This window comes from Macaca mulatta, chromosome 7, assembly GCF_049350105.2.
Source record: "Macaca mulatta isolate MMU2019108-1 chromosome 7, T2T-MMU8v2.0, whole genome shotgun sequence".
Classification (NCBI taxonomy): Eukaryota; Metazoa; Chordata; class Mammalia; order Primates; family Cercopithecidae; genus Macaca; species Macaca mulatta.
The window spans coordinates 101,867,794-101,939,882 of record NC_133412.1 but is presented as its reverse complement, the minus strand read 5'-3'; the positions used below and the strand labels follow the sequence as shown (position 1 = coordinate 101,939,882).

Sequence of the window (72,089 nt, the reverse complement as noted above, 5' to 3'; positions counted from 1 at the left end):
TGACTATGCCAATATATGTTTTCATCAAAGTGTACAAGGGAAACATACCATCTCTACACCATCACCAACACTTTTGATCTCTTGTCTTGTTTATAATAGCCATCCTAACAAGTGTGAGGTGATATGCATTTCCCTAATGCTCATTGATGTTGAGAACCTTTTCATATACCTGTTTGTCACTTGTATTTTTTCTTTGAGAAGATGTATATTCATGCTCTTCACTCATTTTCTAAATGAGTTGTTTTTGTGCTATTGAATTGTATAAGCTCCTTGTATTTTTTAATATTAACTCTTTGTTATATACATGGTTTGCAAATATTATTTTCCATTCTGTAGGTGTCCTTTTCATCCCATTGTTTGTTTCACTTGCTGTGCAAAAGCTTTTTAATTTGATGTAATCTCACCTATTTTTACCTTTCTTGCATGTGCTTTTGTTGTCCTGTCCAAAAAAAATTATTACCAAGACCAATGTCAAGAAACTTTGTCCTTATGTTTTCTTCTAGAAGTTTGTAGTTTCAGGTCTTATATGCAAATCTGTAATCCATTTTGAGCTCCTTTTTGTGGATAGTGTAAGATGAGAGAGTCCAGTTTCACTCTTGTGGATATCCAGTTTTCCCAACACTATTACTTGAAGAGACTATTCTTTCTCCATTGTGTATTCTTTGAACTGTGGCAAGAATTAGTTGGTCATATACGTGTCAGTTTATTTCTGAGCTGTCAATTCAATTTCATTGGTCTGTGTATCTGTTTGAGGGAAGTACCATACTGTTTTGATTAGTATAGTTTTGTAATGTAGTTTGAATTCAGGAAGTATAATGTCTCCAGCTTTTTTATTCTTTCTCAAGATTGCTTTGGCTATTTGGGGCCTTTTGTGGTTTCATTAGAATTTTAGAATTGTTTTCTTTATATCTATGAAAAGTGGCATTGAAATTTTGATAAGGATTACATTGAATCTGTAGATCACTTTGGGTAGTAAGGACATTTAACAATAGTAGTTCTTCCACGCCATTAACATAGGATAGCTTTCCATTTTATTTATGTCTTCTTCAATATCTTATAGTTTTCAGTGTTCAGATCTTTCACCTCCTTGATTAAATTAATTCCTAACCAATGTATTCTTTTTGATGCAATTATTAAAATTTCTTAAATCAGTAAGGCTTGGTAAAGAATATCTAGGAATTTTCTGTAATATTCTTGCAACACTGCTGTAAATTTGAAGTTATTTCCAAATGAAAAAATTAAAAATATATTGGTATCAAGTCATTTACAAATATGTGACAAATAGCAACAGTCAATGTAGTAAATAATACTGTGATAATAATAATAACATAATAAAACTAAAAAATATAATGTGAAGTGAAACAATATTTGGGGCAGACAGTACTTGCATTAAATTTCTTCTCTTTCATATCAAAAATTTAATAAACTATAGCATAAAGTTTTATATGAAAACATAGAGTGATACAAATCTATTTGGCAAAGTTGAGATGATAAAAAATAGAACAAAATATTTCAAATTGTTGGTGGGGGTTTGTCATGGAGCGAGGTTGGAGAGAGACCTACTTTAAATAAATAAAGCACTGGAAATATCTTGGAACCAGATAATCAAATACCTCACGTTCTTACTTATAAGTGGAAACTAAACAAAGGGTACACATGGACATACAGAGGAAAATAATAGACACTGGTGACTCCAAAAGGAGGAAGGGCGGAAAGAAGGTGAGGGTTGAAAAATTACTGTTGGATACAATATTCACTATTTGGGTGATGAGTATACCAGAAACCCAAACCTCACCGTTCTATAATATATCCTTATAAAAAATCTGCATAACCACTTCCTGAATCTATAAAAACAAAAATTAAAATAAAGTATTGGCAAAATGCTCATGTGTGTGCATCTGTGCATACACACACAAACACACACACATACACTCCTACTTAAATAAAACTTATGATGCATTTGAAGTCTGCAAATAGTCACTATTTGAGCTGTAGATGTAGATCTTGGCAAATATTCTATGACAAGTAAATAAGCAATAAGAAGTTATATAGCAGCTGAGGTAGACAAATAGGACAGACAGGGCAGATACATAACACCAGGGATTTTTGCAAAGACAACCTGAAGCAATTGCTTCTGTCAGCTTAAGTTGCTCTCACATTATTCTTAAGCCAGTGAGAGTTGATTCTGACTGAGCCAGACCTGTAGTAATAGAGGTTTGCTGAAAATAAAAATTAGAAAACTCAGTCTGGCATTGTAGAATGCAGGAATTGTAGCAAGTAGAGTGCTTAATAAGGAATTGTTTAAATAAACTATTTATTTTAGAATAGTTTAAAAATTTACTAAAGAGTTGTAATACAGAGACTCCCCATATACTTCATACTGTTTCTCCTACTATAAGCATCTTATTAGTAGGATACATTTATCACAATTAATAAATAAATGGTGATATATTATTATTAACTAAAATCCATATTTTATTCACGTTTCCTTAGTTTTCATCAAATGATCTTTTTGGGACTGAGAGTCCATCGAAGAAATTTGTCACATGTTCTCAGGCGCCTCTTGGCTGCGGCAATTACTCAGACTCCTTGTTTTCAATGACCCTGACAGTTTGGAGCAGTACTGGTTAGGTATTTTTTCAATGTCTGCCTTTGGGGATTTGCTTTATATTTTTCTTTCAGTTGTACTGGAGTTATGTGTTTTGGAGAGGAAGAGCATAGAACTGCCTTTTTCATTACATCATATCAAGAGTAGGTATTATCAACATGAGTTGTCCCTGTTAATGTTAATCTTGATCACGTGGCTGTTAATCTTGATCACTTGGCTGTTTGTCAGGTTTCTTGGCTATAAAGTTACTCTTTTGCTCCCGTTTACATACTGTACCCCTTGGAAGGAAGTCGCTATGCACAGTTCACACTTAAGGACTGAGAAAGGGTTGTGTTCCATCTCCTTGAAGGTAGAGTATCTGCATAAATTATTAGCACAGGAGATTTGTTTATTCTTCATTTGTTTGTTTACTCATTTATTTATATCAATATGGACTCCTGGATATTTATCTTATACTTTTGGCTATAATCCAGTGCTATTTTATTTGTTTTTGTCGCTGAAATCATTCCAGCTTTGGCCATGGGGAACTCTTATGTTTCCTTTTAACTTACCCCCATCATTGACTGACTGACTCTGTGAGTGTGTGTGTGTGTGTGTGTGTCTGTGTGTCTGTGTGTGTGTGTCTTGAGCACTTTCTTAGTTTCTGATACTACAAGGTTCTCTAGGTTCATCTTGTATGTTTTCTGCTTCAGTCCTAGAATCAGGCCTTTCTTTAAGAAGCCCTGTATCCTCTAATTGGATAATTCTAGAAACCAGTATTTGAATATGAGGTATGTTTGTTGCTATTGAGTATCCTTGTTTCTAGATCCTCCCAGCTAACAGAATAAGGAAATATATGTGAGTATATTGACATTTGTATACATATATATCTGTAAATATTTATATGTGTATCCATATGAATCTATATTAAGCTAAAAATGAGTTTATGCTGATGTTTATATCACCCAATGGATCATTTTAGCCTTCTCTCATTTGTCTGTATCCTCTAGCTTCAACAACAAGAAAATGACTTCCATCATTCAAACGTCCATTGACTTGAATGTTCAATTCTAATATACACATGTAGTGGTTTTAGAATTGTTAACCCATTCTACCACGGAAAACAAATACCAACTAAAGTTCAATACTTATGTGAAGATTCTTTGCTGTTAGTCTTACAGACTCCACTCATTTTCAAACTTTCTTAAGCGAGAACTTTTCTCCTTATTTTTTCAGTGAGATTGTTTTGTACATGTTATGCAGTTAGATTCTTTTGTCACAGTATGCATTTCATTCTGAGAACTCCCAACCTTTCAAATAATTTTTTTAATTTGCATATATTAAATTCAGTCTTTGTGCTATGAAGTTGTATGGGTCTTGACAAATGCATGCTGTTGTGTATCCATCACTTGAGTATCATACAAATAGCTTCATCATCCTTTAGAAAAAAATTCCTAAAATTGATAGTATAATGCATTCACTAACTAACTGGCTCTGTAGAGTCCTACTAACTCAGGGAATTCTGTACACATATAACAAATATTTCAACATGTCTTTGCCTATACATTGAAAATATGAACAATTTTTCTCTTAATAGTTTTGTTTTCCTTATTTAAAATGCTGTAGGAGATTTTGAATAAGAAAATTATACATTTTTTGCCAGGCTCAGTGGCTTACACCTGTAATCCTATCACCTTGGGAGGCCAAGGTGGGTGGATCACCTGAGCTTGGGAGTTCGAGACCAGTCTGACCAACATGGAGAAACCCTGTCTCTACTAAAAATACAAAATTAGCTGGACATGGTGGCGCATGCCTGTAATCCCAGTTACTTGGGAGGTAAAGGCAAGAGAATCACTTGAACCTGGGAGGTGGAGGTTGCAGTGAGCCGAGATCGCGCCATAGCACTCCAGCCTGGGCAACAAGAGTGAAACTTCATCTCAAAAAAAAAAAGGAAAAAAAAAAAAAAAGGAAAAGAAAATTATACATTTTTTGCCCAAAACAAATATACGTTCACAAATTTCATTTTCCACAATTTGGAAATGCGTCTATAGGCAAACGAGGTCAAGCTTATAATTTTCATAAGTGTAATTTTGCAAATCTCATAAAAACTAAAACTCCTTTTACATAATGTAATGAATAGGTGATGGTGGCATGCATAATGCAATTTTCACAAATGAAGTTAAATGTGAGTTCATATTTCTGTATTCAAGAAAAATATGAACTAACTCAATAAAGATGAGCAATATTAACCTTAAGGAGTTAATCATCAGAGTGAATGAGGGAAAATAGTATAATTAGCAATATATGAAGGTAGTCATTAAGGTGAACCAAGGCACATAATATAGCTTCCCATATAATATAAACAAAAACCAAAGTTCCCATAGCAACACAAACTTTTCTCCAACGTACACATACTGTACATTGGATTACTGGTTAGAGCTTTAATTTACTGTTTCTTGTTCATTTGTGTAATAAGGGCATATTAACATGTTTCTGAGAACAATAAGATTTATATAGTCACATGCAGCTGTGTTTAGATTTGCTACCTTCAAACTTAATTTTCTAGTTAGTTGACATTCCCTAAAAAAAAGCTGGCATTTTAGATCAATTTCATTAAAAGTCACACTGATCTTATTTGTGGCAATGTTTGTAAGCATTTTTATTCTTTAGCTTGCATGTTTTAGGATACGCATGTCATGTGGATGTGAAATTTAATTTTTAAAACTTTGATGACTAAATATGGTGATGTTAAAATATAAACTTATTTGAAAATTAGGAAATTTAGTAGCCAGTCCCAAATTTTTTCACATAAACAGTAAAATAATAGATGCCACACAATCATATTCTCTGTTCAAGATGGACAATTATTTTTTGCAAGGAAAATTTTTCTCTCCTCTAATTCTAGCTCAAATAATCAATCCCATTATATCTATATTTTTATTTTAAATCTCTTCTCTATAAGCAAAAGAGGGCTTCTTAAACATTTAAATTTGCAAAGAATTTTACAATCATTTGTATACTAATATTCATAAGATTTTTGTGAATGTGCTAGATGGGTGATAACTACAATTGTATTTTACATATGGAAAAGGATGCAAACACATAAGGTCACACAACAATGATAAACTGGCAATATAGTAGTCACCCAGGATATTAACATTAAAGTCCTACATTATTTGCAGTAGATGAAGACGACAAGGGGAGAAATCTTATGTTTTATTTCATATTCACACATTTTATTCATCTAGATGTAAACACCTATGCATTTTTATTGAGAACTGACAACTGAATGCTTAGGATATGCTGAAGAATTTTATTGGTTATTTCAAAGAGAAATGGAACTTTTTGAGATTTAAATTATTGATATATTTTGCTCATCGTAAAATGGAAAGAGTTTAAAAGAGGCTTTTTTTTTTTTTTTTTTACTAACCTGTCTGTCCTCAAATGCAATGCTGTCTAAGATTTGTCTCTTTTGGAATTATATTATGACAGGGACAGAAGAATCAATCTTTAAGTGAAATTCAGTGTGAAGTCTCCAAAGTAAACTATTTTGGAATTTAAATTCTCAATGGCATATAATTGAGCATCTGATATGGGTTATAATTTAAATAGGCAGAATAAAAATACAAAATTCATAGCAAACTTTCCAGAAAACATAGATTTACATTCTTCTATTAGTTAAAATATCTTACTTAATAAGTGTGTGTGTGTGTATATATATATGTATATATATATATATATATGTATATGAGAAACTGAAAATAAACTTCAGAAGCTGAAGTTTAGGGTAAAGTCTCAAAACTAAATTATTTTGGAATTCAAATTCTCAGTGGCATATAGTTGAGCATCTGATATGGCTTATAATTTAAATAGGCAGAATAAAAATATAAAATCCTTAGCAAACTTTCCAGAAAACATAGATTTACATTATTCCATTAGTTAACATATCTTAATAAGTATTAATATATACATGTGAAATAAGAGAAGCTGAAAATAAGCGTATGCCATCTATATTTGTTTTTACCAATATTTATTTTGTTTTATTTTATAGATGGCATTAATATTTTAATATTTTTTAGCACTTAAAGATGTTCTCATTTGGTACCAATATAAATGGTTTCATTCATGTTCCTGTGAAAATGAAAACACAGTGTCAGAATGTAATTTTTTGTTTTTTGTTTTTTGTTTTTTTGAGACAGAGTCTTTCTCTGTTGCCCAGGAGGAAGTGCAATGGTGTGATCTTGGCTCACTGCACCCTCTGTCTCCTGGGTTCCAGGAGTTCTCCTGCCTCAGCTTCCCAGGTAACTGGGGTTACAGGCATGCACCAGGACACCCGCCTAATTTGGTTTCACCATTTTGGCCAGGCTGGTCTCAAACTCCTGACCTCAGGTGATCTGCCTGCCTCGGCCTCCCAAAGTGCTGGGATTACAGGCATAAGCCACTGTGCCCAGCCCCAAAATGTAAATTTTTAAACCAAGATGTCCAATTTCAGGAAGATAAATCATCCCTTTTGAAGACAATTATAAATATTCAAGTTTTCCTTCATGAAGGTAATGTTTTTTGTCTAAGTCAACATACTTTACCATTTTTAAACTTTTCTCATCATATTTTTGACAGCAGGTTTTCCAATTTTGACAGCTCTTTAAAAGTAATTTTAACAGCCGAGTGATTTCTCTTCTAAGCAAAGTCAGATTATGTGAAATGTCAATGTAAAAACTATACACTTTGACACATAATCATTTTTAGTTGAATTTACTTATTAATTTTGCTTGCTATTACTAATAAAACATAAGTGCTTAGCTAATTGTATTGCTTTTTGAAATGTTTTAAAGGTATTTAAAACTGTATCCTTTTTACTACAAAATGTCTCATTTCATTACAATCACTTGCCCTTCCAAAAATGAAGAAGTGGGGGGAGTAGCAGTGCTAGGTTGATATAAGGCAATTGAAAAACTGAGAAAAACGGCTACTGTAAAAGTAAAAGTGAAGCTGGCATTGGCTGTAACCAGGATTATGATAAGGACAGAAGAATCTGAATCCCCTGGGGACCTTTTACAAAATATATGCATGCCCCATCTCCCCATACCCACACAAAGCTATGGTCTCAACATTATAGCTGAGGTGCTCATATACTCCCAGGGCTGGAGGACAAATAATGTCTTTTCACCCACCCCCCCTTTCACCCGGTAGAAAACCTTTGGAAACAATTTAAATAAAAATTGGCAACTACCTTGACCGAATTAATCCAATTAATTTCTTCAATCCTTTATTTCACAACGTGTTGCAGGAGGTGAGGTAATTACATGATAAATATAAACAAATGGATTGTCAGTTAAAAAATCATCTTCTCTTTATCATATTTGCTCTACTTGGCCTGGCGCGTGGCTCATGCCTGTAATCCCAGCACTTTGGGAGGCTGAGGCGGGCAGATCACCTGAGGTCAGGAGTTTGAGACCAGCCTGGCCAACATGGTGAAACCCTGTCTCTACTAAAAACACAAAAACTAGCCAGGTGTCCTTGTGCATGCCTGTAATCCCAGCTACCCGGGAGGCTGAGGTAGGAGAATCGCTTGAACCCAAGAGCCTGAGGTTGAAGTTAGCTGAGATCTACTCTTCTGTTTCATGATCATTTTACTTTGGTGATTGAAAGCTTGTTTTTTCACAGAATGACACTGTCGTAATTGCAAAGAAAATAGTTTTACAGAAGAGGACTTCATTTTAGTTGATGATCCACCACTATGTGTTAAATATCATCTGACTATTCTTTCCCCCACTCTTTTTAACCTTTATTTTAGATTCTGGGGGTACATACGCAGGTTTATTCCAAAGGTATATTGCATGAGATAATGGTTTGGAGTACAATTGAACCTGTCACCCAGGAAGTGCGTATAGTACCCAATAGGCAGTTTTGCAACCCTTGCCCCCCTCCTTCCATCTCCCTTCTAGTATTCCCCAGTGTTTGTTGTTTCCATTTCTATGTCCACATGTACTCAACATTTAGCTCCTACTTATAAGTGAGAACATGTGGTATTTGGTTTTCTGTTTCTATGTTAGTTTGTTTAGGGTAATGGTCTCAAGCTGCATCACGTTTTTAAAGGACATGATTTTCTTCTTTTCATGACTGTGTAGTATTCCATGGTGTATGTATATCTGCTTTTCTCTATCCAATCTACCATTGACAGGCACTTGAATTGATTTTATGTCTTTGCTATTGTGAGTAGAGCTGCAATAAACATATAGGTGCAGGTGTCTTTTTAGTAGAATAATTTATTTTCCTTTGGGTACAAACCTAGTAATAGGATTGCTGGGTTGAATGGTAGTTCAACTATTAGTTCTTTGAAAAAACTCCATACTGCTCTCCACAATGGCTGAACTAATTTACATTCCCACCAACAGTGTATAAGCGCCCTCTGCAGCTCTGCCAATACTTATTACTTTTTTAACTTTTTAACAGCATCCGTTATGACTAGTGTGAGATGGTATCTTATTGTGGTTTTGATTTACATTTCTCTGAGGATTAGTAATGTTGAGCATTTTTTTCATATGTTTGTTGGCCATTTGTGTGTCTTCTTGTGAAAAGTGCCTGTTCATGTCTTTTGTCCACTTTTTAATGAGATTATTTGGTTTTGACTTGTTGATTTAAGTTCTTTATGGATTCTGGATAGTAGGCCTTTGTCAGATGGATAGTTTGTGAATATTTTTTCTCATTCTGTAGGTTGTCTGTTTACTGCTCTGAAAGTATCTCTGGCTGTGCAGAAGTTATTTAGTTTAATTAGGCCCCACTTGTCAATTTTTGTTTTCATTGCTTTTGAGGATTTAGCGATAAATCCTTTGCCAAGGCTGATGTCAAAAAGACTATTTCCTAGGTTTTCTTCTAAGATTTTTGTAGTTTGAGGATAAGACCACAATTCTAAGAATAAGAATTGTATCTAATGTATAGCATAAGAAATTATATTAGTAATGAACTAAGCAAAATTTAGTAAAGTCAGATTATTTTTATTGGATAAATTTATTCAGAAATGTACACTGTCTCAAGTATTAAACTGGATTCTAAATCATCCTATGTCCCCAATTATTTCAGAAATACTCCATCTCACTTTAAATGAGTAGACTTGCCCTAGAAGAATTAGGAACATTAATTACATTTGCAATATTAACAAGTAAACAAACAAACAAAAAAATGGGCATGGTGCGGTGGTTCACACCTGTAATCCCAGCACTTTGGGAGGCTGATGCGGGCAGATCACAAGGTCAAGAGATCCAGACCATCCTGGCTAACACAGTGAAACCCTGTCTCTACTAAAAATACAAAAAAATTAGCCACGCATGGTGGCACACACCTGTAGTCTCAGCTACTCAGGAGGCTGAGGCAGGAGAATGATGTGAACCAGGGAGGCGGAGCTTGCAGTGAGCCGAGATGGCACCACTGCACTCCAGCCTGGTGACAGAACAAGACTCCATCTCAAAAAAAAAGAAAGAAAGAAAATAAGAAAATCTGGGAATTGTAAGTTCGTTTAAGCTATTTAGTCCCACTTCCTAGTACCTAACATCACTGAGAAGTTGTACCCCATTGTCTGTCTGATTCCTTCTAATCATGGGGAAGATATTACCACCATGTAAATTTTCCATTTTTCTCTGCATCTCTTGGTTTTAGAAAATTCGTCCTTATAGTACAGAATGACAATTTACCACCAACCAGTTTTAATTTTTTGGCCTTAGTGGTTCTAGCCAATTAAGCTATTTACTTTTCATGTTGCTTTGTTCAAGTCTCTATGCTTCTCTGGGTTCATGCTTCATCCTTCATGTAGTCAACTAGCATTCTTCATCCTTAAAGCCAATATCTCTGACTCCAGTTCTTTTATCACTCTAATTTATCCTGAAGCCTGTGTCATCTTGCCTCCCTTCTCAGAAACCTTCAATGGCTCCCAATTTTCCAAATGAATTAGGTACAAATTCCTTAATTTGAGTGAAAATTCACAGATGAAGCTGGAGACTTGTATTGCCTCTGGAGGAGAACAGGTCACTTGGTGGGGAGTATGGGTAGACATTTTTACTAGATTCTCTGTTTCAAACATTTTGGAAGGTTTCTAAAAAGCTTATAGGACCTACGACCTGTGCCTTATAGGGCTAATATAGTCAAAAATACTTTGCTCAACTCAATTTATTTTCAACAACCAGACGTGTCCCTCGCTTCTCACTACCACTCCAATGAAATTTCTCTCATTTTGGTCAGCTAAATCATTCTAGACCTCACTTTTCTTGATCTCATCATGGTTAGGCTAACTAAGCTCTTATTTTTGAAATTCTCCATTGGCCTTGGATTGCATGTTTCTCCTGCCTTTCCTCCTACTACTCTAACTGCTTTTTCCTAGCCTTCTTCATAGTCCCTTCTTTCTTTGCTCATCCTGCAATTGGTACTTGCTATAGTTCCATCTTAGGTTTTCTTGCTTATTACTTCATTCATTCTTCTTTTATGTCTTAATTTTCACCATTGCAGACTCTAAGTCAGCTACTTAAAGGCAAACAAATTGTTTGGTTAGTAATGCCAGAAAGCACAAATTTAAAAAAATGGATAAAGCAAAACATAAAAGAATATGTTCATGAATGGGTTCCCACTGTGGGAAACTGAAGTTGAATCCATTAAAAACTCTTTAATGTATCATGTACAGTATATCTCAGAATTGTTCAACTGAGAGAGAACCTGAGCGTTTATCCCCTGCCTCACATCCTTCTTGCCTAAGGTTTCCCCTAAGGACATTAAATTCCGGCTACCCTGTATGATATCGGAGCAAGCTCTTATGGCATTGGAAAAAGCTCTTGGTCAGAGAAGCAGAGATTACGGAGTTTGAAGTAGAAACCTGCCAGTGATAATAAAAACTATCCATTGAGACTACAAATGAATTCAGAGAATATGAAGTTGAGTGTTACAAAGCTATATTGAATCATCTTATCTGTACTCATAGCTTCATATACTACCTATTTACTAATCGCTACCAAACAATTTATCTTCAGTCTAGATCTCTCTTTTGAGTTCAAAGGCTTATTGGGCTTTGACACCTGAATATCATAAGAGCATCTCAAAATCATCTTCACAAAACTAAGTTCATCATCTTTTATTTAGTTTTTTTCTTATCTCTAGAAGTCATCCTACACCTCTTCCTTTCTCTACCCACAACGCAAAAAGTCAAAAATGTTATCAAATCAACCTCTAAATTTATTTTAAAGTGACTTTAAATACCCCCATTGCCAGCACCATACTTTAGGCCCTCGTCAAAAATGTTTAGCCTGGCCTACTACAAAAGCTATCTAGATGTTTTTCTGCTTTGAATCACCTCCTAGAAAACATTCTCACAGTTGCCAGAATTATTTCTATCAAGCATGTAAATTTGATCTTCTGACTTTGGCTGAAAATACTTCAATGGCTCATCATCCCATCCAAGAAAAGTCCAAACCTTTTAAAATGGCCTCTGAGGGTTTTCATGATACTGCATTTGGCTACTTCTCCAGCTTCATCTTCTGCCAAACACTCTTACACTTCTGCCACTTCTGCCACTTTGCATGTTCAGTCCCTACATCTGGAGCTTTCTTACTCCTCTTGTCTATCTCACTAACGTCTCCTCAGACATTAAGACCTAGTTCACTTCATCCTCTTTGGGAAGCACTCTCTGGTTCTACCAAGTAGAATTCAGTTTGACAAACACAAGAACAAAAATGGCATGTTAAGAAAGGCTGAATAGAAAAATTTCAAATCCAAAGGAGCCTGGATACAAAATCCAACATTTCAGTCAAGCAGAAGGGAAGAGAAACAGAAGAAAGCACTTGCCAGCAGAACCCTCCTGCTTTGATAAACTTTACTAGAAGCCTTGCCTAGTGACTTTTACTGAAATTTATTTGGCCACAACTGTGTCATAAGGTCGTAGCTAGCTGTAAGGGACAAAGAGGTTATACAGATTTTTTTTTAGCTGTGTACCTATCCATAACAAAATTAGGACTCTGTTAACAAGGAATATGAGAATAATGGATTTTTTTATTGTTAACTATTGGTGTCCTTAGCAATAGATGGCATTAATACATTCTCATTATGAATGAGGAAATTAAGATGTAAAGAGCTTATGTAATCTGTCCAAGATCACAATTAATAATTAAAGATTAAACCTAAACAGTCTAACTCTAGTATCATTGCTCTTAACACTCATACATTTACTTATTGTAAGTATTTAGGTTCTAATACTTTGGGCATCCTAACTCTTAAAATAGGGATATGTTTGTTCCTTAGCATGACTACATTGCCCAGAATAGGATTTTACACACAGAAAATTTTCAATATATATTTCTGGATGATGATGATGCTTAAAAATGGTTTCATTTCTTAAAATAACTGTCAGCTTTCATGTTAACACATGCACGTTTCTTTGATTGAATTCATGTGTGTATTTCTGCTCCCTTCCAAAACCTTATTAATGACAAGAAAAATGGGATGGGAGAAGAAATAAGATAAAACATAACAATGAAATTCAGAAACTGCAGATAGAATAGGATGGTTGAAACTGGCTTAGTAGACTACATGCAAGGACATCCAACAGAGCCAAAGGCAAAATGTGTTGCTGAACTAAAAAGAGAGTGGTTAATTAAAACTTTGCATACCTGCTTCCTCTTCCTTGCTGACAACCCAGGTTGGCCCCCTCTTGTAGGAGACTGCAAGCTTCCTCCATAAAGAATACTAAAATTTGGGACCTCCCACAGAAGTGCCCAATCTCTACATTATCAACTGATGTGAAACTCACTACACAGTACTCCCCAAGCATACAGTTTGCAAACAGCATTTCGATGCTCTTTAGTTCTCAAATATTAATGAAAAGCCTCTGATATTAAATATAACAATTGCAACAAAAAGAAAAAAGTTTTACTGAGAGGAAACAAAATCAAGGAGAAAAATTTTTTACTATAATTAATATCCTGAGAAAGATGAGGGAGTATTTGCACCAATGAACCAAAAATGAAACATTCAGAGACCAAGAAAGAGTTCTTTGAAATATTAAGTAAGAGAGTCAAAATAGACTATCATAAATTAAAGTTGGGCTGTATGTGAAAGAAGAAAAAGTCTTTCAGAAAGCATAACAAAAAGGCAAAGAGATAGAAAATTGTTTTTAAAAAATCGTAAAATCAAAGAGTCAGCTCAGGAAAGTAAAGAAACAAATAAACAAGATTTCCAAAACAGGAAAAAAAGACATGAGAGAGGGAACTATCAGGGCAATAATACAAAAATATTTCCCAGACCCAAAACACATGAGGTTCCAGAATGAAAGCCACAACAAAGAATTCAGCAAAATTAATGAAAAAGTCCCACACCAAAGACGCATAGCATTATAGAATTTTAAAATGGGAACAATAGACGCTATGGACTACTAGAAGGTGGGTGGGGGAGCTGTGTTAAAAACTCCCTATAGGGTACTATGCTGATTCTCTGGGTGACGGGATCGGTACTCCAGACCTCAATATCATGCAATATTCCCATGTAACAAATGTGCACGTGTACCCCCTGTGTCCAAAATAAAAGTTAAAAAGAAAAAAAAGGCTGAATAGAAAAATTTCAAATCCAAAGGAGCCTGGATACAAAATCTAACATTTCAGTCAAGCAGAAGGGAAGGGAAACAGAAGAAAGCACTTGCCAGCAGAACCCTCCTGCTTTAATAAACTTTACTAGAAGCCTCGCCTAGTGAATTTTGCTGTAATTTATTTGGCCACAACTGTGTCACAAGGTCGTAGCTAAAATTTTTTTTAAATAAAAAATTTTTGGAATAAAAAATATTCTTAAAAAAAAAAAAAGCAAGGAATCAACCCTGAGAAAGAAAAAGAGAGAAAATAGACCATATACAAAGAATCAAGAAAGATAATAGTATGTAACATCTCAGTAGCATCATTCTTAACAGAAGGTGGAAAACAATGGAACAATAATTTTCAAATTCTGTGAGAAAATTATTTCCAACTAGACTATCAATCAAGGGTAAGAGTAGAATACAATCATTTTTAAGTAATTCCTAAAATAGTTTTTCTTCTAGGTAGCCATTCATTCTCAGGAAGGTATTAAAGGATATACTCCACCAAATCAAAGAAATAAGTCAACGAATATCAAATCCGGGAAAAAGGGAATCACACGTAGGAAAGTGAAAAAAGTAATTTCCAGGATGATGAAAAAATGTTTGAGCAAAACAGCTACACAGTAGGTCTTGACTAAACTAAACAAAACTGCCTTAGAGCAGTCTGGGCCAGAAGAATAGATATATTCAGACAACAATAATAATAAAAGGAAATACATATATTATATATGTATTTGGTATAAAAAGATTTACAATTTTGGTAGAAAGTTGGCTCTGAAATAACAATGGTCACATAAAAAAAAAAACCTAAACAAATGTAAAGTAATCTAATTATGAACCAAGCTCTAGGAAAAACAAACAGTTGTATTAGAAAGTAAATGCAATTAAGGGGGCATACACTTCAAAGCTATACACAGTATTTCTAGTCAAAAATATATAACCACATAATGTTGTTTTTTAATAGCTTTATTGAGATATAATTCATGTATCATAAAATTCATCCTTTTGAACTGTACAGTTTTGTGTTTCTAGCATACAAATAAAGATGTGTGCAACCATCATCACTATCTAAATTTAGAATATTTTCATCACTCCACAAAGAAACCCACACCCACTAGCAGTCAATCCTTATTCCCTCCTCTTCCAACTCCTAGTAGCCAATAATATATTCAGTATCTCTACAGATTTACCTATTCTTGACATTTCTCATGAATGGAATTTTATAGTATGTGGTCATTTGTGGCTGGCTTGTTTAAGCACAATGCCTTCATGTTAATACATGTTGAACATTGAGACACTGGTACATAGCATATATCAGTATTTCATTTATTTTCATTGCCAAATGTTGTTTCTTTGTGTGGCTATACCATGTTTTGTTTATCCGTTCATCTGTTAATTAACATTTGTGCTGTTTCCACCTTTTGGCTATTACAAATAATGTTTTTGCATGAGCATATATTTTTATTTCTTTTGGGTAAAATCTGTGAGTGGAAATGCTGAGTCACATGATAATTCTATTTTTAGTATTTTGAGACATTATCAAGCTGTTCTACAAAGTAGTTGTATGAATTTACAATCTCACCATTGATGTGTGAGTTTCAGTTTCTCTACATCCTTCTCAATATTGTTATTGTTTGTTGTTATTGTTGTGTTATTTTAGCCATCCTTGTATGTGTGAGGTGATAATTCATTATGGTTTGATTTGCATTTCCCTAATGACTATTGATGTTGAAGATTGAGTATTTTTTCATATGCTTATTGGCCATTTGAATATCTTCTTTGGAAAGAGGTCTGTTCAAATCTTTTGCCCATTTTAAACTTGACTTACTTGTTATTGTTGAGTTGTAAAAATTTTTTACATGTTATGGATGCATATTCCTTAACATATATGTAATTGATAAATATTTTCTCCTAACCTATGAGTCAGAATATATTTTTAACCTAAAAATACAATTATATTAAATTTTTAATTTATATTTAAATTTTTAAATTATATTTAATTTTATTTATATTTTTAGGTTAGAGTTGTAGGAAGTGATTGTTGTATGTTTGTGTGTGTGTAATGTTTGTATGAATTTAGGGAGGATGTTTGTTCATCCAGCAACTACTTGCACTTGAGAACAGAACAACAGCAAATCCAGTTCCTGCAATTGAGTGCTATGATGGTTTTCATATTATAGCACAAATAATAGGAAGTTGGTGAAAAGAAATTTTCAATGCCCCTTAGTGTCTCCACATTCTCTACTCCATCTCCTCTACTCCTTACCCCTTACTCTACAGATGTATAGAAGGGAGCTGAGAGAGATAAAAAGTTGGATATTTCTTAAAATGCTACAGTAATGACAAAGTAAAAAATTGTCTACTAAAACTGAAGAATTAAACAAGTAATTTTGACAAATCAGGCTTTTTCAGATTAGCTTTTGGAAAAAGGATTTTCCTCAAAATGTCCTAGAGGAATACAACTTTTTCATGAAAAACATTCTCAGGCTCTTAGGAGGAAACAAGAATCCAAAAAAATAAATAAATAAAGATTTTTATGATGGAAACTACCAAAAATCTAGGACAATGTCCATAGTCTAATATCAGTAATCTAGGACAGTATCCATAATCTAGGATATTCTTATTTTATGTTAACAGAATATGTTCATCAGATGATGGTTATTGAAATCCTCTTGAATCTTACCATTAAAGATCATAGGAAGAAATGTTATGTTTTTATGTGCCTATATTCGTTTTTAATTTTACAATGTAAAATTGCATTTGTTAAACATCCATGTATAAAGTATTTATTATGCACAAGCACAAAATGTAAGTATGAACAAAGTAGATACAGTCCTTGTTCAAGTCCCATCCCTGGGGTCATGCCTAGTAGAGTAGACCCTTGTTAATGTTCATACCTTGGGGACTAAATTATATGATGTGTATGCAAAACAGAATAGGACAAACGCCCTGTCTGCAATAAGTTTAAAGTGTGTTTGTAATAAGAGGCTGAAAAACAAAAAGATACTTTTACAAAGCCTGGTAAGTGTCAGAGTACGGGTAAGTGTATCACTTAACAAAGCCCACAGCTGACAGAAGTGGTCAGAAAACTATTAAGAAAGTATCTGTGCTGAGACTTCAAGAACAGGTTGAAAAGTTGAAAAAGGAGTAAAAGTACACAGCACCAGTGGAAAAGTAGGTGCAAAGGTTAGAGGGGAAAGAATATTCACACATTCCTTCCAACTATATATATATATATATATATATATATATATATATATATATATATGGTTTTTTCTTTTCTTTTTTCTGAGATGGAGTCTCGCTCTGTCACCAGGCTGGAGTACCTTGGTGCGATCTCGGCTCACTGCAACCTCCACCTCCTGGATTCAAGCAATTCTCCTGCCTCAGCCTCCTGAGTAGCTGGGAATACAGGCGAGCACCACCATGTCTGGCTAATTTTTGTACTTTTAGTAGAGACAGGGTTTCACCATGTTGGCCAGGATGGTATAGATCTCTTGGCCTCGTGATCTGTCCACCTCAGCCTCCCAAAGTGCTGGGATTACAGGCGTGAGCCACCGTGCCTGGCCCCAATTATAATTTTAACTATTTCAAACAAGGAAGTTTATCACTGACAAAATAAGATTAAAAAAACAAAATTATTGACATCATGGAGCATGCATTCTAGTGAGAGAGACAAAAATAAACAAGATAAATAAATAAAATATATGTTAGTTAAATGGTAAGAAGAAAAATGAAACAGGAAAGGTCATAAGAAGTATGAAGGAGTGGTTGAATATTTGATAGTGGTTAGGAAAGATGCATTTCTGCATAAAGGAAAGGAGGAGTGTGTGTATTGTTAGTATGTCTGCAGAAGGGGAAGTGTTCCCAGCAGAGAGAAAAGGAAATGCAAATTTCCTGATGCGTGAACAGTTTGGGTACACTTGAGAAAAGGAGGCAAAAGTGGCCAGACAGAGTAGTGAAGAAAGAGACCCAGCCCTTGTTCAAGTCCCATCCCTGGGGCCATGCCTAGTAGAGTAGACCCTTGTTAATGTATATGTCTAAACAAACTTAAATTCAGACAGCCAATAATATTAAATTATCTCTGAGTGCACATTATTTAGTTCCTCGTCAGCTTAATTGTTTTCCAGTAAAAGTGAAATGCACAATATGAAAATTAAATAATATTACATGTCAGAGTTTAAAAGAAATATTCATTTTACATTGGAATCGTTTTTTTCCCCCAGGAAATCTTGTTCATTTTTATTGTGAGAATTTTTGTTTGTCGCTATTTGTTCAAAACATAATACAATTGTGAGACCCATACCATCGCGACATTGTATGGTTTTATAAAGGGGAGTTCCCCTCCACAAGCTTTCTTGCCTGCCACCATGTAACATGTGACTTTGCTCCTCATTCACCTTCTACCATGATTGTGAGGCCACCCCAGCTGTGTGGAACTGAGTCAATTAAACCTCTTTCCTTTCTAAATTACCCAGTCTCTGATATGTCTTTATTAGCAATGTGAGAACAGACTAATACACATCTTTTTTCAATAACTTTTGTTGTAAAAGAAGTTAGTGAATAGGAAAGATTGTAAAGGGAATAAGCTAGAAAGGGAAGTGGAATCAAAAGGGAGGCCTTTGGAAAAGGGAGTGACAGCAACATGTTTATGTGCTATGTGAATCATCCAGTAGTAAGGGCACTACATGTAGTGCGAGAAAGAAAAATATGTGTGGTGCAAGAAAGAGAGGTGCTGGATTTACATCTTAAAGTAGGTGGGAAGGGAACTGAATCTAGCACAAAAATTGAGGGCTATGCTTTGTTAGGAGTATGGAAATAAAAGTTCAAGTAAATTAACACAAATACACTTAGGTCAATAGATGTCGATATAGAAGCTTATGTGAAGTCTCTTTTGTTTACTTCAAATTTCTTAGTAAAGTGGAAATCATGGTGAACCCACTTAGGATAAGGATGGGGAAAGACATGTGGGATATTTGATGACAGAAGGTATAAAATAATCATCTAAGTTTTAGGAAGGAGCTAGAAAAATATAGTGTGATTGCTAGACAGCATAAAGGAGCCACTTGAGATGAGTGATTCTAAATTTAAGGTGAGGTCAGCATTGTTTTGTACTTTTTCTCCAACTGCATTCAGTTGCAAGTAGGCAAATGCAGAGTAGGTTGAGGGTTTTATTTAACAAAAGTTGTATTTTATCCAATTAATTATAATGAAGCAAGAGTAGAGCAAAGAGGTAGGTGGTGTTTTCAGGGAAGTGATTATCATTGACAGAAGGTCTTTAGAAGGTCACACCAGTTTAAAACCAAGACACATTTTAAGCATCTTTGGATTTCATCAGTTGCTATATTTTATGGTATTCCTTGACAGCACAGGGGAAACAGCATAGGGAAAAAAACACAGTTTTCTGTGAACCTTTTCATTTTGTGGTTCTAAAATAGTTGCTTTTATTCTCTGCAGGTCTTTAAATTGATTCATTTGAAAATCAGAGTCCTCCATTATCAATAAAAGTATTACGATGTGGGCTGCTGTAGAATAGCAGAAAGTTAAAAAACCAACTTAAAATCAGACAACCAGTAATATTAAATTATCTCTGAGTGCCCATTATTTAGTTCCTCATTAGCTTAATTGTTTTCCAGTAAAAGTGAAATGCACAATATGAAAATTAAATAATATTACATGTCAGAGTTTAAAAGAAATATTCATTTAACATTGGAATAGTTTTTTTCCCCAGGAAATCTTGTTCATTTATTTTGTGAGAATTTTTGTTTGTCGCTATTTGTTCAAAACATAATACAATTGTGAGACCCAGTGCCTGCTGGCAAAGTTGGAATAGCTGTCAGCAGGAAATGGCAAACTAATAATAAGTGCTGGTAAAATATTTATATTATAGTTTACTGGGAAGCTGAGTGTAGTTTTGTATTTCATTAGTGCTTGAGGCAGTACATAGTAACATTTTTTTTGCTCCAAAATAAGTGGATAGAATTCTAAATGCTGTAGTAACTTATCTTTCAACTATCAGCGGGGGAAAGAAAGAACTAATAATAATAAGTCCTTTACTAGTTGAAATTTAAGAAATTTTAAACGAGGTCTATAGGGCAGTAATTAGCAGCATCTCACATTTAGTGTTATAGGACACTAGACTGCTGGATCAGCCACTTCTGTATGCGGACTAGTAATTTAGCTCTGGTTCATAATTTTCAATAACAGAGCTATTCCAGAGGGAGGGGTGGTCTTAAACTACCAGAGAACTCAGAAGTATGGTGACGTTCAAGTACAACACTGTTTATGTACTCCCCAAAGTGTATCAAAGCTCAGATCCAGAGAAATAAAAGAAAAGTCAAACAAAACAAGCATTAGACTGCGTAAAATAAGGTATGGACAAGGCAAACAGGTGAGGCATTGTTTAGGTGGCTAAGGTAGATCAATATCTATTCTTACAAGCCAGGAATCCTGCCTGCTTTCCTCTGGCGCTCTGCAGATCATCTTACGGCTTGCAGACAGACTGTCGCCTAACCCCAACTGACAGACAACCTATTTCACCCCTGTACAAATCATACCCATCTTCTTTCTTTGTGGTTCACTGAGGAGAGAAAAAATATAACTGCCAACATAAAATAATACCAGATTGGTTTTACTACACTTGAACATCCCTGTTTATTAACTTAATTTCAAAAGGATTAGTCCCCAATTTCTCTTTTATATATAATTTTAACCTACTTAATGAAATGCAAGTATATTGCGAATATAACTCTGTGTGTGTGTGTGTGTGTGTGTGTGTGTGTGTGTTTGGGTAAAGGGAAAAGTGACCAAATTTATCCAAATAGTAAACATATGTAAGTGTCTGGCACACAATAATTGCTAAATAAATAATAGTTTAAAAATAAATAAACACTAGTTATATCAATATTTCTATCATAATAATTTTGAAAACCTAACAGAGGAATGCACAGACAATCAATTAGAAACTGAGGGAATAAGTGTTTATACACACCTTGTATTTCATAGAACAGGGAGGCAATATTTCAGCAATTTTGAACACATGTTTAACAAGCTCATGATAGCCAAAAAACATGAGAAAGTCAGATTGTTGGCCGGGTGCAGTGACTCATGCCTGTAATCATCCCAGCAGTTTGGGAGGCCGAGGTGGGCGGATCATGGGGTCAGGAGTTCAAGACCAATCTGGCCAAGGTGGTGAAACCCCGTCTCTACTAAAAATACCAAAATTAGCCAGGTGTGGTGGGGAGCGCCTGTAATCCCAGCTACTTGGGAGGTTGTAGCAGAAGAATTGCTTGAACCCGGGAGGTAGAGGTTGCAGTTAGTTGAGATCGTGCCACTGCACTCCAGCCTGGGTGACAGAGCAAGACTCTGTCTCGGTGGGGGCATCGGGGGAGGAAAGAATGTCTAATTGTTTACATTTTGTGACGTAACATCAATTTGTCTTGTTCTGATAAAGTACAAATTTATGTACAACTTTTTGTAACCTTTTAGTTTTTCTATATAATGTTCTAATTCCAATGGGAAAACCAAATACAGGAAATTATTCTCTAAAAATGTATAACAGTTTTGTTATATCAAAAATAGTCAAAATATAAAATCTGTTATCTAATTCCATCAAATTTAGATTATCCAGACTTCAATGCAAATTAGTCATTATATAAATATTTTACTTTACATGTATAATTCTTATTGAGTTTTCTTTTCACTTTATAGGTTTAACTGAAGAGAATACCTTCTACTGATGTAACAGCAATGGTAATTGGTATAAAAGCAAAAGCATGTGGAAAGGAGAAATCACAACAAAGGTCACGTATTGAAATAAAACCTATTAAAAATGTACATTATCCTCTTGATTCTGCTTTGGCAAATGGGAGGCATTTTGTATGTTTCATTCTTGAGCATAGAATTTACTGAGACTTACAATTTTTCATATTTGTGTAATAACTTAGATTTCAGTATATTCAGATTTTCGTGTAGAAGCCCATCCTGTTCTTTTTTTGTCCTCAGAGTTGACTAATAAAAGGAATGGCAGTTTTAACATCATGTTAAAAGTACTAAAAGCCAAAACTAAGATCCTTATTTTAGTGGTTGTAGAAACTTTGGCTGAATCTTGAAAGTGGAAAAGGTCATGTTTTGCAGACTGGTGCATATCATATCACTGGATAGTAAGAATATGTCTTTTCATCTCTGTTACAGTTTTCTGCTTACCTTTTTATGGTGGAAGAAATGTAATTTACTTGTCAGATTGAAACATTTGATATAAATCCTTATCCTATCTTTTGAACTAGTATTTCTGGAACACTACATTATAAACAAATATCATGTTTAATTAAACAACTACTTTACCCCTAACTGAACAAGAGGGTATGATTATATTAATTCAATAAAAAACCTTTGACTAGAATTTTAAAAAAATTTCAACTCAGCAAGAAATATGATTATACTACTTTAAAATTGAGCCACATGATCAGAATGTAAACAGAATATTTTAAGTTCCTGTCTTTAGGATATAAAAAATACTTTTAAGAGAGAAAACTAATATGATTTAGAAAGTATTCATTTACATTAAAATTTCTTCTTCAACCTACTAATCTACATGCAAAACTAAATTTAAAAGTCAATTAACAGTTTACTATAATGCTAAAAACCTATTTTAAATATAAACAATTGTGATTTTACCAAGAGATTCATTTTTCTTTTGTGTGTGTGACTGATTTTTCACAGCTAAAGCTTAGCAATTCTGAAACATGTTAGTGCAATTCTAATAAGAATAAAAATAAGGTGAGGTAAATTGAAGTTAATAATTAGGCATACTATACTGTATATGATTATGTGTGTGTGTTTATGTGTGTATGCATAAAAATATATATTTAAATATATAATGTACATGATTCTTTGAATTCCAGGAATTAATTTTATCTTTAGACTTCAACATAGAAAATAATAGATTTACTGTAATCACTCAAAGCTACTTAATACTGAAGGTCAATTCATTTTTACAAATTTGTGGGAAAAAAGGAAAACCAAAAACTGGGTTCTGACCTAATCAAAGCCATAAGTTGTTTGTTAAAATATGCATTGCTAGCATCCTAATTATCTCTATTTGTATTTGTTTAGTTAGATAAACAAATGAAACATTTCTGATCCAGATGTGACTATCTCAGTGCTGTCATTTACCTTTCAAGGATCATAGATTTTTTGCTTTTAACACATTCCCTTGAGTACCTACATGTTTTCATTATAAACTAGAGTTGAGAAAACATGTCAGATGCTAAATTCAAAATCCAACATGCAGGAAACATGGAGAAATATAACAACTGTTTTAGAAGAAAATGTCTTGAAGTCAACTTACATAAAATCCTAAATGATGTGCCAATGAATTTTAATTAACATTTACATTACACACAACTTCAAATGCTAAAATAATTTCTGCATAACTACTATAGAATTGAAATTATTTTTGTCAAATATGCATAAAACCTTAAGCTAAAATGTCTATGTTCTATAATATAAAAGTTTAATGATAAAAATGTAGAATGTGTAATGCCGATTTAAGATATGAAACAAAAGGAATAAAATAGTTTGAAGTCTAGAGCACTTAAACCCTTTTAATACTTAACACATGATATAAAATCTCATACAGAACATGCAGCACTCAAGGTAATAATTTTGTATATGAATATTCAATAACTTGTATGTCCAAGTAGACTGAAAACTTTAAAATTCTTTTACAGGCTCACATTCACTAGAGTAGATGAAAATGAAAATTTTAGGATGGTTGTGTAAAGGGTAAAATAACTCAAATTGTTTTCTCAGTAAATGCTACCACATCTTCATCAATCAACTACTATTCTTAAATATCAAAAAAATTACTTGTATAATACAAAAAATATAGTCAACAAAAAGTATATACAAAGATAGCTAATGCAAGATCACTGAGCTTATAATTCATAAGGTCAAAAATATTTCATCCCAGTTCTTTTTATATTTTATTTTATCTATTTATTTATTTGAGATGGAGTCCCACTGTGTCACCCAGGCTGGAGCGCAGTGGCACAATCTTGGCTCACTGCAAGCTCCACCTTCTGGGTTCAAGTAATTCTCCTGTCTCAGCCTCCCGAGTAGCTGGGACTACAGCTGTGAGCCACCTTGCCTGGCTAATTTTTTGTGCGTTTATTTTTAGTAGAGACGGGGTTTCACCACGTTAGCCAGGATGGTCTCAATCTCCTGACCGTGTGATCTGCCTGCTTCGGCCTCCCAAAGTGCTGGGATTACAGGCATGCACCACCACACCCAACCTTACCCCAGTTCTTATGTGGCTACATACTTAATATATTTCTACTTAACAAAATAGTAAAATGCCATTTTTTACTATTTAATGTATATTTGCAAACATTTTCTCTCACATAATTGTTCAATTAAAAATATGCATTTCTAAGTAAATAATGTATATATGAACATTAATTTTCAACTTTTATTTATTTAATAAAGGCTAAAGTTGGTTAGGCATAAAAACCAAAATTATGATGTTACTTTCAACTCTCTAACCTCCTTTAATTTGCAAACAGGTAATTATATGAAAAATTATAAAATTCATGCACTAAAAAGCAGTTGGAAAACAACAAATATTTTATATAAGAATTAATAGTTAGTGTTATAATCACTAGAAGTAGAAGTATGTACATGAATGTATAATCATCTAAAGAATGTCAGTCTTTTGTTTCTTTTATTTCAGGAGGCCATAATCCTAAACAGATTAATGCAGTGATAGAAAACCAAATACCTCACGTACTCGCTTCTATGTGGGAGCTAAACATTGAACACACATGGCAACAATAGATACTGCAGACTACTAGAGTGGGGAGGTCGAGACAGGACTGCGGATGGGAAAACTACCTATTGGATACAATGCTCACTTACTGGAGGCAATGTACTCATGTAATAAGCCTGCACATGTACCCTGTACCGAAAATAAAAGTTGAAAAAAAAGCCAGTCTTTTAACTTCACTTAATAACTAAAATGGCCATTTAAAACTGTATCAAAGTATGTATAATAAACATATCTTTTTATTAAATATGGATAATAAAGGATATTTTGATCTGTAATAAAAATATCAAAATATAATGCCAGTTTCATATATGCATATTAATTATGAGAAAATAATTAAAATAGTGATTTCTTATAAAATAGTATCAATAGAGTTGAAAATACTCTCAGTGGAAAGGAAACCATTATACACAACCAGTCTCCAACAGATTATTGGTAATAATAAATAAATTGTTTAGAGTGCTATTTGTTATTATTTGGAATTTCTTTGGTAAACTGTCAAATAAGCAGGCAATATGAATCTCTTTCCTTAACCATAATGAGTAAACACCATCATGGAAACATTAAAAGTCTTTCATTTGGAAAGACCCCAAGAATTCATGTGCTGAAAGGGTTTTAATATAGGGAACTCTCATCAGTAAAGTGAAACTTTACAAAAAGCATATTTTGGAGTATCATAGCAAAGTTTACATTGTGTGTAAAGTTTAACGTCACAGCAATTCTTCCTAGAAAAAAATCTTAAATCTAAGATTGTCAATCCACTTCTTTTCAACTATTGTAGTCACTTAGAAATAGCAGTTAAAATTGAAAAAAAAAAAAAACAACTCTTAAAAGCATTGACTTTTAGACTTCATTCCAAGTAAACAATTCACTATTTACCTATTTCACAGTTAATCTCCGTGCTAAATCTGAAAGTGTGTTCTCAATAACAACTATAATAAAAGAATGTTGGGATAATGACACAAGATGATAAAAGCAAGGAAATGCTCATTTAAGGATATAATCTCTGTCATATATACGAGCTTTAAGTAGAAATGAAGTAGGATAAATGCCTTACAAAAAGTTATCCAGAGAATTCCTATAGAACAAAGACTTATCAAAAGGTGATACTTTCCAATCCTTGCTGACAAAGACTTTCTAATATAAGATATATTGTTCTATTAAACTATGTGCAAATTAATTTCCTAGGCAAGAGTTCCTCACCATCTTTAGGTAACTGAAAATTTATAGAAGAAACGTAAGATTAATTTTGTTAGTGGCAGTGTTTAGTTGATCAGTAGGGCAGAAGTAATGCTCTGCGTTCAGCAATCCCAATTTTTTTTCCTTCAGATAGGGTCTCACTCTGTCACCCAGGCTGAAGTGCAGTGGCACCATCATGGCTCACTGCAGCCTTAACCTTCCGTGCTCAAGCAATTTTCTCGCCTCAACCTCCTGAGTAGCTGGGACTACAGACGCATGCCACCATGTCTGACTAGTCTTTAATTTTTATTTTTTGTAGACACACGATCCCCCTATGTTGCTCAGGCTGGTTTCAAACTCTTGGATGCAAGGTATCCTCCCATCTTTTCCTCTCAAAGTGTTGGGATTACAGGCGTGAGCTACTTTGCCAGCCCATTTCTTTTTCCTCCAAAATACACAGCTAAATTATATTCCCATACCTCCCCTGCAATTAGGTTGGGCCATGTGGTTGATTTCAAGCCAATGGGATTAAGGAATTATTCTGCTGGCTCTCCAATAACTTTCTTCCCTCCTTACCCAATGTTGAGTATCCATTGGAAGACTCCGAAGCCCTAAAGAATGGCAGAGTTACTTCCGGGTTCCTGAATGACTAAATGGAACTGAATGAAACAGATTCACCCCACTCTTCACCCCAGCTTGCACTGGAATGTGACATGAGGGAGTAATAAATCTTGATAGTATTAAGCCATTGAGAGAGATTTGGGAGAGTTTAGAAGATTATTCATTCATTAATTTATTCCTCAAATATTATAAATGATAAAGAATTATATAGAATAAATATAAGATCAGATACTTCAGAGGATGGCAAAGGTGGGACCATACTTTATCTAAATATTACAGTAAATTTCTAGAAACTATATGATCTTGAGTATTCTGCAATTTGTCCCTGTCAACATTTTGTTTCCCAAATCATATCCTGAATCAACATCATCTTATTATGATAATAATATGGTTACTCTTAGGGATAAACGTTAAGGCATTATTTAACATTCATGTCCATACTCTGCGCACAGTGCTAAGCATTTATGTGAATTATTTATTTTAATTTTGAAGTGACCCTACGAGGGAATTTTAATAATATACTCTTTACACTGAGGAAATTGATGGTATAAAAGTAAAGGTGATCTCACATCAAATAAATGGTGAATCCAGGATTCAAAAGAAGTTTTTTGCCTCTATGGCCATTCTTTTATTATGGCCACATTTTATTGTGGGTGATATTTGGTTCCAACAAATTACTGTTTGAACATTGGTAACTTACTTCAACGATTCTCCTGCCCATGTAGTTGTATATGCACTTTGTATATCACAGAGAAGGCTAACAAGAAAACCTGAAGTTGACAAATGTATTATAATCCTGGCTTTTCCCCTCCTACTGGATACTTTACACCCTGATTTTTATCAACATGCCAAAAAATTATCCTTGTATTAAAGGTGGATACACAGCAAAGAAATCACAGGTTGGGCTCCATGGTTCATGCCTGTAGTTCTAGCACTTTGGGAAGCCAAAGCAGGCTGATTGTTTGAGCCCAGGAGTTCAAGACAAGCCTGGACAACATGGCACAACCCCTTCTCAACAAAAAATACAAAAATTAGCCAACTGTGGTGGAGTATGCCTGTAGTCCCAGCTACTCAAGAGGCTGAGGCTGGAGGATCACTTGAACCCGGGAGGTGGAGGTTGCAGTGAGCCATGATGGTGCCACTGCACTCCAGCCTGGACAGCAAAACAAGATTCTGTTTCAAAAAATAATAATAATAATAAAAGAAAGAAAGAAAGAAAAAATGAAATTATAATGTTTTACTCAGAAATTATTCACTCATGACAAATTAACTGTTATGAGAAAAACCTCACTAAAGGCCAGGATCATTGCTCACTAAAATGTTTCTACCATTATAAATAGTATATTTGAAATTTGTGTTATTAGTTTATTTTCTTTTCATCTTTTCTTTTCTGAGACAGGGTCTTCCTATCTTGCATGAGCCAGAGTGCAGTAGTGCGATCAGTCACCGCTACCTTGAACCCTTGGGCTCAAGCAATCCTCCCACTTCAGCCTCCCAAGTAGCTAGGACTACAGGCACGTGTTACCATGCCTGGCTACATTTTGGGGGGCAGGGTGGGGTAGAGACAGGGTCCTGCCATATTGACTTAGTTGGTCTCAAACTCCTGGCCTCATGTGATCCTACTGTCTTGGTCTCCCAAAGCACTAGGATTACAGGTATGAACCACTGTACCCAGCCCTGATTGATGTATTTTCTAAGAACACAGATACTTTGACAGCTAAATAATAATGCAGAATGTTGTTTGAAAAACGTGAATTCAGAATGAAAATATTTTTATGGACAGAACATTTAATAACATCAAGTTTAATTAGCCTGATATTAATTCACAATAATAGTGGCCTTATCACTGGGACTGAAGTCCAGTGGAATAAAGTCCCCACCCTTGTCTCTGAACCATATTTGAAGAGGGTATTCTTATGCTGTTCCTGGCTTTCCCTTAATAGCTTTCATGGCTAAAATTTTTTTCTGTAAATATGTAATACCTTCTATTAGTTTTAGTCAAAGTCTGCTGGATAGGAATTAATCTGTTAAGATAACTTTGCGCATATTTTGCTAATTTATTTTGTGCTAATCTGCAATTTTAACAATCAAAGGGCAATCTCATTTTGTGTTCTTTATTTCAAATTTCTTGCTGGTGGCTTTCTCACTATAATCTATAAGAACCAACAAGAACTGAAAATAATTTCAGGACAAGAGAATGTAAACTGAAAGATCCTGGCTATCTATGAGAAATGAGTGAAGATAAATAATTGCAGCTGTTCTCTTTTTCTTTCACTTAAGGTAGAAACAGTGTGTTCACAGAATTCAGTTAATTATTACAATACACATCTTGATTACCATACTAAAACTCTCCAAATTCTTCCTATAAGAGGTACAATGTGTCTTTATAATGGTGCCGAACTGGTATGGTAGGCAAGAACTGCTGCACTGGAAGCAAGTAGTTCATAATAACTAAAAGCTATTATACAGTGTCAGAGAAAGGTAATGCTATATCAGTTGCACTCCATCAATAAAAAAGCTAGGTCTCTTCAAGCTTTATGCTGCCACGGTGCCATGAACTTCAAGAGCATTATCCAGTGGCTACAGTCTCAGTGTTCCTTTTTCCAACTAGGCAAATGCCAAGAGAAGTGCCTTCTCATAAACAAGTGTGTAGATGACAGTAAATGCAATAATAAGACTAATTAATCCACTGGGTGCTTCAAAAGTGGAGTAAGTCAGCCCAACAGAAACATATGATTTGTGTTCCTTTATTATTATTTCTTCTTTACCTGTGGAGCCAGAGGCAAGGAAGATGACCAAGAATTCAGACATGGGAGAAATCTGGATAAAGTTAGGAGCCTGTCTAATAGTTTAGAGCCTGGAAGATACTGTAGAGGAAAGTTGTTAATTGTTGTTTGTTTGTTTAGTGCTGAAGTAACTTTCTCTGGAGACACATCCTGAGCACTGTAAAGAACGTTGTTCCTCCCCAAATGCCTTTCTTCCTGGATCCAGCTACTTTTCTTTGAGTTGGAGAACTCATGCTTGAAAATCTCTGATTGATAACAGCACACTGATGGGTAGATATTATTTGATGGGAAGCTGATGATCATGCCAGCCTTCACTGTATTGACTAATGAAAAACCTCTGAAAATAACAACATGAAAAGGACAAGGAAAAAGATTATCAGTATAGAAAAGTCAAAATTTCTTAATAAGAGAAATAAAGACAAAAACCAGGTTACCAAAGCAAAAACAATTTTAAAGTATATTAATACCATATTTGTAATTTTAAAATTGTTATGGTGATTTGCTATGTTGTTAAGTTCACCGTTTTATTTTTTTATTATGGAGTTAATTTAATTGATAATAAAATGAAGAAAATTCCATTTAAATAAGTCTTGTCTATCATGTCACCATAAAAATTTGGTAAGGTTTGAATACTCAAGCTATTTCAGTAAAGCAAAGAAAGGTGAACAACTTGTGCATAACTGAGTATGTGCAATGTTATCCTACAAAAAATGATTAAATAAATAAACGGGGCCAGGTGCAGTGGCTCACAGTACTTTGGGAGGCTGAGGTGGGCGGATCACCTGAGGTCAGGAGTTTGAGACCAGCCTGACCAAAATGGTGAAAACCCATCTCTACAAAAATACACACACACACACACACACACACACACACACACACACACACACGCGCGCGCGCGCGCGCGCGCCCGCGCACGCGCCAGTCCTGATGGCAGGTGCCTGTAATCGCAGCTACTTGGGAGGCTGAGGCAAGAGCATCGCTTGAGCCCAGGAGATGGAGGTTGCAGTGAGTCAAGAGTGTGCCACTGCACACCAGCCTGGGTGACAGAGCGAGATTCCATCTCAAATAAATAAATAAATACATAAATAAAAATAAAAGGAATTTAAAAGAGAAAATTCTAAGTGAGTTTTGGGAAAAAAACAATCTTACAGATCCTACATATCTAATTGTATTACTGTATTTGATTATTAGCAACTGTACAACTATAAAAGATATGACACTACAAACCAAACTCAGCAACTATATGGTTTCATTTGATTCTGCTTTAAAAGTTTCTGTAGTCAGCAACAAGACGAATCATATTAATGGAGAGAAATCAGAAGAAACACAAAATTCTAAAAGAAAAAATATATATACTCCAAAGAAAAACTAGAAGAAACAGCTGATAAAATATTCAAGAGGTCATTGCTATCTGGCAAAACTAATGAGTGGGAAAATAACTCAAAGAAGAATGAAAACTTTATCATGTCTCCACTACTAATGGACAATAGCTTGGGATACTTGTCTAAAAACTGTACTTTTTTTTTTTAGAGACAGGATCTCTCTCTCTGTTGCCTAGGCTGGAGTGGAGTGGCACAATCATAGCTCATTGCAGCCTTGACTTCCAGGGCTCAAGTGATCCTCTTACCTCAGCCTCTGGAGTAGCTGGGATCGCAAGTGCACACCACCTCAAAAAACTGTACTTTTGGACAATGACTTTTGGTTAGTGTTTGTTTTGAACTCTGTAACTTAATAGTATGTGCATAATAAATAAATAAATAAATAATAGGCCATTAAACTTTTCCTGATTACTTTCAAGAAAGAATCTCAAGCTTGATTATAATGGTGGAGGAAGCTTCCATTTTAGAGAATAACTTGTTAGTCCTATGTAATTACATTCTGAGACACAAGATTTGACTTTCAAGTCCTAAAAAGTCATTACCATGATGCTCTACTTTAGTCATGTAACTGCAAATTTGTAAGGGTTTTATTTTCTAAAAACAGGAAATCAAAAGGAATAAAGTACTAGCCAAATTGACAATGATTTCTTTAAATTTATGGGAAACACAGTGCCTATAGTTCATTATTTCAGTGAAACATTTGGTTTGTCTTGTCAATAACTATTAAATGGGGGTAATATATAAAGATGAAGAAGCATTTCATCTTTTTCAATCAGAAAAAGAAAATGCATTTATCTTGTGAATTACCTGTACTGTTTCATGCATAGCAGCTGTATTGCTGCCACACATCTGTGGAAACACAATATCAGCCAACTGTTAATCAAGGATCACTTCCCTTCAAAGTGACTGATGATCCACTGTTAAAACAGCTTATAAAAATAACTTCTTTGAAAAGGTGCTTTAGGGTTTTCAGATACATCTTACCAGTCCTGCTAGCTTAATGCATGTTTGAAAGCTAATTTCTCATTAATATTTAAAGAAGAAATGGCTTTCGAACAAAATTTAAATAATCAATTTTATTTTAGAAATACAACATTATTGGCATTATTTTCATTTCGATTACAAGGAGTGATAATGTCCAAGATTGGCTTTTAAAACTGTTAATGAGCCCTGGCAATGCGAAAAAGATATGGATTAGGTAGATGTAATGAGATATGATTAAAGGGTGCAGGCACTGAAGGGTGTTGGAGAAATTCTATTCAGAAAGCATATAATTAGTGTCTGATAAAAGTACTTAGTAGATAAGATTTTTGAAGAAGAAAGGTTAAGATAAACACATACTTTATGACAAATCTGCTTAATTTTTCCCCTTTGGTTCTCTTACATACTCAATATTATGTTGAAGTTTCATACATAAATAATGTTTGTCGAATACTTGATGCAATTCTACCAGACAATTAGAGTGTTTTAATTGCCAGACAGGAGAGAAGAAAATGTGTTGAAACATCTTATTCCATTTTCAGTGTACATTTCTTTGTTGATTTATGTAATGTAGCTAATAATATACAACCTATCCAGGTTTTAAACAAACAAATGAACTTCTAAAAAGCAAGCTTTCCATAAGTTGCTAAGCAACTCCAAAGGCACATTTTATTAGTTTACTAAATAACATTTAGAGGAAGACAAATCCTTAAGAAGATTTCTAACTTTATTTTGTAAAAAGTAGAAAATCCAAGCAGGTACCCTTCTGATTTTCTTGTTTCTAAGGCCTCAGGGGTAGGCAAAGTTACTGGCATATTCAGAGTTATGTTTGTCTCACTAAGCAAAACATTTCTTACATTGAAATTGTTGCCATGATAAAAGTTAAGACCTGGGACTCACAGTGCAGCTCTCCAGAGTTGGAGCTCATGCTTCATTCCCATGACTGAGGGTTTTCCAAGCTCAGAAAAGCTGACATTTTGGGCATAGTAGTTTGTGGTTGTGGGGGTCCGTCCTGTGAATTTAACATGTTCAGCAATACACTGGTCCTCTATCTACCAGATGTCAGTAGTGGCCCCAGAGGTGCTGTAACTAAAAAATGTCTCCAGACATTGTGAAAAGTCTCCCAAGGGAGGGAAGGGACAAAAATCACCCCAGTTGAGAACGACTGCAATTGCATAAAGGGTAGATATGCTAAATGGAAAAAAAAAAAAAAAAACCTAGAGCTTAACTGGTGATGAAGATATTTTGGGGTTAGTTGCCTTCTCTCAATGTCTAACATCCCCTATCACTATCAATAATGAAAAATAAGGGGTAGTACTGATTCCAGTGGTACTCTGGCTTTTGTTCTATGCGAGATTCATTCCTGATTTCATCATTTCAATGCAATCAATTGTATAAAAATTGAGAAGGGACGTAATGATAGCTCTGACTATAGCCATTCTCTAACAGTACTGCATTCCAGAACTGCACCAAAATCTTTTCTCCTGCAGTTTTCCCTATATTCAGTAGCTGGCTAGAATATGTATGTGTATACATATGTATGTATGTATGTATGTATATATGTATGTTATTGAGATAAAGTTTTGCTCTGTTGCCCAGGCTAGAGGGCAGTGGCGCGATCTCGGCTCGCTGTAGCCTCTGCCTCCCAGGTTCCAGCAATTCTCCTGCCTCAGCCTTCTGGGTAACTGGGATTACAGACACAAGCCACCATGCCCGGCTAATTTTTGTATTTTAAGTAGAGACAGGGTTTCGCCATGTTGGCCAGGCTAGTCTCGGACTCCTGACTTCAGGTGATCCGCCCACCTCTGCCTCCCAAACTGCTGGGATTACAGGCATGAGCCAGTGCGCCCAACCTATAATCATTTTTAAAATAAAACTCAATTTTAGTAATGTCATCCTCTGCTCATAGGGCCACCATGGGTCTTTATTACCTCTACTATCAAATAGAAACTCCTCTGAATGGTCTTTAAGTTTTCCTTCAATTTACCACCAAACTCCATCTCATCAAACATCTTTCTCATCTTTACTTATGCCCCCTTTACTCTTCTTACACACAATCAACTTGCATATTCCAATCTCCATGTGTGACATGTACAGGACAAATTCATTTCCTAAAGTTTTAATAATTATTCCTTCCTTTACTTCTTATCAATATCATACTCTATTCTAAGAATGACAGGACTGCAATTATTGTGAGGTAATTATTTACTGAATGCCTTCAATATGCCAGACACCGAATATGGTTTAGTAGCTGTTTCTATCAATTTACATTTCATTATTTTGCCCAACCAGATTGTAAGTTCCCAGAGGGTAGGAGCAGGTCTTATTTGTATCCCTCTGACACCTCTTAATAATGATGCTAATAAATATGCTTAAATTGACTTGCAACTATAACATTTCAAATTACTGTCACGATTACTAGCTCACTGGTTATATATTTTCAGTATTTCACAGTCAATGAACATGGGTCATTAAATGCTCTAGGGAACAGACTGTGGATTACACAACGGGTGCTCAGTAGATATGCATTTAATACATGATGAGCGATTGAATTCAGTCTCACAACTTCACAACTCTTAACTGGTTACAAAAAATTCTTTTGGCATTTAAAAACAAAAGTTATTATAGAGAACAAGAACTGCCGAATGAGGCAGAAGACACAACACGGAAGTGAATTAAACTATAATATAGCAGCAGGAAAAACAAAAGAGGAGTCTTAGTTTCTGCCTCAAATTCACTACCAGAATTTAAATTCATTTCATAAGGTCTTGACCTCTTATCAAATAAAGCTGTTTTAAAAGAAAGCAAAATGCTGGGCACAGTGGTTTATGCCTTTAATCCCAGCACTTTGGGAGGCTGAGGTGGGAGAGTCACTTGAGGTCAGGAGTTCAAAACCAGCCTGGCCAAAATGGCAAAAGCCAGTTTTTACTAAAAATACAAAAATCATCTGGGCATGGTGGTGCACACATATAAGCCCAGCTACTCAGGAGGCTGAGGCAGGAGAATGGCTTGAACCTGTGAGGCAGAGGTTGCAGTATGCCAAGATGGCACCACTGCACTCCAGCGTGGGTGAGAGTTGGTAAAACCCAAAAACCTAAGAATCACAGCATTTTACCTCGTATGTATAAAGAAGTTCAAGAAAATATTTTCAGCACAGGTGTGTTGGCTCAGGCCCGTAATCCCAACACTTTGGGAGGTCCAGGCAGGCATATCACCTGAGGTCAGGAATTCCAAACCAGCCTAGGCAACATAGTGAGAACCCCTCTGACAAATAATTAGCTGGGCGTGGTGGCAGGCGGCTGTAATCCCAGCTACTTGGGAGGTTGAGGCAGGAGAATTGCTTGAGCTAGGTAGGCAGAGGTTGCAGTGAAGTGAGATCGTGCCATTGCATTCCAGTCTGGGTAACAGGGCAAGACCCTGTTTCAGAAAAAACAAACAAACAACAAGCAAACAAAACTCTACATAGTTTTTTCAACAATTTTTGGTGATTTGCCCCACACCTGTTTGGGGGAGTCCCTAAATAAATAACATTTAAGTGCCTGTAAAAACCATGTATTTATTAACTTTTCAACTGAATTCAGCCAAACACAGAAGTCAACTGATTTGAGGATACCCGTTAACCCTAGGCACAATATGCCTAAAGACAGAATATCATTTATCCAGTAATTCTTTCAACATGTATTGCGTGCCTACTAAGTGCAGACACTGGCCTAGGACCTGGAGGCCTAAATCTCAGCTGCTGGTATGAATTTGTACAGGGAATTCAGAAAGGGGAAAGTGATCTGAAAAGCCAAAAAAGATTTGTCTTCAATGAGCCTTTTCTCTCCACCTCTAGCTTTCTCGACCCTCAAATCTATGGAAGTGAAAAAAACTAAAGGACGTTCAAATTTTAAAGAGAAATTAAAGAAACAAGTTTAGGATCCCAGCAGCCACCTGGAAGATAGTGAAAACAGCTCCCAACGCTATCCATCATCCATGTGACTGGGCGGAAGTGCAGGAGAGCAAGGGGGCCGGAAATGCAGGGCCCGGCGCGGGGGAGGGGAAGAGTCACGGCCCGCGAGGGTTGGAGACCGGAAGTGCAGGTTCTCCCGTGCGCGGGAGAATGTCCCTGGACAGGGCGTGACGCTAAACCTAGGTCGCACGAGGCCTCTCAGAGATTCCTCCCACCACAAAGCCCCATCACAGTACAGAAGGCTTTTTGCAAAATAGGAATTTCTCAGCTTTTCCGAAGAGGTTCCTAAATGTGGCTGTAACCCTGACGTGAGGTTTGTAGTGAAGGGTCCGCGCTCTTCTCGCAGGGTTTTCTTAGACGAATTGGCGTCCCCCAAACCGGACGGGGAAGGGAAGGGACCCCTGGGCCTGGAGCCACGCGGGTGGGGCCGGGAGTGCTGAACTGCCCGGCTAAATGCGGAGCGGCGCCCCCTCCCTGAAGACTAGGGGAAAGAGGGACGGGGTCCGGGCGGACGCGATCGCAGAAAGCGGTCATTCGGGGGCACCGGAGCTCCGGCGGAGGCACCGAAACTGTGGCTGTTGGAGTGGTTGGCAGTGGCGTTTATTGAAAGAGGGGCGCTTTATTCTCTCCTCCCTCCTTCCCCGAAGCCGGGGCGACTGGCGGCGATCAGGGCCGAGAACTGGCTCCGGCCTCTGCGGACGCCCGAGGCGCGGGTGGCGCTTTGTGAGAGGTCGCTGGGGCGAAAGGGGTGCGGGGACGTACGCAGGGGGGCTCTTTTCAAATTGAGTTGTTCAGAATAAGGCTGTCTTCAGTTTTTTATCTGGGGTATAGAAAAGAAGCTAGAAACTCGGAGTCTCTCTGTCTCTGCCCCAAATTAATTGAGAAATTGTCAGCTTGCCCTGCAAATGCACTTCTCTTTACCTCTCTCAATCTTTTTCTCCATTCTCTACCACAGAGTCGCTCCCGCCCCTACCTTCATCCCACACATTTCAAGAGTCCCCTATGTATTCTACAAAACACAAAACGACCATTTGAGCCACTTTAGTCCTTCTCAGCATTAGGTGACTGATTTACATCAGAATAAAACTAGAGTTTCTTGCAGGTCTTAATGTAATTAAAATGCACCATCCCTGTATGTTCCCAAAGGAGTAGGAGGAAAAGTGTTTGGACAGGGGACTGATCTTCAATAGGTCTTCACAGCTTGGTTTATACCATCACTTTTAAGCTCTCTTCCACCTAGTTGTCACTGAGAATTCGGTTTGAGAGGAAATGGCTTTCTAGACGATTTTTCATCCAGATGATTTTTCATCATATTCAACTAAGAGTCTTTCTCATCCTCTAGCTCTCTGAATGTCGAAAAATATAATAGAAACTCTGCATTGATTTCCAAAGTTCTGATTTCCAAAGGAGCCCTAACTGTCCTGTCCTGCCTACACTGCCTGCCCTCTAACATCCTGGGAATGGGAAATAACACTGGGATCGGTGGCGGCAGAACTGCGCACCCTAACAACTTCTGATTGTTGAAAGGGGGAGGGGAGAATGGAAGAGAGGAATGGAAAGGCAAAAGAAAAAACATTTGTGTTCATTTACACATTTCCTGTGCAGAACAAAAAAGTCCCACCATCAGCAAAAGAAGTCTCTTCCTCCAAAATAGCAGCCAAAGAGAGAAAATTAGAATATGCATAAAGTCTTTCATTTTCATTCGCACAGAGCACGATTTCCAATTTCCGGCAGATTTGTATTTAAACTGCTCGATTAATCCCAATTTCTGAACAGCATTTTACTTAGCATTTTCCCAAAACTCACCTAAAGAGTTATTACTCCCTTCCCATCACCCTGTTTGGGAGCCTCCCTTTTCCCTATTCTCTGACTGAGAATAAGAATTTCATTGATAAGACTGTAACTTTATTTTTCCTGTCCATTGTTTTCCTTTTAAAACTAGGCTGATGCATTGGACCACACTTGAATGCAAGCTGGTTGTTGTCTGTGAAGTCGCGACTGCAAACGAGAGCCTGTTGGAAAGGATATGTTTTTGAAATGTGTACCTAAAAGAGAATAAACATGATAGGGCCAATAGACTCTTGCAGATCCACTCATATCATCAAAACCTTTCCTATTCTACCCAGGTCATCTTTTCACCACTAGAAATAGCTGAGATGCTTGGACATAATCCACCCTCCAAACCTTTCCTTCCCTCACTCCTTTTGAGGAGCTTGATAGACAATCAGAATCCTCTTCAAAGGAATATTCCTCTTCTTAAATATTCAGAGTGTCAGTCCATTAAATCTCCCTACAGCCCATTACTAAAATATTTTGCTTTGCCACTTGTGTAACAGATCTGGCTGTATCTGCCTTGAAATTTTCTTTGTTGGAAAAAATGTTATTGAGCTTCATTTGAATATCTTTTCTGAAATATCATCTCTTGACTTGGGCTTACGGCTCCTGCTTTTGAAACTGTATATGTTTATTTTACTTAGTAGTAGAATGTTAAAAGAATAAAATTACTACATATTGACTTACTGAAAAAAATAGATATCTTAATTCCATCAACCCCTACATTCCTCACTCTTGCACACCCCAAGACAGAAAGAACCCTTTATTTGATTCGTAATGTAATCTAAGCAAAATGTAGTGGTTCTGGCTTTCCTTCAGTGTTTGTAGATCACATATAAACCCCAATTATGATAGTCAAAAACTTAGAAATACTAATATTTGTTCCAGCTTTTCAGTTTCTGTAAAAAACATACATATTTGAACCATATGCAGCATAGTATATGTAATATAGGTGCATAAGCATTTAAATATATGGTTTAAGTATCTGGTTACCTAAACAGCCATTAAGATATTGGGATGTAGAAGCATATTAATTTTGTTAAATGGGTGCATAAACTGCATGTGTAATAGTGTCTGCATGACTTACTACTTTGAAATAACTGCTTTTATTGTTTCTGTCATGACAAAAGTATTACACAATTTATTTTAGTTGTGCATTTTTCTGTTGAGTTGGAGGTTCTCAGTTATATACCATTAAAACCAAAATGTTGGAAAATAAATTCTCAAAAGCCAGTTGGGAGTACATGTAACAGGATTGAAGGCCACATTTACTGGCAGTGCTGATTTCTTTTAATTTTCTTATTGAAACATATGATTGTTTCTTAACCACAGGAACAATTCAGACAAATAAGAAACTATCATAATAACAGAGTATTTTTCTTAAAATATTATTTTAATTAGAATTTTATTTTATATGGAAAGCTCCTATTTGATTTCAGGTTGCAGAACTGTACTTCCAGAAGAGTTGGAGTGAATTTAGTAGTTATGATTAGTGCAGTGAGAAGACTGGGGGTCTCACTGAAGAATAGATTGATATATAGTTACAGCCAGAGCTGTATTTCTCCCATTGCAGGCTTAGGCGAGATAAGCCTGAACATCACCTCAGAGAATTTATCATCAGAAATGAAAGCTCCTCATTCTTTGCTGATCTTTAGTGAAATAATATTCTCATGAACTGGAATTTTTTTCATACTTTTTACAATGAAAAGACTAGGAAGAAATGAAATGAACTAGGATTGTTCAGCCTCCCTGCCGTGAAAGGTGAAGAGACAGATGCATGGTACTACAGCAGGGAAGTTGCATTCTTTTTTTTTCCTTTTTTTTTTTTCTATCCCTCCCTTTCTTCCTTCAACTACTGCTTGGTTTTGGGATAGTGTGTATATGATTTTGAAGACAATATCTTCATTAAAATTTTCTAAAGGATAAAACTTGCTATTAATATTTATGCCTTTCTCTTTGTAATTTTTAAGGTGTACAGATCTTGCTTTTACATACATTACTAGGCTCTATTACTTTTCAAGAAAACAGAACAAAGAAAATATGTTCAACGGTTACTCTTCCTTGATCTAAAATTGTCCTTCTACAGCTAAGATCCTTCTCCATTTGGCCATAGCTGCTGGACTGCCAAAGAATTTCTGTCTCAGTCTCTGTTCTCTTCCATAATCACCCTTCTTCTCCTAACCAGCTTTCCTTCCCCCCTCACAAAAGAAGGAAGTTATAAAACAACCTGCTTTCACCTCAATATCTTCCTGATAAATATTGAGTCTAATTCCCTCCCAATCCGTTTTTTAATTTCATTCATTTTCTTTTTGGGGGGATAATGGTGCCTGGGGGTTCATGAGATGGGAAGAACATGGGGCTGAGAGGAGAGTTGGATTACTGCAGACACAGACTCACTGGCAGACACTTTCAAGCCTAGTCCTAGGAACTGGTGGCTGTGCTTTCACCTAAGCAATAAACCTTGGCAAGTTTACAGCTCACAAAAGCATTTTTCCCTTCTTCTGAAGAAATGGGCTGAGCTTTACTTGCCAGACCACCACCAGTTAGGAACATCTTTAACCTGCTCTCTTCCCTCCAGGTATACTCCCTTCACTTCATTATCCTCTTTATGTCTCTCTATCCCTAAAGGAATCAAGAGTTCATCCTGGGGGGTCTAATTCCTACTTCTTATGTCTTGCCCTATGGGCTGGCTTCCTTAGGGCCAGTGATCCCTTTGGACTCATAGGAACCTCAGTGACTCAGCCCTTCTCAAACTCCTCAGCTTTGTAAACTTGCTTCCCAAATAGGACAGCTTGCCCACTCACCAGCAGGGCTCCAGCCAGAAGGCACCTGGTCCTTTTACCCAAGAATCCCTTCACACGTCTGCCTCCGCACCCAGTTTCCCGCCCCCACCCGCCGGCCAAGGTTGGTTTATTTGGGAATGTCATCTGCAGGGCAGCATGTCTATAGCAATAAAGGGGAGTGGATACAAAAATTCTCAGTGCCATTAAAAAGACCTACCATATTAGACCAAGGGAGTCTCTATTAGGAAACTTGGGTTGGAATAGATCATCCATTTAACCAGTGAAACAAGAAATCAGAGAAATGCCTGACTGCAGCTGTGAACCACAAATTTCAGATAGAAATGGATTACATCTTCATCCTGTCAGCCAGATAAATTATTTTAAAATTGTTTCTGCTATTATTTGCATTATTATTATTAAGTTTATTTTTGTCATTATTGTAATTTTTGTTATTTATTTTTGTTGTTGTTGCAGCTATTATACTATTCAACAGAAGTTTAGAAAGATTAGTCAGATTAATTAGTTTATTGGTAATTTAAAGCTGAAAACCAGTAATTAAGCCAAAAACTAAAAATGATCAGGGATGATTCATACTAATGTAGGATTTGGGAAGAAGAGAACCTAAGTTTTGGACATAAAATTTGGCAGCTGTGAAATAAATAGGACTTGGGGATAAAAAAAATAACTGAAATTTTCTTAGTCATTCAATCACTCCCCCTCCCCCAAATGCAGCTAAGATTATTCTGTATTTGCTTGGTAGAGGAAAAAAAATTCTATTTGTTTTTGTTGACAGGGAACAAAGATCCCATGTATGTTCTTCATGTGATTTGCATTTTCATGTGGATTCCCTCTGCTCAGGACCAACCAAACATTTAAGATCACTCCCCTCCAAGTTTGACTCTTTTATCTCTTTGCTCTTGTTAGGCACCTCTCTGAAGAGGGTGCATCATATAAGACAGGTATACAATTTCAGCCCTCTCAGACATTCTGTGGAATACAAATTCAGTAATGCAATTTTCTTCACAACATGCTCTGTTCTCTTTCAAATATAATTAATGTTTTGATAGTATAGTTCTTTAACTACATACATACACACAAAAACAGACATACCCTCTAGCTTTGCTGTTTGTGTATCTAAAGCAGAAGTGGATGCAGGCCTTTGAGTGACTCCTAAAATTCCTCAACTCCAGCCCACAGAGAAGAAATCTGTTTAGGTAAAAACTGCACAGTCTGTTGCCTATCCAAAAATACGTAAAACAATTAAAAATTGTAAGCTCCTAGGATTTAATACTAATTTTTCTGTTAAATTTCCTAGAAAATAAAGGATATTCTGAATTGATAATTAGATACAGACATTTACTAGAGAACAGTTAAAATAAACAAAAACACTGTCCTAAAACCCTGGTTGTCTTTTCCAAGTTTTGATGATGGAAATTGAATTTCAAACTCTTCCAAATTGACAGATGTATAAAAACTAGCAACCACAATAACATAACTACAATGACTTACATTAAAAAATTGCTTACTCTATCAAATACCTCAGCTGTATAGTTTAGTTGAATTAACTCTCTTAATTGCTATCAGTTGTATATAGACATATTTGTATGTGAAATAGATGGTCCCAACAGACAGACACAGATATGTAGATCACATTATGGCCAATAGGAGTTAAGTGTGTAAATCCTGAGCTTCCACATTCAAGTGTACTATATCCCTAAAATTTCATTTCTTCAAATGGATTACAATTAAAAGAGAACAACTAACCTTGCAGATTGCAGGGAATCACATATTTTCTGTCTTTCATATAGAAAATATGTATTATGTAATGCTTAATCCAATAAAAATATAAGCTTTGGTCTCCCTATGTTGTTACTGAGTTGAAGAAGCTAGATCTGTGGCACTAGAATACTGATTTCCAAGCATCATGGCCATTTTGTTTGAATTATGAATATATAAAAAATGCTGGTAGGGGAAATATGTGACACATTTCTTTCCACAGATTTTTTAGAGGGAATGTGTGAAAGATTTTATAAAAATCTTTTAAAGTTTTTTCTTAATCTTCATGTGATATTTAATGTTTGGAATTATTAAAGAAGATAAAAGAATCAATAAGGAAGGGAGAACACGCGACTGATTTCAAATAGGTCTTACTGAATGAGAACGAAAATATTTTCCAGTGCAGTTTTGCAAAAAAAGAGGGAGGGTATAATCAGTGAAAATCTCATTTGTATTTTTTTGTTATGATTTTAGATAATAGCCAACTAGGGTTCCTTTTCCATTACTTTGCTCCAAACTATTTTCCTTGAAAGCATAAATGTGTAAACGACTTACACCTTTATTCTCTCACAGGCTAATACACAAACAACAAATATTTTCGTTAAATACTTGATAGAAAAAGCCCTTACAGGTCTACAAATTCAGTCTTAGTACAAGACTACATTACCAGTCCAGTTGTTTAGATACAAGTGACCTGACATTCGCCTTTAGTGAGCTATAAAGCAATATATAAAAGGAAGATTTTTACAGCATTGATCAGCAGTGATGTGTGAGCTATCAAGAAGAAATTATCCCTTAGACATTTTATATTTGTTCTGATTCTTCCTCCTTATTCCTTTCTTCCAATTTGTTCTTTGAGAGAGACACGACTAATTCTCTGATTTTCCAAATGAGGTTTTGTTTGGCTCAGATTAATATTAAAGAAGATCACATACACGGTCGAAAAATATTGTTATTTTTCTTTAATGGGGAAAATTGGACTCCCGCGTGTCAGATCTGTGGATTTCCAAAAGGCAATGGAAATGGTACTGACATCACTTTGCACTTTAACAATCGGATTTGGTCAGGGTACAAGTTGTTTGTTTAACCCGACAGCTCGGTGCACCCTGTCGCACGCTTTGCACACTCATTAAAACGATTATTCACGACCTGTCGAGTGTTTTCGGGTTCATTCACAGGAAAGGCTTGGAGCGAGGGAGAGCAATTCAAGTCAACACTGTCCACTACCCCTATGCATGTGAGGACGAGTAGCTGCGTGCGTAAAAAGACGGAGGGAGGGGTGGGTGAGTACGCCTTAGCTATAAGTCCTGTTCATCCCATGCTCTGGAATCTCAGTCTGGACAGAATGCCAAGAACGCTTGGTCCTACAAGGACCACGTCGTTGCTACGTTAACTTCGAGGGCTTGGCACAAGACAGAAAAAAAAAAAAAAAAAAAAGGAAAATAAAATAAACTCAAAACTCTCCCTCTGCTCCTCTTTTCAACCTTCTGCAAAACTTTTTAAGTCCCAGGACTCGCCCACCTTCGGTCTGCAGCCACCCGCCGGACTGAGAGCAGCTCCACCTCTCACAGCGCGGACGCTAAGGATAAGTAGTTTCAGGAAAGCTCGCCAGGGTGAGAAGATTAATTCCTTTTCCATCTCCCAAGGCCCTATCGTTCTAAAAATAAAAAATAATAAATAAATAAATTAATTAAATAAATAAATAAATAAAACATTGCTATATTCCTTGCACAGACTGGGGGTGGTTGGTTGGCCCAAAAGATAAAGAATAGGGCTGTTAACAGTATTTGGTAAATGTATTACAAACTGTTAACAAGGAAGAATTAATCCTCCAAACTTCAATAAAAATCCTACAAAATGATCATTAAATAGCCCTCAATAAATTAGGTCACTTTTTTTCTCTCAATTTTAAAGTCATCTTTAAATATTTTGTAATGGTGATAAGAGAGGCACAGACATTAACGCATCTCAATATCCCACTGTTGCTCTGTGCTTATAAAAGGCACACTACGGGGTCTTTAGTTTTCCTATTTGTTCAAATGAATTCTGATATGTAACATTCCTGTGAGATATTAGTTCAAGAGATGTCTATCTTTGTAAGTTATAATCACACATAATGTTAAATAATACAAAATATGTGTGTGTGTGTGTGTATATATATATATATATATATATATATATATATACTATATACTCAAGAACTCCAGATTGTCTCATTCAGCCTAAGTACCCCTGGCATAATTCAGAGTTAATAGATGTTTTAAAACACATGTATTATGTCTATATTCAAATGATTGCTACTTGATTTTTCGTAAACAGCATTAATAAACTCAATGGCCAGCTTATTGTTATGAGGGTAACTTTATCATGCCAATGGAAAAAGACAACAAAGCTCATTTAGCAGTTTCATTCTATTATATCTGGCATCACAAAATCATCTATTTTTCTATTTTATTGAAGCACATCAATACAATGTATGAAGAAAAGAATGGAAGTTTTCAAGCAGCATGAGGTTTTAATCAGAAACAGATTCCTAATTGCTAAAAAGCAAGTATGAATAAGTAATTTCATAATCTCCTTGGGTTGCCATAATTCACTATCAGGTTTACTTAAAATGGATCTGTCAAGTGTGTTTCGCTTCCTATATAAGCTCTTTCATTAAAAGCAACCCACGATAATAATCAAGAGGCAGATGCTGAAATATGTAAGTAAATAACTGAAAGTCTCTGCATAAATAAACACAAATCAATGTAGTAATAGACAACACTATTGATGTAGGAATGATCGATTTTAGTTTTCTAACCTGCAAGCAGAGATTGCAATGTATAATTAAAAGTATATTTTTCAACTCCATTAATACTACTACTGGAAAAAAAATTCTTTCTGCCAGTTCTACCTGAATCTACTTTATTCCTTCTAGTGTATTTCTGATGGGATGGGAGGAGTACTCTGTTTTTTCTACAAAAGCTTTGCCAAACTTTAAAATGACATCATTAATTATATAAATTATAAAAGTATCAAATAATAAAATTACCACCTAATTCTTGCTCTGAATTTTTCAACCTTTATCCCAGCCTCTAATTATTCATTCAGCACATTTTAATAGGAAAAACACACAATAGTGCTTATTATTTTTAAAGATCTTTTTCAACTACTGTAGTACATTTTGGTTTAAATATTCTTCGGGCCTTTTGTTGAAACAAATAAGATGTCATTTCTTCAGTACACTATGGAAGCTCTCACACCTATACTTGCATATGGAAGCACCATGAAACAAGCAAGGAGAAAAAAAAACTGCGTTGTTTCAATATTGTTTCATATAATGATTGCAAAACAAACTAGTATCTGACTTAAAGAAATAAATATAATTTGGATTTCTAGAAATTCACATCTAAAACAATGTTTTAGATTTTGCTAAAAGTTAAATTTTCTTTTTGAGAATATGTATCCCTGGAAGGCCGAATTGACTTAGATTAGCAAGCACCAGTATGTGATGAGTTTGAATATTTAGATTCTGGAGAGTAATGAAAATACAGTGTTCATATTTTTTCTTCATCAACAAAGATGCTTATTTACATTCATTCTTGAATCCAGGCTTCTCCAGCACAAGCCTTCAAAAGAATGTCTTCTTTATGAAATTCAGCTACTTTGAAAGGGATTTTTTTTCCTATGTGATATCACTGGCACACAAATATTGATTTTCATTGTCTTTATAATATTGTATCACAAAACACTCTCTCAGACTTCTCTCCCATCCAGGGCCAAGAATTCAAGGGCAACCGAATCCAAAAGGAAAATATCATCAGTTATTATTTAGGGCTAATTTAACAGATAATTTAACTTCAAACAACAATGATCAGGTCATTAAATTTCAGAGCAATGAGAAAATGAAAGAACTGAGAGACAACTCTCCATAACCCCATTACAGATTTTAGTCTTCGTGCTCAATCAACGGAATCAAAAACGTCTACGCAGGAAGATATGTTTTCACCTTAAACGCATTGATTCAAAGAATGACACAATAGGAAGAAATGAGGAGGAATAAAGTTGAAGACGACGACTCCAGTTTCTGAGAGTGCCAGCGGAGTAGGCAAATTCAACCTAAGCCGAAAATGAACCCAAATATGTTTGTTAATTAAATATTCCCTTTCATTCCAACACGAATCTCAAATCTGTAAATGTCCAACATGCTTTCCTCCTATGCCGCTTTTCTGCAAGATAGGGAAGATAGGACCGAAGATACGGAAAAAGATTACCTGTGCTAAGCAACAGACCACGAAACAAAACGTGTGGCATTTTATTTTCCCTCTCACCCTCACAAACATAATTTGTGAATTATTTGTTATCATTTTAAATGCCTTTTCTGATCACAACACTTTCAGAATGTCTGCCTACCTCAGGGTATTATAGAGGAGCTGGTGAAGAAGGTGTTGAATCATAGAAATTGAGTCTTACTTGCAGGGGAGGGCGGGTGAGGGGGGAGTCGGAAGTGGACCACCTCTGTTCTGCGTAGCCCTTCCTTCCCATCGCCTTTCCCAGACTGAAGATGACCGCCTGAGAATCTCCGCACTCGCGGGATACTCTGCCCACCGGAGTCCCGGCCTCCCTTTCACCAACAACTGGCCGCCTTCAGTGCTCTTGGAATTCCCACCCCGAGGCTACCTCTTTCCCTGTGAGACCCCTCCACCTTGGACCACAGGCTTGGGCAGAGGGAAGCAAAATGGGATAGAAAGCGAAGGGGGAGTGGGGTAACAAGTGGAGAGGAGAAGAGATGTCCATTACAGAGCAAATAATTTTATCTACTAGCTGAGAAGTGCTGAGATCTGAAACCGCATCGGGTAAACAAAAGGCAACAACTTTGGGAGGCGAAAAAAGGTTGGGGGGAGGTGGTGGCACAGAGAAGATTAAGAAGAAAGGGAAAAGGTAGGGAAGCGCGCCAGCCAAGGTTCTGAAGTCACTATTCTTGGCATCAGCCAATATGAGCTACCAAACGTACAGCTCTGCTTGTCCTGGGCAAGAGCGCCCTCACGTTGCTGCTCCCTGCGCAGCGCCCGGCTTCACCCTCTGCGGGGATCTCCGCCGCAACGTCCCGAGAGCTCCTCTCCTCCTCTGCCACCGCGCAGCCAGGGCGGCCCCAACTCAGCAGCTTAAGTTACTTCTCCACACCGGTTCAAAACCCGAGAAAACAACGCTGCCGCGTCCCTGCCACAACGACTTCAAGTCCCGCCATTATGCCACCTCTCCATCTTCACCCGGGAGTCCCTGAGGCGCCGGGAAGGCTAATTAATAGGACACCGCGACGAGAGTCCCAAATTCGCTTCGGGCCGAGCCAACCTGTGTCTGGCGCGTGCTCTCAGCCACTCTGGAACAGAGAGGCTCTCGAGCGTACTACCGAAGTCTCCTAAGTGTGCATTATGAATCAATTATTTGCCTGAGATTTCCAAAGCCAGGAACTGAGATATTCCCAGCAGGGACAAAGTCAAGCCCAGAACGGTGTTCATTTCCCTAGTCTTTCGAAGAGACAGAAGAGGAGACTCCCATACGCACCCAGTGCCTCGCCCGACCCGGAGCAGCCGGGCTAAATCCGACTGAGACCCTGGTGTGACCCAGGCCAAGGAGCTGGGGGCGGAGGGCCAGCTCTGGGGAAGGTTGGCGATGTTAGTGTACAAATAGAGAGAGAAGGGCGATCCAAAGAAGAAGAAGAACTTTAGAGAGAAGCAGGTTCTTGGCTCTGGAGAAAAGAGCTTTAACTGAAACAGGGATAGCTAATAACCCTGTGTTTGAGCGTTAAGAGCGTCCCGGAAGTTCCTGTAGCAACCGTAAGACTCAGAAATCATATTTCCACGAAATGAATTAATTTACACTTTAGGACCTATTTCAGTCTCCCACTACCACTTCTCCGTATAATTTTTTCTCGTTTTCTCTGTGTTCCTTTTGCCGTGTCTACATCCTTTTGAACTGGGGATTCACCGTGATTTCTGTCAACGTGGAAAAAAATGTGCATCCTTTCAGCTACGTCTGTTGGTAGTGAGCCTGCTAACATTTTCTGAGAAAAGATGAACACTTAAGGCCAGGACCCCAAAGTCAGGCGTTAAAACTCAGTCAAAAGCAGTCAGTTACACATATTCCCTACCCCACCCCTTCCCCTCTGAAAAGCACTTTCACTTACGGATCTTTGCTGTAAGAGCGCTTCCAGTCCTGATATCCTTTTTCTCGGCATCCTTCGGACAACCTCAGGCAGAGCCTTAGGTGGTGGGGAAAAACAAAAACAAAACACAGTAGAAATCTGGAGGGAGACAAGAGGCACAAAACATAACAATACATCGTCTATTTGCCAGCCTGGAGCCCTCTTGGCCTACATACTAAGGATAAGGTCCCTAGAATTGACCGCTAGGGTGGGGAATGGGTGCCTTTGGGAGCCAAAATCTGAGGCTGATTATTTTAACTGCTGGTGATTGAGGGGAAAGGGCCCTGAAGGGAGGATAGAAAGGGGGAATGAATGGTATAGAGAAAAGAAATCCTTTACAAAAAGAAAAAAAAAAAAAAAAAAAAAAGCACACAAAAGAAAATCTAGCATGAAGTACTAACTGGGAAAGATCTCTAGCACCTTTTAACTCTTACAGGTAGGTAGTTCTTAGGAAGAATGCAGATGTGTGTGCCCAAAAGACAGAATCTAGATGACCTCTATTCTATCCGTATCTCCAGGATCTGGCCTTAAGTAGAAAAATAAAGAGGGGAAAATTTTAATTCAAGTTTCACCTACCCTGCTTGTTGGAATGGCTGTGCAGATTTTCATGCTGGAGAGTTCCATCTGTCTGGCAGAAGCTGAAGTGGTGTTGGGGGCAGGTTATCTGGTGAAGTAGGAATGTACAGGAACCCCGCCCTCTAGGCACAGTTACACAACCCCAGCAACCCATCTCAGCCAGTTCTAAAACCTCTAATGATCTTCACCTTCCCCCTTTGTTAGTCTAATTCTCCAACAGGCTTTTAGTCTCAAACACAACCAGCCACTTTAGCTATTCATAAAATTAATTTCTCAAAAGCAAAATTTTCCCAATGCATGCAATTTCCTCAACAATGTTGTAGAAAATACACTTTTTTTTAAGAAACCACACTTCTATAGACTTCTAAATATATTGAATTTATCCACGTATTTGGGTGAAATATGCACCAACTTAAATATATATTAAAATCAATACACTATGAGACTAAATTTTTGCCTCTCTGCCTTTGATTTTATGCAAGTCACATAAACTACCTGAAGGCTTCCCACAAATACCATAAGGATATTTGTATTAAACCTTGTTAGTTCTAGACTTTATGTTCATTTGGTTCCCAGTTTTGTAACAGGCTGAAGAAACATACTTGAAATAATACTTTAACTCCTCTAGTTCAATTACATCACTTTCTCAGTGTTTTACATATTAATATTTTTTGTTAACTTTACAACAGACAAATTCAAGTAAAATACTTTAAACCTGGAAATAAACTTTAATTTGGGATTTCAAGCTTTAAGTTGTGATGAGTTTCAGTTCCAGAATCTCACAAAGGACAACCTTCGTCTTATTAAAAACAATGATAAATATGAAAGAAAATAATCCTCAAAAGTTTTGAAGTGTATTTCTGACATAAACTAATTTTAACGGTCAAAGTTGGAGACAACAAATAACACAAGATTACAACCCGTTCGATGCAAAACTGTATTATATGCCACACCAGACTGTCATGTGTTTTTTGAGAAGATAAGTTGAGGGATGATAGGATAGGTCAAGGGAAATGAGATGTTCATACTAGGCTTCAGGAAGCCTTTACAAAGTTCTCTCTCCATATATCCACCTTCATGTCTAGTATACCTAACAAACTTCTAATCATATCCATTATATATAATTTGGACATGGGTCCAAGCAGAACTTCCACTCCAGTACTTTGTTTCTATGAATTAAAAGAAATCAGTTTTACTCTTGACTTCAAAGTATGATGTTCGTCATTAAAATTCTATTTATCTGTCACCCAAATAAACACTTATAAACACAAATAAGTATACTTATTTAATGTGGCCAAAAAAATACTCATGCAGGAAAACTTTCTTCTATATCTATATCCCTTTACCTTAGCACAAGAGTTCAAATTTCTTTTTAACGTTTGGTAAGCAAAATTCTATATTTCCCCTGTGTTAATACATTCTTAATCCACAAATAAAATCCATGGCAAAAGCAAACAATAAATCATCACCTTTTTTTTCAGCTTGGACACATGCTCTCTTTGAGATATTTTGATTCAAAATGTGTAATGGGGATTTCCTTTGCCTAAAACCATTCACTTGGACTTTATTACTATTTTTAATATCAGCCATAAATTTGGCTTTTAACACAAAAATTTTTGTGAAATGTTTTTATGCTTCATTCTGAATAACTTAAATTTCAAGAAAACTTGGACCTCTGGTGAAACTGTTTTTATACTAAGAAAATAAAATCATGTCTAATTGCTTAAAGGAGATAATTAAACTAGCTGTCTTGGTCTATTTTTGTCCATTCCCCATTTGTGTATATTTGGTTCCAGCTCTTTTAATTTTCCTGGCCCTTATACATCTTTCTTAGGCCTCTCTCTATCACTCGCCTTATCTCTCTCTCTCTCTCACGCATTCTTTTTGGTGGTAATTATTTTTTACCATAAAGATCCTCTTTCCCTCTCTCCACTCCACAATCCACCCTCTTCTATTTTTCCAATATTAAGTATTCAGCATTTCAATTTCAAATCTATTCCAGTAAGCTTGCTTCTCCCTTAGGATTTTTTTTCCTCCCCCTGAGCAACTCTCTAAGTGTTTGCTGATAACATCTTAGGGCCAGATTATTTTTCACTGGGCCCATTGTAAGAAGTAACCAGCTTATTCCAATACTGCAGAACACATTTCAGACTATACAATTGTAACAAATGAACAACTTGTCTTCCACAGATTCACCACAGGATCCAATTAGTTACTAAACCTTTTACTAGGGTTTTCTAATTATATTCTGCAATTATAGCGATTGGGCTGCCTGAAACAACTCAAAAAATGTTTTCATTTTGTCTCACATATATACACATATACAGTATATGCATACATATGCATATGGAAAGTTAAAACAAAATTATGATTGTAAGCAAAAGGAACAAATCTCTAGATTGAATTACACAGACATTTAAAAGGGAATCAAATAAATACCTCTACACTGTAAAAATTAAAAAAAGGAAAGAGGCATTTTACTTCTGAATATCTAGAATTCTAAATTGTTATAATTTTAAAATAAAATATAAACATTGATCTGCAAATCATTACAACAGGTGATCACTTCAGCAAAATCTATATTGCAACTTCAGCACATCTTTATTAGAACTCTTTCATTGTGGGTAAACAGCCACAAAAATAAATGCTGACTTAGAAAGTATAAATACAAATATTTAAACAAAAATTTTGCAGCATTCATAGCGCAAATTGTACCTGAACTGAAGGGCTCTGTGTGTCTATATATATTACATATGTGTGCATTATATTCACTTCTATCTAACCATATACATATATTTATTTATAATTTGCCAAGCTCTATTAACAATATACCTGAAACAAAATATATAAAAGGCATTCTATTAACGGATTTGGAAATAAACAGAGGGTAAAAAGCTATGCACAGAAAATTAAATTATATCTCTTTTTGTTGTATATCCACAGAAACTTACAGGTATCAGCTGAAAAGCCTATACTTTGTTTAAAGCTAGGGTTTATTAAATAGGCTGCTCCTTGTAAAATTTGTTCACAAAGGGAAAAATACTATTTTCATTTTTAGAGTCAGTTCAAATTAAAGGAGCAGTTTAAATTTTAGTTTGGCTGAAAAAGCCTTTGAGTTCCCTATGACTTGATTGGTCTTTAAAAAATTAGCTCTACTTAATAAAAGAGACAAAAGTATCAAGATATATATGAATTTAGCCTATTTTTTATTTCTGTGTGTTCATAGTAAACATTTTTGTAAGTGACAAACACGGGCATATGACCACAGTATCACAATCAAGAAATTTTAAGACAACATTAACAATCACTCAAATTTATGCGGCATTTGCGCAACACAGGTTACATATTTGCAAGGTTTACCTATAAGTACAATAGGTATTAACATTTCACTACATTTAGAAAAAATAAAAGTGACCTGTTAGTGACCACATACATCAAAATATACACAACACAAACTGAAGGCAATCGTTAATTTTGTCCCCTTCTGATTCAATTGAATGGGCAGTGTTGCCAACTGAAACAACTTTCTTTTTTGTTTGTTTTAATACTTAGTATACCAAGTGCATTTTCTAGAACCCAATCTTTGGTCTAAAAGTAAACAAAAGAAAAAAAAAACAGTTCTTTAAAGAAAAGGACAAAACAATAAATGGCCAAAATAATTTCTTGGGCACCTTTACTACGAATGCTTTTTAAATACAAATTACAGTTTAACATTTTAAAACTCTCCCCATAATTTAGGTTGTTCTCAAGGTCTGCGTCCACCATATAGTTCCATGATAACTTATAATACTGCACACATGGAAATCTGGCGGCTCTTAGAGATAGACTTGTCAGGTTTGAATGAAATGGCAAAGCAGTCACTATTTAGATACACATTCTACTATAATTTTGACTTCCAAACCTTATATTCTACAATGTATTCTCCCCACATTGCACCTCGCTGACACTCCACACCTTGTTAGAATAATAAACAACCCTAGAGACTGAACAAACGTACAGAAATGGGAGGGGGGGCTTAATAAAAAATACCTGGACTTATTTTTTTAATTATCATTTACAATGCAAATGTGTGTAAAACGTTCACTTACAGTCTGGTCCCAGGGATGTTAATGTATTAAAGGGTTGGAAGAAGACCCCTGATTTTGATGTGTGAAATAATCAGACAGTCCCCCGGACAGTCCCGTCGTAAAACTTGGCAAAGAGGGTCTTAAAGACTCACAGGGCAGGGTCGAGGGGGCCTGCGGAGACGTGGAGGAGGACGCGGCCCTGGCGCTCATGGACGTGCTGCTCTGCGAAGTCATTGACGGGTGCGGGACGTGGGGGAAAAAGTAACTGGTCTGGCCCGCGAGCAGGTTGACGGAGCAGGGGTTGAGGGAGTAGGTCCCGGAGCAGGGCACCGACAGGCCGCAGGGCACCGAGGCGGCGAGTGCGGCGGCCGTGAGGTGGTGCGTGGCGTACGGGATCTCCCCGTTGACCAGCCGGTCCACGCTCAGGCCGTTGGCCGTGGAGAAGGAGTGGTTGTTGCCCAGCGAGTTCTGAGTCAACACGGAGCTGTAGGGCATGGGGTGGCTGGGGTAGGCCGACGTGGTGCCGTTGTAACTCAAAGTGCTGCTGGCGCGGGGGTGGTGCAGGGACAGGAAGGGCGACATGGGCCAGTAGAGGGAGCCGGCGCGGTCCATGAAGGTGAGGCCGGTGGAGGTGAGGCGCGCCCCGCGCTTGAAGGCCAGCTTGGCCCGCGAGGTGGTGGAGCGGCGCCGCAGCTTGCCAGTGGTGCCACCGATGAACACGTCGTCGCTCGACGGGTCCAGCATCCAGTAGTTGCCCTTGCCCGGGTCGTCGTAGTGGCGCGGCACCTTCACGAAGCACTTGTTGAGGGACAGATTGTGGCGGATGGAGTTCTGCCAGCCCTGTTTGTTCTCGCGGTAGTAGGGGAAGTTCTTCATGATGAACTCGTAGATGCCATTGAGCGTGAGCCGCTTCTCGGGGCTCTGCCGGATGGCCATCATGATGAGAGCGTTGTAGCTGAACGGCGGCTTCTCGTACTTGCCGTTCTTCTTCTCGCCCTCCTTGCCCCCCTCCCCGTCCTTGCCGCCCTCGCCCGCCCCCTTCTTCTCCTCCCCCCCAGCGCCGGCGCCCTTCTCCTTCTCGTCCGGCCCGACGGGCGCCAGCTCCCCGGGCCCGCCGCCTGGCTCGCCCTTGCCGCCCAGCCCGTCCGCTTTGGCCCCGTCCAGGGCGGCGGCCGGTGGTGGCGGTGGCGGCGGCGGGAGCAGCAGCTGCTGGGGGCCCTTGTCGTCGTCGGCGGCCGGGGCGCCCCGCGTCTGGGGGGGCTGCGGTGCCGGGGGCGGCGGCGGCGGCGGCTGCTGCTGCTGCGGCGGCGGCGGCGGTTGCGGGGCGGGCGGCGGCGGGTGGTGGTGATGGTGGTGGTGGTGGTGGTGGTGCTGGGGGTGGTGGCTGTTGTGGTGGCCGTGGCTTGCGTGGTGGTTGTCGTTCTGGACCGCCTCGGGCACCAGGCTGTTGATGCTGAACGAGGACTTGGGGATCATTTTCACCTCTTTCCTATCTCCCATGTCCAGCATCACCCAGTCGTCGGGGGGAAACGGCGGCGGCGGCGCGGGAGCGGGACAGCGGCGCGGCGGGCGGCGGCGACCGGTGGGTGCCGAACGGGGCGCGGGGGGCGCGGGCGGCAGCGGCGGCACTGAGCGCTCCGGCAGCAGCGCAGTTGGACCGCAGGCTCGGGCGCTGGCAAGTCATGTAGCAAAAGCAGCAACCACCCCTCAGGAATTAGAAAAAAAAAAAAAAAAAAAAAAGGAAAAGAAAAAAAGAAAGAAAGAAAAAAGAAACAACCACCGCCCCGGGGGTGAAGCTCCCTCGCTCCCAACTGTACTTCTTGGTCTCCCCCCCCACCCCCCGCTCCCCCCCCCGCTGCTTCCTCCTCCTCCTCCTCCTCTCGCAGCAGCAGTCACAGCAGCAGCAGCAGCAGCCCAAAGGGGGGGAGAGCCGGGCGGCGGGCGGGCGCGTCCCGGAGCGGCCGCGGCGAGGCTGGGGAGACAGCGATCGAGGCGGCTATAGCCACAATTAATTTTCCGAGCTACAGGCGCACACTAGGGCTGTAAAAAAATTTTTGGTTTAACCTTTCCTACCGCTGGGCCAATCAGAGCCGGCGGCGTGCGGGAGCGTCTCTCTCGCCGTCGACCAATCGGAGGGGCCGGGCCCACCCACCCCCGCCCCGCCCTCCGGCTGCCGCCCCCTCGGGCGCTCGCCTCCCCCTCTCCGCGGGCCTCGGACCCCGCGGCCGCGCGGAGCCGCGTAGGGATACGCCGGCGGGAGCACGCGGTGCCGCAGCCCTTCCCTGCGCCCCCGCCACCCCCTCCACCCAGCCGGCTCCGCTCCACCGAAATTCCTCTCCTAGGGCCAATAGCTCACATTTCCGGCTTCCTCCTCATTGTACTGGGTCATTTTCGTTTGAGCGTCAATATTTGTCCTTAGTGATTAAAGTTTGTATCCAATTTTATTTTTGAAAGCGGGGGTGGTGGTGGTGGTAGGGGGAAGAGTGGGAGTGCAGGGAGAGGATGCGAGAGGGCAGGAAATGGAGGAGGTAGAGGCGAGGCACTACTTTTCCTAGTCGGCCCTGCAGGCCCCTGTCTGGCATTTCTGAGCCAGTAGGAAAATTGTGCCCTTTGTAGGTAATAGTCTAGCGCAGCTTTGGATAAGGGGGGAGAGAAGGCCCACCGCTGGCGTGTGTGCGGGGGGTGTCCTTTACTTCGGGGAGAAGGGTGTGGGAGAGCTTTGGGAGCGATGAGATGAGGAGGAGGAAGTGGGCAGAGGAGCGCGGGGCCAAACAGGGGTTACTTACTCGATTCCCGAGGCCTGGGCGGCGGCGAGCTCCGGGCTCCGGCGCCGCGGGGAAGCCGGGCCTGGGGCTCCGGGTGCAGCTGCGGCGGGCCGGGGCCGCTCAGTAGTGGGCGCCTCTGATGGCCTTCCGAAATGAGAGGTGCCCAGAGAGAAAACAGTACCAAACAATCTCGAAATAAATCAGGTAACACATGCTATATACGTGTGTCTCTTCCTTTTCCTTCTCTCCTGCTCCAGACCGTCGCTCACGCTTGGGGTGACTCGATGTCGTTTTCTCCTCGCCGCTCCAGCCTCAGCTTCTAATCCGAATTGGAAGCGGGTAGCTGCGAGCGATCACCCTGGAAATATTTTCGTTTTGCTTGTTGACATTGGAGGGAAAATAAGGGTGGGCGTCTATTTCTTTCCGGTTTTTTTTTTTTTTTTTTTTTTTTTTAAGCCTTCCTATTTTCACTCCCTCTTTTTTTCTTTCCGTTTCTCAAATGCTTTTATTTTGTGCGGGCCTCATTCCTGAAATAACAGTATACTGAAGCCATCTCTTGCCCACCCTGAGTGCTGTGGGAAAGCACCGGGGAGCCTTGGGAACGTGGATCCCACAGTCCCAGCTTCTTGGGCTTTGGAACTGGGAAGGTTCGGTTGAACGTTGAAGTGAATGGGGAAATTGCGAATCGGGGGCTTTAAAAGGATCCCGTGGCCAGGGGCAGGGCTAAGGCCCAGCATTTCCCAGGGATTGGAATTTAGTGGGGAGCACATTGATCAAAGGCTGTTTCATCCCACATGGGCACGAAACATACCACATTTTACGGAGGATGTAGCCCCAGAGGGAGGTGGAGGAGAAGCATAAATGAAAAGCACCTTTTCCTTCCTCTAGAAGGTAAATAATTATAAAATGTAAGCATTTCTTCATTTTGATAAACTCTCATTAAGATATCTGGCAGATTTGTATTTAAGAAAACGAAGGAAGGAAAATTGGCGCTTATGCTTGATGCTAAAGTTAAATTGTAACATAAAGAATGCGACTGATGAATACTCAGGATAATAGAGGGTTATTCCATCTTCCCCACCCCCAGTCTTAAGAAAGAGAGAGAGAGAGAAAAGGTTGGGGCGGGGGGTGGGGGGAGGAAACTAGAGAGAATAATAGATAATTACAAATAGCTAGTGAATTTTAAATATGCATCTTTCAGGAATGCCACAAAGGAGCTTTGAATATTGGACTAACCTCAAATGTCCTTCCACTGTATGTATGTATCTTTTCCTATGTCTACATATCTTCTCATTTGAAAACAAACTATTTACATGTGGAAAAATTCAAGGGTTCCAGCAATCGGTGTTGATAGTGACATGGCCCCAAACATTGATTTCCAAGCTGTGGATTTCTCGCAGGGCCGGGTGAGCTAATGGGCTTTGCCTACCGGCTGGAGAGATCTGTGGGCCTTCCCCTTCCTACTCACTTTTCCTCCTCCCACTCTTCTCCCCTCCTCAGGCCCGTTCTTCCTACTTTTCCTCAACTCTCCTTCCTCCCTCCTCCCTCCTTCTCCCTTAGCTCCCCCCACCTCTTCCCCCCACCCTCCATTCCTCTGTCTCTCTATTCCTCCACCTACTCCTCCCAATTTCTCCCCCTACAGCCCCCCTTCTCACCACCACTTATAATGGCACACAGGGCTCCCTCTGAGGTGGACGGCCCGGTACGTTTTCGTAGTCGGTCTAGCGTGAAATGATTCGGTGTAACCGGATTCTTGGGAAAGGACAGGTTACGTAAACATTTACTGATGTGGAGTAACTATACTATTTGTACTCTGATATGCAGGAAGGAAAGTGTTGATTAACACAGAAGAAAAAAAAAACGAAATTAGCTGATTGCATGCTCATAAGTGCAAGCTGTCATTGAACTGCTTTTAAAATAGACACAGCTGGGTGTTTGTGTTGAAAAATTTCTTGTGTTTTTGCTAATACTGAAATAAGCATGATTTTGTATACCAAACATTTTCAGATCATTAAAATTTGTAATCTGTGCTGGTTTTAAACACAAAGAAAAGAAACAGAATCATTTCGATGTAAAATTTGCTGATATTATATTAACTCAATCAGGTCTGTACAAATTGTGCATTGTGCCTCCTAAAATCTGTTTGATCAATTTAATACACAAAGTGCCAAACGTGGGTATTGTTTGTTAACATTGGACATTTTATTCAAATCCAAGCTCAGCAGCAAACTGGAGGAGCTTTCCTTCAATACACCAGCTCTGACTGATGAATTTTTAATGTTTTAAGGTGTTTCTTAGGTCAAAGCTGAGCGTGCATTGTTTTGTAATCTTGTATAAAATTTTAGCAGGTGGAAATAAGTTTTTCTTCTGTTTACTTTCAAATAGCAAAAACTGGGGTTCGCTAATGAGCACTTTAATAATCTGATTTTATATGCTAGGAGCTCATATTGACTGGGAAAATGTTTTTCATTCAAATTAAGACTATGTTATATGGTTTAAGGATTGCATGAATGCAAGTCTCTCAAAATAGGATATTATAGACAAATAGTATATAGTTTAATGTAATATTTAAAAATCTATTCTTCCTAATGACAAAAGTTATTTGTAATCTGGCAAGAAGTGAGTTTTAATTCCTTTTAATAATTTCAATTGCACTTTATGTCGAGACGGTGATATGTATATATATATATATATATATAGCTTGTTCAACAAAACATGCACTGTTTACTCAGCGCCCCGTGTTTGTCTCAGCAATAGCTTTTTAAAAGAACTGCTACTAGCTGAAATGGAGGGGGAGGGGGGCCCTGGACAGAGTATTGTGCAAGTTGAAAGTCTCTGGATGGGGCTTTGTATATCTTACCGGCCAATTTGGGTGCAAATTGGATTTGAAGGCCTGCCTCTGTCCACCTCGGGCCTCTTCCCTAAGCACTTGAAGCCCAGTCTTCAGCCCCACTCAGTCACCGTGATTACCTTCAGAAGACAGAGGGAATCCAGTTGTCTCAGACCTGAAACAAATTCTCTATCATTCTAATTTTTTTCTCATGACGGATGTAACCTTGATCTCTTACACAGACATCTACAAATGTGTACTATTAATGAGTAAAAGCAGAAGTCAAAGTAAATGTAATTTTCTGGTATATATCACAGTAAACTTCTCTCTTGCTCTGTCTGCAGTCCCCAGCTCCCCCAAAGAGGTCAGGCCCTTTAAAGAGTGAGCAGTTCCAATGGAAGAATTGCTTAGGAAATGAATTAGATTATTCCTTCTGGAGTTTTAATTAATAACCAAGGCTCCACAGCATACTTCATCTAAGTAGGGAGCAGAACATTTCATTTTTCCATTTGGCAATGTTATTTAAGTCTTCTTTAGGGCCTCTCTCCCATTTTTGTTCAGTGATTCTCCTCTTCTTCTTGCTAGCTGCTGGTTAAATGAAGGTGGGCCCCATTTACCTAAAATCCACTCTGCTCTCCATTCCCTGGACAGGGTGTCCTTGGAGTGGCACCCAGCGCCAAGCTCTAGCTAAAGTTCTCTTCCTGCAGATGCACAGAGAATTTCTGACCTTGTGACGTTTGGGAGTGAGGAGATCCCATATGGAGGCATCCAGGTATTTCCAGAGATCCTGTGGCAGGTGAGGTCTGCCCCGGCCGGAGCCAACTCGTCTATAATATCTTCCTAACAGCAGGTAATGGTGCTAACATTTAGTGATTAGAAGTTACTCTTTAGCGTGTTGTATCCTTGTTCTGTGGGTTTTGGTTACAGGTTATACGATTAGGTTTGCAAGAACAGTAGTGAACTAAACTTCTCAGTAAGAGGTCTTCACACCAGGGAAGTGTTACTTTTCTGCAGCAGCCCTGCCTCGTCACTCATTAGGGAGCTGCAGGTTGTCAGCGGCTGCTCTCAGCGCGCGCACGCGCACCCTCAACGTCCCCGGGGGCGCGCACATTCGTGCGTGTGTGTACACACACACACACAGACACACACACACACCACTAAAACTAAATTAAGAAGCCGATGATTAAGACAAGCGTCTACTAGGCCTGTCATTTCAGCATCCTTCCATCATAACATTGTGGCACCGGCAATTTTGCTTGAGAACCTCGAGTAAAAAAATCTATGGGAGAGCCTCGTCTATGAGAGTGGAAATGTTTAGCTTGTATAAGCTAGGGAGCCACTTCAAAAGCGAGAAAGTCCAAGGCAAAGAAGAGGAGCAGGAAGAGGAAGAGGACAAGGATGAGGATAAGGCCTTGACAGAGACCTCTGGGACTCTCCAGGCAAGTCTCTGTGATGCTGCCAGGTGTTCCAGGCTTTCTGAAGCCAAGTACATACGCAGCCAAAAGAAAAGTCCCGTGATCTTCAGCAAAATGTGCATGGGAGAAGCTTTGTCCCGACATTACCCAAGGGGGAGAGCCAGGTGTGGAAAGATCCATGATAAAATATCAACAGAGAGCCAAGGGACTTTAGTCTCTGGAAAAACTTCTCAGTCGAATACTCTCTACATGTCTTGTAAACATTTTAAACATAATGCCCACCACCCTTTTACTTGTTTCGCGTTATTTGCCATTGCCCTCCAGAGGGTGAGTGATTTGCTGAAGGACTTGAGTCCCTGATAGTGTGAGGGCAGACCTGCTCTGTTTTTAGACCTGATTCAGTTGTGAGAAATGGTCCCTCACAGCCTGGGGAAGTGCCCCTGAGAGGCCAATTCCTATTTTTCCTCTACTTGCCCAAGGAAATGGTGTAGTCAGTCTTTCAAAGGAGATAAGGGAAGCTCCACAAACAACCACAACAGAGCACAACAAAACAAAACAAAGAGTTGAAGGGGTGTTGGTGAACTAGAATGAAGGAGGCTAGAGCTCAGGTTCTTAGTTTTAACCCCCAGCTCTATCCCATAAGGGAGAAAGTGAGACTTGGCAAAAGCCATTCCACAAAACAATACTAACTTGGATTTTCCATCAGTGGGGTACCAAAAGAGGAAAAAAGAAAATAACTTTATAAATATATATCAAGCGGAAAGAAAAACTTACAGGGCTAAAAATGCTGGGCTAAGAGTTGGAGCTCCTAACTATCCCATCACTGTTGTTAATTAGTTGGAGCTTCAATGTGATTTCTAGTAGAAGCCTCAATCTTCTTCCGGAAGTGTTACAGGACCTTTTTGAGAAGGTGTGTGTGTGTGTGGTGGGTGGGGGGTGGGGTGGGGTGGTGAACCAAGACTTCTCTTTTGAAGCACACCTCCAAATGGTTCCCCAAATTCCAGTTGTGTGAGAAAAGATGGAAAGGTGTGACTCCCTCGCAATTTTTAGCCGATCACCTTTGAACTAGTCACCGCTCAATAGTTACATGTACACTGAAAACACTGAACATTGCCAGGTCCGTTTATGAGATTAATAAGTATCTTACAGGAAATGCTTGCACCCACTGAAGGTCTGAAAGAATGAGAGGAGAGAAAACTTCATGAGTGGAGTAAGCAAGCCAGAAAGCACGCAGAGAACCCTTCACCCCAAAGTCTCCCTTCGCATGGGGAAAGTAATATGTACTAAAAAGATCTATCTGCTTTCTTTCAAAAACCCTGCGTGGACAAACCAATGGGCAAGTTTTTACTTTGTGCGCATCTTACACCCACCTGGCCCTCAATCTCCGGTGTCGGTTCCAGTAGGTCTTCCTACCCCAACCCTCGCTCCTCCCCCGCGCCCTTTCTCCAACACCAGGCCATGGAAAATCTGTTGGAGCAGCGTTTCTCAAAAGGTCCAGATCTTCTCCCTCCCCTGCCTTTCCTCTTGAGGCTGTAACTGCGAGGGTTCCCTTCGAGGAGCTTCGCGGAGCTGGGGCTCCGAGGTCTGCCCGCCGCTGCTCCCTGCGCATACCCGCGAGCTTGCCCTGCGCTCCTTTGTTGCAGACGCTTGCCGAACGCAATCGAGCCAGAGGCCTTGATTCTAGGCGTCGTCTCTCTAGATGTCCCCCCTTAAAGTTGCCTTTTCAACCTAGGTATCTCGTTTTTTGGCACATTAGGCCGGATATATACCAAATCAATTTTGAGCTAAGAGGTCATCTGCCACGGTAAACGCGGGGATACAGAAAACACTTAAAGGTATCGACCCTGTATTGCTATAAAGCACATCTCAGCGTTAAAAGACTGGGGTGCATGCAGGTGACGTTAATTCGAATATTCAGTTACATGTAAGGGGTATTGAACCCAGTGGGGGAGAACAGTAATACCCATATTTCTCTCCTGCTCTTTGGAAGGAGTCGCCTGCGGGGAGGAGAGGAGAGGACAGACTAAGCTACGCGTAGAGCGGCATCAGGAGCAAGTTACCGTTATCATGTGTAAACAAAACAACTCGACTCCTCTGTGTCAGAATCAACAACATCAAAGGTGTCTGTGGGGGGTCATTTTTATTTTTAAAACAGTCCTAGATTCTTGTTCAGCAATTTTAGTATCTTCCTTCTGGGTTTGTTCTAAGGCATGCAGGAGAGAAAAGTAACGTTCGAGAAAAAAGCTGGGTCGGCAAGTTTGGCTCCGGAGCCTATGAACTATGAATCACCGCGGTGAAGAGGTTTTCTTTTTCTTTTTCTTTTTTTTTTCTCACCCTCTTCTTTTCTCCTGGAGCGTGAACTTGTTAGATAAGAGAGATGAGGCTACAAGGAAATGGAAACGCTGAAAAAGCCCGACTCCTTTGGAGAGCAGACTGTGCGGCTGGCAGGCGGCTGCCGCGCGCCCTCCCCCAGCCGAGGAGCACCGGGGCAGCTCCGGAGCGGTCCCAACTTGGGCCTCCTCGGCCCCACCGCGGGGCCAGACATCACGCTCAGATCGCTGCCTTGGCCATCTTACCTTTTGGCCATAGAATACACACCCCGAAAGACGAGAGAACGGCCTCTATTTGAGCTGAGTGTCTGCTCTCCCGCTCGAAACACAAAACAGGGCCCGCAGCTTTTCCTAGAGGGAGTCCCAATCACAAAACAGTCCGAGAGTGGGAGACGCTAGAGAAGTCTGGAATTACAGGTGAAAGATTATTTTCCTAATTAATTAAAAATAATTCTCTTTTCCTATTTATAAGCATACACATGCTACTGATTACACGTCCCTATTTACCTGAAAAAAAAAAATACTTGGAGTATCTTTAGTACACAATACTCATTCTTTGTCCCCTTGAACATTTACAGCTGATAATGTGGCTGGTTGGAATCAATTAGCACTGGATTTTGCCCCAGGATTGCTCCCCAGGGCGGACAAGTGGAGCCAACTCATCTCCAGCGACTTTTTCTTCGCTCACGTGCATATCCACGCCAGGGCTTCAGAAGCGTTTCAAAATCCCCAGCCTTGGTTTCACTTGATTTCGTTGTTGTTATTGATAAATATTGGGTCATACACAAGCCACTTGTCAGAGCCTTTGGCTCCATCTCGAAGCTGCAGCTCCTAGCGGGACGTTTGAGTCTTGTCCTAGGAACTGGAAGGATTTACTGGGAAAAGAATTACACATTCTCTGCTCCTTCAGTTTTGGAGATGGTCCCTTAAATCATATCATATCGTCTGTCTGCTTGCTGTCACATTTATTTCTTGATTATTCCGATATGTGAACAATGGGAAGATGTGTGCATCTTTTCCCCCATCTTTTAAAAACAATTATTGAAATGGTTTAAAAAGGGGGGAGGGGAGAAGGTATTGATCCCAGTCCTTTCCGTATATTTGGAACCAAAAGAGCATAGGCAAATAGATAATTGTTTTAATTGTCGGGGTAGGGGGTGGGTTGGTAGGTAGGACCTTTGGGTTTTGTGTAATTGGAGTAATAAATGCAGTTTATCTTTTAGCTCCGCTGTATATATTCTTTCCCTTGATACATATTGCACATGAGCTGAACCCATGGTCTACTTGTCTTAGCATGTTTGAAGCCCCAGACACCCAACAGTATCATTACAGGAAAGAGACAAAGCCCCCAAAGACTCCAGGCAGGGAGGTGACTGCCTTTGGGGCCAATGGGGAATTTATCTTGACGTTGAACTATTCTAGGAAGTGCACCCACTCGCTCAGACTCCCTTGCTGCGCAGAGTTCAGGTCTTCCCCGTGCTGAAGTGCGGGGAGGAGGTGTGGGAAAAAAACAGCTGATTTTTGACATTTCAAAGGGACTCTTTCTATTTATCAGTGTTACCGAAGTGTACGTTACTGGAGAAACAACAAAACAAGCATAGAGCTGCAATTTTCAAGAAAATAGGATCCCCAAATATAAAAATAAAAAAGTAGCAGATAAGATGTATAATTCAATCAAATTACACAAAATTGCTTGAAAATCTAGAACAGTAGCGATCCATTATGCCTCTGTTTTATTAGTGACAAGTACAATTACTCTAAAATAAAGAACACTGGTGAATATATAATTGGCTGTAATCATGTTAGTGTTTGAATAAAAATGACGGGAACATTTAACACTTTGACAACAAAATGTTCAGAAATAACTTATTTATTCAAACAGTTTTTATTTTCCACCAAGTGAAGGAGAAACACAGTTTGCTTAGGAAAATCAATGACTTTTCCCTGCAATAAATAAATATCCAAAAGGGGGAAAAAACAGCCCCATACCTCTGTATTATTACTGTTATTATTTTTAACCAGCAAGAAGCTTAATCTTGTGTTTGAAGTCAGCGCTTATCTAGCAGTTGTTTGGTACCGAAGTCCGCCACCTAGAGGAAGAGCTCTGCAGCCCAGAACCCCTTTTCCCGCGGTGACCTCGGGAATCAAAGTTAATATTCCTTTGCAAATTGCTTTCCAAACTAACTCCCCCTCCCTTACCTCCTCACGTCCCCTTCCGCCCCACAACATCGTCACAATATTTTCTTAGTAATTGCTCTGCACAATTGACAGAAGCGCCGCGTCTCCGGCACCGCTGTGCTCTCCCAGGAAAGCGTGAGAGCGCGTTGGGGAAGCAGGTCAGGGAATATTTGGTTCTGGAGAGACAATCCACTTTCATCCACAATGGTCTAGGGCAGCCTGACTTGGGGGCTCATAAAGTGACGGCTGATGGAGGCATCGCCACATTCCAATGCATTCCCCCCCCTCCCCCGGGCTTTCTTAGAAAAAACAACTGGGATCCCCGGGTACCCGCGGGGCTATTCCCAACCTTTCCCCAGCGCCCCCACTCCCCACCCCAAATGCGAAGATCTAAGATCCTGGCTTTATTTAATCATCTACTCAGTTATCGAGCCCAGTGGATCCTTTTCTTCTGGTAGGTGGGTTGCTTGAAGAACTGAGTTACAAAGGTATTAAAGAGGAGGCCGTGTTTGCAGGGGTCCCCCTGTGGTCAGGGAGACTGACCCAGGAGAACCCCCATGTTTTTACACTGAGCTGAGCCTCCGAGTTTCAAGAAACTTGGGCAGTGTGCGGGAGAATTTGGGGTTGTACTCGGAAGCGCCAGGAGCCTTTTTGGATTTTAGTCTTGGTGGATCCTATCGGCTCCTCACATAGAAAAGCCAACCTCACTCTTCAATCTCGAGCTCATTCTCTGAAGTGATTATTGGGGAAGGCAGATGTTAAATGAGGGAGCATGGGGCTCTGGGAAGAAATGTAACAACAGCATTCGAGCGCTCGAATTCTCCTTAACACCAGCGCTGCAGACTCTGCTTCGATCCCCCGCGCCGCCCGCCCTCCAGGAAAGTCTCCCCGCCCCACTCGTCCAAAGTTTTGTTTTTATTGCTTTAGGGCACTTAGAATATTGTTCAAGTTGAGGATTTCCTAGAAAGGCGAGGAAGGTAGAGTTGATTTAGTTTTGAAAAAAAAAATAGTTATTAATAATAAGACTTCAATTGGGTTTCATTTCTTGTAATTTTCCTTCCTGTCCCCTCCCTCCCTCCCTCCCTCCCTCCCTCCTTCCTTCCTTCCTTCCTTCCCTCCTTCCTTCCTTCCTTCCTTCCTTCCTTCCTTCCTTCCTTCCTTCCTTCCTTCCTTCCTTCTTTCCCTCCTTCCCTGCTTTTTCCTCCCTTTTCTCTTTCCTCTCTCTCCTTCTCCCTTTCCCTATCTCTCTCATTATCTCTATGTGCGTCTAACTGTATCTCATCTACCTCCTTATATGTGAGAGAAATGAAACCTCATGAAGGTGGTGGAGGTGACCGTTTTCATTCTAACTTCCAGAACCTCCTTAATTGTCAATTCTCAGTCCCAATGCTGGAGTTTGAAAGACATCTCGGAGATGATTCTTCTCCCTCCCAGAGACGACCTCAGAACCATGGTCTAAGAAGCTGTTTTTCAGACTGTGAAATTATTTTTTAAGGCAGCTGAAATATATGTTTTTAAAGTAAGCCTCTGAAACTGATGCCCCGGTGCATGCTTCCTCTATGGATTGAGGCCCTCCCTAAATTCACTCCACCCAACCCCTAGGAGCTGAAGTCCTCAGAAATGTTTTGTTTTGTTTTATGCAAAACTAGCGCTTCCACTCTCGACTCCCAGGTCTATCATTCCTCTCCCGCATTATATTAACGGCGATGTTAGCCTTCCCCTACGTGTTTAGGCTGCTAATGCCGGTCACTTAACGCAACAAAAATGCTCATCTGTGGAGATTTTCCCAAGGCTAGCTGCAATGTTGGCTCTTTTTCCTTTTCTTTTCAGGGCACGTCCATTCCTCCCTGCCCCCTTCTTCTTTTCTTGAGATGGGGACTGGAAAAGGGGTCCAAGAACTCTAAGCGAGTGTGTGAAGTTTCCCTCCTTTCTCTTGCCTGCCAATCTATCAAGCAGGGTGGTGAATTTTTGGTTTTCTCTGGAAAGCAGGACGATGGAAGCTTCGGCGTAGACTGGTTGCCTCTCTCAGTTAACTTGTCTTCTTTTTTTCCCCCAGTCATGACTTTCCTTTCTCCTCACCTTAGTCGGTGAAAGCAGTTGGGGATTGCCCTCACAGTCCTTCTGCACCCTTCCTAGCCCCAGGCTTCTGAAGAAAACTCCACTGGCTTTCTTTTGTATTGACAGGGAAGCTGGATTGGAGATCCCCTCTGTATTGGATTGTGTGTGGGTGCTGTGTATGTTTGCTTAGTTTTAATAACTTTTTGGGGGAGACTCTCGTGAGCTTGTTGACAGTTTTCTCCTGTGGGGAGATTCTCTGGAGCACGGAATCACCTTAACTTAGATAATGATCATCTATTAGGCTTCTTACTTTTTCAACTAAATTTAGCCTGGGAAAGTCATCTGCCCTCATGATTCATATGTACCTAGTGTCCAAGGAGAACACCATCACGGGCAATGCAAAGTGAAACTGACTTAAAGGGTAATATTACCCAGTGGGTTTTGATTTAAAAAGATGAGTATCATCATTGTTCACAGCTGGAACACGTTTACTTCTTAAAAGCTGGTGAAGTGTAGACGTGAGAGCTGTTTTCCCGACTCTGGCTCTAGCACTCTTTTCCTATGGATCCTTACGCAAGTTACTTCATCTTTCCAGTTTTTTCTTAATCTGAAAAATAAGTGACCTGCGATCATTAATATAGAAAATATAATTCATTCATCAAATTCCCAACAACACCACCACTAAAATATAACTTTAAAAACCATAAGAATGTTTACAAAACATCGGGGGGCGGGGGGAGGGAGGGAAGCCGAAAGAAAATCTCATTCAAACGGCAGCAGCGACATCTAGTGACCAAAATGCTTAATAGTAGCAGTGAAGGTGTGGAATAGTTTACTGAGCAGTGGGTTTTTGGAGGAGAGAGCCATGGAAGTTTTTCTAATAAATCTTGATTGTCTGTCTGGCAAACAGTCTTTTGATAATAAAATTCTAAGCTTTGATTATTGTAATACGACATAGAAAGACAAAGGTTTTTACTTCAAATCTGCACATAGGGCAATTAAAGTTGGTTATGAGTATTCTTCCAAAGCTTTAAATTCCATGTCAAAGAACTAGTTCTAAAAAGTAATTTTATTTTGAGGGGGCTTGAAATTTATTTACCTAATTTTCCAAATTATCACCAAATGTGTTTCTATACGAATACTTAACAAAATTGAAAGAAAAATTTTGATATTTTCTTTTATCTGAACTAACCACTTTGATTTGAGATAATCATCTAGTGAACATCAGGGAACATACCAAAAATAACACCATGTTTTATGTAATCACATATATGCTCTGTCTATATTACCTTGGCTGAAAATATTTCAGAATTCAAAGAAATGGAATTCCTATGTCTATACGGATTCTGTTTCTTCTTTTTACAGCAAAGATTAAATGAACTATCTGGGCACAGGAAAATCTTAGTAATGGCAGACTGCAGAAACCCAAACTTTTCAGAATAACAATTTTAGCATTTGCTTGGCATTTAACATGTTAGAGAGAGACAGAGAGTAGAACTCTTCTCATTGCCTGTGACTGTAAGCTGGCCATGTGTGTGGGTGTAGTTTGTGCATGCACTTGCTGAACGGTGTGTTTAATTTCCTAATAGCAAAGCAGCTAATGACTACTGGAATATGGAGTCATGTTTTGTAACTTTAAGGGCAATGAATTTTGTTTATTCTATTTTATTTTTCACCAACATTTCCTAGATTTTACTATAAAATTAGGTCACTGGCATGCTATCTAGCTAGTTCTAGAATAGTAAGATAAATATACAAGTTGTTAACACTTGGGGGAATTTGAGCTAGTCACAACACTTCTCCTAAACCTTAGTTTTCTTATGCACAAAATCAGAAAGTTGAATCTGCTATCTCCGATAATTCAAAAGATTTTTAAGTCAATAAATCATCAACCTTCATTTAAGAAGACTCGCTTCTGGTGTCTTCATTGTTATTTGCAACTCTTCCGTATCACTCCTGAGTTCTCTAGTTAGGCATCTCATCAGAAATGAGAATTGATGAGCCAGCCCTCCATCTTCTCTATCTTCCTGTCTTGTTGATCTTCCCCTTTTTCTGCTTTTAAAAATAACAAAAATCTCAGATACTCTAGTCACCATTTACTAACTCATTGGCATGCACTCAGCTTTCCCTTGCTATCCATCCAGAAAAATCATAATGTGAGATAGGACCAAACTAAACACAAAGCTGAGGCAGCTGTATTCAAGTTTTCTAACATGTTCCCATATCCTCATGGTGATGATTAATTATTATTATTATTATTGTTTTTAGGAACCAGAGCCAAATTATTCTGGCTGCAAATAGCCCACATTTTTCTCTGCTTCTGTGTCCCTGTGAATAAATTTCTTCAGGAGGATGCAATAAAATGTCTCTGAATTCAGTCTGACTAGGAACATCATTACACCCTTTTAGCAGTAAGAGTGTTCACAGAAGGCAAATATCACTCCGTGTTGCAAATATGCTCAGCATTTAATATAGACCTCAGGGAAGCTGAAGACACACATACCCATGCACACACACATACATGCATGTGTGTGTGTTTGTGTGTATATATATACACACATATATGTATATGTGTATGTATATAGAGAATCATATCTACATTGACCTGGGTTGATAGAAAAAAACAAGTTCATTACAGGGAAAATTCTAAATATATCAAAGGTTTCTTTCTTAGATGTCTTTTTGTTGTTCCCTAGAAAACTTCTTACTCTTCCTACTACTTGGACTTGTATTTAAAATTCATTGTGCCGTATAAAGTTCACAAGGCATGTTTTCTTCTGTAGATTTTTCACAGACCTCATAAACACAGGTATTATTCCATTTTAGAAGTGAGGAGGCTGACCCAGAGAGACTAAATTACTTGCTTAAGATCACACCACTAGGAAGACACAGAAAAGGAGTGCGAATCCTGGCTTTGGACAGGCTGCAACTTGCATTTGGTCATTTTTAGGGTTGGAGTCTTCACACTGGGAAACAAGGGGACTGGCTGAGGCTGTTCATTAAACTTCACCAGGATTCCACCGCATGTATTTGAGAAATCTCAACTTTTAAAGAATTTTGGGACCTCCAGTCTGTGTTTGCTACTCCTTGTTCATGTATGGTTTTCCCCTCTTAACACTAACAATTTTATATTCTTTCTAAAGGAAGGATAATCTTTGAAAAACAGGTCGTATTCTAAACATCTTTGTTAATTATCTTGGAAACTAAGATTTTAGAGTTGGAGGGAATCTAAGACATTTTGTGATTCAGCAGCTCTGGAGTAAGATGATTGTCTGAATCAATGGCTCCTGAGAACTGTGTGAAATGGGAGTCCAGATTATTCTGAGTTCCTGGTGTGGCTTACTACCCATCTCCCTGGATTTTTGGCTTTATGCATTAATACGTTTGGTTACTCCATTCTTGCTGGCCACCCTGTGGACTAGTTTTCCAAGCGGCTGCATTTTCGGCAGCACACTGTGGACCTACCAAGCACTTTGCTCTCAGCTGAGAGCTGTTAAGCCTTCCTGGATCTATTTTCTCTCAAGTAGCTCTCTGCTGCCCTCAACTGGTGTTCAGCCACCAGAGCTAGCTAGCCTTCAGCATTTACGCGAATCCACTGTACCTTGGCTTCAAGTGAGACGTGGGAGAATCATTAACCACACTGTTTATGGCTTTTATAGCATGGAAAAATAGAACTCAGGCCCATTTACGTCCACTTATGCCCCAGCTTCTCACTTTCTCCACGTTTGCAGATGGGCCATGAAGGAGAATGTCTGATTTTCACATATCTGTGCTAGAGTATTTGGAAGGGCTTACATGAAAATGTAAACTATTTCCTTAATTATCAAATTGAGATACACTTCAGCTGATAGACCAAATTTTTGAACATGTTGTAGTTAGTCTTAAGAAATATGAAACATGTTGTCTTTGATGTAAACAAGATATATGAATCATATGAAATCCATGAATTACTTGTAAACTTTCTCATTTATTCAACAAATACATATTGGACATATACTGTATGCTAGACATTATTATTGGTGCTGAGGATATAGCATTGGATAATGGAGGCAAAAACCTCTTCTGCTTTTACTAAGCTAACTTCCCAGTTAAGGAAAATAGACATTAAACAAGTAAATAAGTAAAATACATTTTAAGGGAATGTAACATTCCCGTATCTATTTCCTACCCCAAGTACTGTAGGGATTCCATGTTTTTAAGAACATTTTTAGCAAAGTTAAAGAGGCCTAACTAGAGTTTATACAGGGACCATGCATGCTATAAATATTGGATGTGTTATTTACTGATGAATTCATAAATTTATTGTGAATATAGTGTGGACATATAAAAGTGTTTGATGCAAATGAGTGTTTGAAACTTTTAACTGAAGAGACGTTTTGTCTTTTGATTCTATACCAATCTCTCCTGTTGAATTACCTTGTGGTTGGAATATCACTTTGTCACCCCCTGTAATAGCTGCCACTAAAGTCCTTGCTATTGCTGCCATTGATGATGGTCTCTGGTTATTCTCTCTACTTTTCTCTTTGTTTTTATCCTGTTCTCTTACTATGTCTTTTGCTTCTTCCGCAGATAAACTCTGATAGATACCACTGACCAAATAGAATAAGTTTTCGCTTTCTTATGTGGTGGAAGTACCAATCATAACTAGGGAGGTTTAATCAACTGGTTTTCTTTTCACTACCAGGTCTATTTGAAATGGGTGTTTGTCCTAGGTAAAATGCAGCTGATTTGGAAGAAGCCAAAATATTAATCAAATAATAAACAAGTGGTGGTGGCAATTACAGACACACAGCTTCTAAGTAATGTTTGTATTTAAAGAAATAAAATAGTTCAAATTCTGAAAAAAAAAAACTATGATATAAAACTGATTTTGGGTTGCTGGGTGAGAAGCTTCATCCTTCCCGTGAATAATTTTTCTGTGTGGAACTTTCCAGTTTAGTTTTTATGATGCAGATGTCTTCTGCTGGGCAGACATGGCACCTTCTCACTGAGCCCTGTAGATCAGCGCAGGGTTAAGAATATGACACACTTCTCCTTATATGAGTTAGAAATGTTTATATTTATTAACACATTTCTTGAAATATCTTCAGTTTTTGTTTACTTCTGATTTTGCATATCACAGACTTTCTGTAAAAATTTTCTAGTATATTATCAAGAAGATAATAAATATAAATCATCTATTAAAGTAAAGCTTATATTCTAAATAATTTGGATCATCCTGTGGGTATATTTTGTGTTCAACCTTTTGTTCATTATTGTTATACTGTGAGCATTTCCACATAACTATTTTTAAAATCTGTAGTTACAAATATCTATATTAACTTATGGATAACGACAACAATTTAACCACTGTCCATTAACCACTGCTTCACATTTAGGTGGTTT

At 38.5% G+C, this 72,089-nt stretch overlaps 2 protein-coding genes and 1 long non-coding RNA gene across 3 annotated transcripts; 1 reads left to right on the top strand and 2 right to left on the bottom strand.

The window, feature by feature from the left end:
• Window positions 1–28,566: 28,566 nt before the first annotated feature.
• Window positions 28,567–49,145, bottom strand: FOXG1 (forkhead box G1; the record flags this gene model as incomplete). The annotated part of the gene is given in 4 exon segments (XM_077938814.1): window positions 28,567–29,931; window positions 48,468–48,472; window positions 48,474–48,584; window positions 49,062–49,145. Coding segments are annotated over 4 exon segments (570 nt in total), but the record flags the coding sequence as incomplete, so codon positions are not given.
• Window positions 49,146–52,250: 3,105 nt separating this feature from the next.
• Window positions 52,251–55,164, bottom strand: LOC144329389 (forkhead box G1). The gene has a single exon (XM_077938768.1). It carries the CDS (start codon window positions 54,635–54,637, stop codon window positions 53,168–53,170), a length of 1,470 nt encoding a protein of 489 aa, XP_077794894.1. The 5' UTR covers window positions 54,638–55,164; the 3' UTR covers window positions 52,251–53,167.
• Window positions 55,165–56,657: 1,493 nt separating this feature from the next.
• On the top strand, window positions 56,658–59,592 carry LOC106999377 (uncharacterized). Its single transcript, XR_013395376.1, has 3 exons — window positions 56,658–56,784; window positions 57,095–57,151; window positions 59,431–59,592. It is a non-coding gene; the product is annotated as an uncharacterized LOC106999377 (long non-coding RNA).
• Window positions 59,593–72,089: the final 12,497 nt, after the last annotated feature.

Coding starts and splice junctions, on each gene's coding strand:
- LOC144329389 (XM_077938768.1), bottom strand. CDS start 54,637: ATGCTGGACATGGGAGATAGGAAAGAGGTGAAAATGATCCCCAAGTCC.